This window comes from Melanotaenia boesemani, chromosome 12 (genome assembly GCF_017639745.1).
Source record: "Melanotaenia boesemani isolate fMelBoe1 chromosome 12, fMelBoe1.pri, whole genome shotgun sequence".
Taxonomy (NCBI): Eukaryota; Metazoa; Chordata; class Actinopteri; order Atheriniformes; family Melanotaeniidae; genus Melanotaenia; species Melanotaenia boesemani.
In genome coordinates, this window is record NC_055693.1 from 28,713,530 (window position 1) to 28,785,618 (window position 72,089).

A 72,089-nucleotide genomic window follows, 5' to 3' on the forward strand; every position below is an offset into this window, starting at 1 on the left:
GATAACAAGTCTAGATGGCAAAACGGACTAGTATAGAGGCAGAACATATTTGGACCTGATAATAGGCACAGAATTTCTGACTCTGGATATGCACACATTTATGTAAAAGTTTGTCCTTTATATTGCACTAAACACCTGTGCCCTAATTAAAACAAGGGGCATTGCAATAGCTATATTATATACCATATTATATATTTTATGTTTAATATGTTATGTGTTATACATTATATATATGTTGTGGGTGTTTTTATTTTATATTATACATTATATTCTGGCAGCTATTACTTTATTTTATCTTATTTACTATGTTGTAGCTACGTTGTACTTTCTCTTATTGATGTTGTTGCAATTCAATGTTATTCTATTTATTATTTTGTTTTGCATTGACTGGGGGACTTAGTAATTTTGTTGAACTTTTTGTTGCAATATCAATAAAGATCTATTCTATTCTAAATGCGCTACTTTTGTAGTTTGACCAAACGTAAGGCTAGATCTGGTTGATCGCCAACAGCAAAATAAACTATGTTCCTAAAGTAAATTAGAAATTTTGAAGACTATACTAGACTACAGCCAAAGCAGGAAGGAAAACATTAAATTTAATTAAAATGAAACCTCAAATATGTTTGCTACATTTTTTTTTTTTGTTTGTTTTGTTTTTGTTTCATTATTATGTATGTGCTGCATTAAGATGTTATTCTATTTGCATGTTATAAAGTGTCAGGCACTCGTACTATGTTACTGTCTACTGACTGCTTCAAATGCTTCTTGCACTAAAGAACAAACAAAATATTTTTAACTATTCAGGGGCCTTATCAAAATGTAGTTTTCTGATGTATACAGTCTAAAAAGCTATAAAAATGGGTTTGGCCATTACGAATATTTTGTTAAACGTGAAAGAAAAGAAAAAAAAAGAAAAATCAATGTGACCCAGAAAGTTGCTTTGACTTACCTGTTGCTACACCCGCACCAGGCCCTGCCACGGACACACCTGTCACGCATCATCGGAGTCAGTCCCCTGAATACTAATCAGTCACAACTGCACTCAATCTGAGCCTTGGACCATATATACTCCAATTCCACATTCACTCCCCGTCGGACCTCGTTTCAACACTGTTGGACTTTCCTGCTTCCCCCTTTCCGGTCTTGACTCCCTGGCAATTATCCTGATTCCAGAGTTCTCCCCTGGGCTACTCCAAGTCGTAAGATCCAGTGTAAAGATCCTTCTCTGTGAATAAAAGCCTTGATCTGATCTGTTTGCTTGAGGTCCTTCATTACACCTGTAGGAACCATTTTCACCAGCTTGTAATTAACTGCCGTGACTGACTGTAAACTCACTCACTGTTGGAACTTGATACATGAATATTCTGTTTTGAGACTGGATTATAAAGTTTGATTATGTATGAGGTCAAAAAAGTTTTTGTTTTTTTTGTTTTTTGTTTTTTTTTTCCCCTGATTGCAATACCTGGTTATTACACTTACAGATGTTTTATTTGTTTTTGGAAAACTAATTTCATATTTTATACTCATATGTAGAAAAAAACATTAAGGAAAAAAAAAAAAAAAACATATTTTCTTTTGGTCTCAGACCTTACCAGTTTGCTTTCAATCCTATCCGTGACCACACATTTCTTCATTTCCTTCTGTGCAAAGGACCTTCTTCCAGATGTCCTTTGGTTTATAGCTGAAATTCTACAAACCCATGTTGTACTGGCATGCTCTTTTTAAAATAGACATTCTCCTCGTAATCATCCCATAGCCATACTTGTTCAGTCTCTTTTTGACCTAACTTTCATTAAAACATATAACATACTAATGTAAGCTTTTTAGTCTGAAATTTAGCTCCTTAGATTTGCAGTTTCTCTGACCTCAGGGTGAACTTCCTGGGATGTGCACTAGAAGATTTTTTTTTTTCTTTTTAGATGATTGCACTGTGATTTAAATAGCTTAATTTTTCTTTTTTTTTTTTACATGTTCTCTTTTCTGACACTTATTTGTCAACTGTTTCCAGTGTTTCAGCTGAGCTTGTTGGATACAATATGAGTCCAGTTATTGCTTTCCTGCTCTTTACTTTAGTTGACCATCTTTGGACTTTGCATTCGCTTGTGGACAGCCCAACTGCAGGACAAAAACACCCACACACAGCTACAGACACCTCCAATTTACATTTTCATCTTAATTTACTTAATACCATCTACTTTTTCTTTAATTTACTTTTACACTTATTTCCCATATTACATAGAACTCTTTTTTTCACTTTTATTTGGGTTGGTTTCTTGTTACATTTTTCCTGTTTTTCTCTTTGTGTTTGATTGTTTTTGGCTTTTTTTTTTATTTTCAGGATGCCGAAGAAAGACAGGAGTTCCCAGGGTCAAAAGAAATTTTGGAAGGACCTGGCAGATCTAGAGGTTGTCAAGGAACTTGACCAACTAGTTCAGGCCCCGTCTGGCTCTTCCTTGGGGAAGTTAAACTTTATTTCCTGTTTTTTTGTTTTGTTTTTTTGTTTTTTTTTTTTTGTTTGTTTTTGTTATTTTTATTTTTTTTCACACAATCTCCTTCATAGTGTGAAGCGGCTGGGATGAGAATCAGCACCTCCAAATCTGAGACCATGGTCCTCAGCCGGAAAAGGGTGGAGTGCTCTCTCCGGGTCTGCGATGGGGTCCTGCCCCAAGTGGAGGAGTTTACATATCTTGGGGTCTTGTTCACGAGTGAGGGAAGGATGGAGCGGGAGATCGACAGGCCGGGCCCTCCCTTAGAGATAGGGTGAGAAGCTCGGTGATCCGGGAGGGGCTCAGAGTAGAGCCGCTTCTCCTCCACATCGAGAGGAGCCAGATGAGGTGGCTCAGGCATCTGGTTAGGATGCCTCCTGGACGCCTCCCTGGTGAGGTGTTCCGGGCACGTCCCACCGGAAGGAGGCCCCGGGGCAGACCCAGGACACGCTGGACAGACTACATCTCTCGGCTGGCCTGGGAACGCCTCGGGATCCCTTCGGATGAGCTGGCGAATGTGGCCGGGGAGAGGGAAGTCTGGGTTTCCCTGCTTAGGCAGCTGCCCCCGTGACCCGACTCCGGATAAGCGGAAGAGAATGGATGGATGGATGGATGGATCTCCTTTATAAACATATCTTCTCTGTTTAAACTTCTCTTGTGTTTCACTGATCATAATGTGATTTTTGCCATTAATCATTACTGGTGTATGGTTAGTCTGTTGTCATAGTTTTATTTTTTTATCTTTAGACAGTTGCAGAGCAACGGCCTTAGCTTCTGTTATGAAGGACCTCTCAGAGACAGAACAGAGTTAACAGGTTTATTGAGAACAGGGATCTTGGTGGGAGAAGGTATCTTACAAATACACAGCTTGGTAACATCCACTAGATCAGCAGGGTCAGTCGGGACCGGGGAAGGGAAGAAGGTAGAGTTCAGGTATCATGAACGAGGTCCGACGGAGACTGACTGGAGACCTGGGGTTTATGAGTCCTGGCTAGGGATTGCTTGCAGGTGTGAGTCATTAGTATTCAGGAGAAGGTGATTGGCGGCGATTAGCAGTTGCAGGTGTGTCTGGTGCAGAGTCTGGTGGGATGGTGACAGCTTGTGTGTCAGCAGCCCCGTGAGGCTCCTGCACGTATGTATTGGCTTTTTCATCTTTGTTGTGTATATCAATGCTTTCTCATCATTTAACTTTATTTAGCTCTGGTAATATGTTTAACTGTTAGTAAAGGTTTTATGTTTCCTGGTGTGTTATGTCTGTTCATAAATAGGTCGTGGTACTGGATGGCACCACAGTGTTTGCAAATGGTCAGGTGGTGTCTCAAGATGGAGCCACAAACTAATTTTTCCTGCAGACTCTCCAGGCAAGAAGGTTTTAAAATTTTTTTAGTAACACAATTATTGTGAGGGATTGAGGTTGACTTCTTTCCTTATAGGTGATTTCCTCACAGAGAAACCCACCTATCACCAACTAACAGCTAGGATAAGCCAATCCTCCTTGTTTAAGTTTATATGAACAATGAATGATTGAAAGAAAAGAAGAGATTTATTTAAGTATTAGAACATTCCAGTTTGTCCTCCTTGTTGGGGATTGCCATCTGTGCTCCGTTGCAGATGGGATCATCGCCATGGCCGGAGGAAATCTTTCCTTCAGATTCTTGCCGACACCTGGGGTGTGTGCTGATCAGCTTGGTGCTGAAATGAAACACGCTGCTCTTCCCAGGGATCCAGATCCTCTGGTTGTTCTGGTGTTGTTGTTGTTTGTTGTTGTAGGTCCACTTTGGTGATGATGCAGGGATTCCTCTCCTTGCAGACCTGCTCTGGAACTCCACCAACCAGCACCTGGAGACCCTAGCTCCTATGATACAGGTACCTCGTAGGGCATCTACACCATCATCCTGTGAATTTCGCCCAGAGTGGTGGTGAAGGGAAATGCCCCACCCCATTTCCACCAACTCCTGAGTGGACATGTCAGAATCAGAATCAGAATCAGAATCAGAAAGGTTTTTTATTGCCATATGAGTGAACAGGTTCACATCATTAGGAAAATGCTGCGGTACTTGGTGCAGACATAAAAACAATATAAGTTTAAGCATGCAATAAATAAAAAATAAAAATTTTAAAAACAAAATAAAGTCCATACTCTTTAACACAAAATTACAAAATATACAGGATGGGTATGGAGTTAGAGCATAATCCAGAAGGGAGTATGCTAAAGTGACAGTAAAGTAACTTTAGTATGTTTGTCTCTTTTTGCATGAAGCACAGGTCTTGTGACTGAGACAGAGCGTTTATGGCCTAGAGTTCTTGTTCATGAGTCCAACAGCAGAGGGGTAAAAACTCTTCTTGTGGCGAGAGGTTCTGGTCCGGATGGACCGTAGCCTCCTGCCTGAGGGGAGTGGCTCAAAAAGTCCATGACCAGGATGAGAAGGGTCGGCTGCGATCCGGCCCGCACGGCCCAGTGTCCTGGAGGCATACAGGTTCTGGAGAGATGGGAGAGTACAGCCGATCACCTTCTCAGCAGAGCGCACGATACGCTCTAGCCTCTGTTCGTCCCAGGTGGTGGCTCCAGCGTACCACACGGTGATGGAAGAAGTGAGGATAGACTCGATGATGGCTGTGTAGAACTGCACCATTGTCTTTGTTGGCAGGTTGAATTTCTTCAACTGCCTCAGGAAGTACATCCTCTGCTGGGCCTTCTTGATGACAGAGGTGATGGTGGGCTCCCACTTGAGGTCCTGGGTGATGGTGGTACCCAGGAAGCGGAATGAGTCCACAGTGGTGATGGGGATGTCAGTCAGGATGATGGAGGGGAGTGGGGCTGTGTGCTTCCTAAAGTCCACAATAATCTCCACTGTCTTCTGGGCGTTCAGCTCCAGGTTGTTGTGGCTGCACCAGGACACCAGACGTTCAACCTCCATCCTGTAGGCAGACTCATCCCCGTCAGAGATGAGTCCAATAACGGTGGTGTCGTCTGCAAACTTAATAAGTTTGACAGACTGGTGGCTCGAGGTGCAGCAGTTGGTGTACAGGGAGAAGAGCATAGGAGAAAGTACACAGCCTTGGGGGGTGCCAGTGCTGATGGTCCGGGAGGCCGAGATGTTCTTCCCCAGCCTCACGTGCTGCCTCCTGTCCGTCAGGAAGTCAGTGATCCACCTGCAGATGGGATCAGGCACGTTCATCCGGGACAGCTTGTTTTGGAGGAGGTCTGGGAGGATGGTATTGAAGGCAGAGCTGAAGTCCACAAACAGGATCCTGGCGTAGGTTCCCGGTGAGTCCAGATGCTGCAGGATGAAGTGCAGGGCTATGTTGATGGCGTCGTCTACAGACCTGTTGGCTCTGTACTGTAGGTGAACTGCAAGGGATCCAGGAGGGGGGCCGTGAGGGATTTGAGGTGGGACAGAACCAGGCGCTCAAATGACTTCATGACCACAGAGGTCAGTGCCACAGGTCTGTAGTCATTAAGTCCAGTGATCCTTGGCTTCTTGGGGACAGGAACTATAGTGGAATTGTTGAAGCAGTCCGGCACGAGACACGCCTCCAGTGAGGCACTGAAAATGTCCGTAAACACTGGGGCCAGCTCGTTTGCACAGTATCTCATGGTGGCTGGAGAGACACCGTCTGGGCCGGGGGCTTTCCGGGGGTTCACACGTTCGAACTGCTTCTTCACCTGCTCTTCCCCAATGGAAAAGGTTGTGGGGGTGGGGAAGGAGGGGGGCATTGTGGAAATCCTTGATGATGCATTCTCCTCTGAGGCGGGGTAGGTGTGTGGTGCAGGCAGCAGGAAGGTAAGCACTTATAAACTAATATTGTTTTATCACTGCTTCACCCAAGGGGAGGATGGTCCGGCATCAACTATTCTATTCTATTTTAATAACTTTACATATGGTTGATTTAACAAAGTCATGGAACTGAATTTGACTCTCTAAAAATCTCTAAATTTGTGTAATTTTTTGCATCTTGTTCTTGCAGGTGGCTGCAGCTCCAGTGGATAAGTTTCATATCTCCCTGACATCTGTGTACTTCTCCAGTGACATCCCGGTGGCCATGGACAAGGAGGTCCTATCGTATCTTGGTGGTGGTGTTGCCACAGGTGAACTGGTAAGTTGCTTATGAATTGTATCTGATAAACCAAGGACAAAGGCTGATGTTGCACATAACAACCAGTTGCTTTTTTTATTTATTTATTTTCCACGTTAGGCTGTGCCTGTGGTTCATCTCAAGAAACCAGCAGTATTGAAGGGAAGGCAGGTTTGGCAGGAGGTTTGTACCGTCTTTAATGCAATCTGTGGATAAGTCTGATAGAAACTTTTTCAGCAGCAACAACAGAACAGATTGTGAGACCCATCATCCCAAATACCAGCTTTAAAATGTAAATGATTTCATACGATTTCATACGATATATGCTTTGTCATTGCCTTTTTAGGCGTCACCTACACCAACCACTACTGTGTCAGCTGGTGTGAAGAAAGTGGCTGCAGTGAAAAGATTTGTTGGATTTTGTCCATGTGATACCCTGAATTTAGAAGTTCCAGGCTTTTCATACATGATCAAATTTTGTGTCAGACTACCTCCTGCTTTCATTTCCTAAATGAAAAGGTATTTCCTTTTCACTCCATGTTTTACTGTACAAGATTGGTTTGGTTTCTAAGAAGTTTTCATGCTTAATTAAACTCAAGAAAATGTTTACTTTTACATGTAACAATTTTAAAATGAGTTATGACACTTCTTACATCCATCCAGGAAATGCCTCCTGCAAGACAGTTCAGGACATTGGATGAGATGCTGTCATGCTCCCCAGCTTCTCCAAATAGTGAGTTTTTTTTTTTTTTTTTTTTTTTTTTTTTTTTCACTCAAAGCTCAATTGAACCTGCACAGGGTGATTTAAGTTTATCATGATTATCACTTGATTTTTTTTTTTTTCAAAATTGATCAGTTTAATAAAAAGGCTGAAAATGTGTACTTTTTTAATGCAATAACTGTGTTGTATCTTATCTGACACCTCATCCTCAGTGTAGAAAAATTACTTTCCATTTATCAAAACAATAAAGAGGTTTGGAGATAGTGTGTTTTGTATATATTTCACTTGAATATTATTATTAAAATTTAAAATAATTAAACACAACACAAATTTAGAATGCATCTTACTTACTTGTGATACCTCCAAGTCCAATGAACTTCTGAAGGATGAACCCAATGGCTTCCCAGTCTTCACCTGACCAGGTACATAAACTTGCTCTCCAGTCATCATTTAGACCATTTCTAGACAGTTAGTAAAGGCACAATTATATCAATATTTACTCAAATTAATCCTGCCAAGTTACTTTAAAAGCAAACATTGAAGTTGTAGTGTAAACTAACTTTAAAACCACATTTTACAATCAACAAACTTTATTTAATATGTTGTAATCAGTTATAACCATCATGTTTTACCAAATGGTAAGACTCCTCCACAATCAAGCTTCCTCTCAACAGTGGACTCCTGACTCTTTTTAACTCCTACAAATAACATTTTCCAACTTTAAAGGTAAGATATAAAAGTATGCTTTTAAACTTAAGCAAGCTAAATACATTTTTTACTCATTGTATCACTTGAGTTCTTTGTAGTATTCCATGACTGACCAGGTCGTTATGGATTCTTTGATTCTCACTTGAGATATGCTTCTGGCTTGCCCCTTCCAGATGGAATAGTAGTTATGCTGATCTTTAATAACCTGAGTTCTTTGATCGACCACTTGAATGAGTTATTTAAAGATTGCGGCCCTGAAACCAGTTACGAGTATCATCACCTCCTGATCTCAACTCTTGGGTCCTCTCAGTCATGCCATCCTTGACATTGGCATTGTATCTGAAAGATCCAGAGCAGCAAAAAAACAAATTTTCTGCTTTTATAAAAAGCTGTTAACACCAGCTGATAATCAGTGAATCAAGTGTGTTTTAGTAGCCGCACTTGGTTACAAATAACCCCCAATAGTTCCCATCAAAGTAGTAGGAGTTTATGTAGGTTTTCACACATTGCTTCTTCATTTTTGTTTTATTTTCAGTTAAGTAAATATAAATTGTTCTACATTTGATATTATACTGACAAAACTTTAAAATATGGTAAGGACTACACTGAAAAAAATGATACTTTGGATTAACTTAAAAAAATTGATGTAATTTGTTACACCTAAAAATATTAATTTTTCTCAAATGAAATTTATGACTTGGTTGAAACCATACTGATTGATTTAATATCAAGCAAAGATGTTAATTCAACCAAGGCAAAAATTTTACATTGACTCAAAGTAAAAATATTACTTATTCTAAAGATCTCTCAGCACTTTTTTACTTTGTTTCAACTCAAGATTTTCACTTTGATCCAACTTAATTATTTACTATGACATCAAAGTATACTTTTACTTTGGATAAAAAAATGAAATTGATGTAATTTTGTTACATGCAATTTTATTAAGTTCGCTCAAGTTGAAATCTTTGATTCAGTTCTGCAAACCATTATTTCACTTTCACATTATTCAGGATGTTTTTTTCACAAGTATAAATGTCACTTAATGCAGGCCATTACCATCCATTGTTTTTGTCTAGTTTTACGGAAGACGGACAGCGAAGAGCAACAACCGGTGTGGACATGTCGGAAGATCGGCGACCAAATGCCCAGGTTTGTAAAAGTCACACATGTACGTACTCAAGTTATTCATTTGTGAACAAAAGTGCGCTGACATCTCAATTGCCAGACTAATGGTCCATACAGAGTAGAACACACCAGACATAAGCGAGTTAGCATGTTGCTGTTATATTGAGGGTTAACCCGGTTATACTTGTGATCACTCTCTCAACTCAACATCAACTGATTAGAAAGAGATGTTGACCAAATTTGGGCGTATGTTAGCTACAAAAACTGAAAAACGCGGGAGATTAACAACTGAGATAGGACTTGGGGCTTCTTGGGGAGCCGTTCCTTTCAAAGAGACATTCATATAGCTACCAAATCTGTCAAAGCCCTATAGCAGGTTGCTTCCCGCGGTCTCGATCAAGGCTTATTCGCTCCCTGCCAGCTTTCCTGCAGGAAACTAACAGTGACACCACGGATAAAGTAGGCACAACGTACGTACAATAGTCTCATTTGATATTAGAGTTACAATAAAATTAATTCAAGTAGATCTGTTTAGCTTAGCTCTGTCCCCCTAAATTCAGAATTGTATTCTATCTGAGAAGTTAATGTCATGTCCTGTTTTGAAATAGTTACCTATTTTCACAACTAATCGATCAATGTACATATGGCCCCAAATACGTGCTTCTCCTCTGTATTTACAGCAAAAATTTTCCAGGTTTTTTTCCAGTCAAGAGCCCCCCATAATGATATGAATTTTGGAACAGACCCCCATATGATAAGATTCCAAAATTTTCAGAGCTAGTGTACTGTGAAACATTTTTTAAATGTAAAAAAAAAATAAAAAGAATGTTTTGCCACTCTGTCCATGTATTCCACTTGAAGAGTGACCTCAGAACTCTCTATTATTGTTTTGACAGGTGGACAATTCTGCAGTTGTAAGGTCAGCAAGACATCTATTAAATTTACTAACAAACTTGACCTCTGGACCTACCGGACCCATAACCTCTGGACCTACCGGGCCCATAACCTCTGGACCTACCAGGCCCATATTCTCGGGACCCACCAGTTGTAGGGACCAAACAGTCCAAATTACTCCCAGGTGCTGTGAAACTTTACACAATAAGAAACACAAAGTAACTTTCAACTTTCAAACATTTGAAAGGTTGTTTTATTAAATTACAACTCTGGATAAAATAATGTGATTCACCTATCATCTCACCATATATGATGGTGTTCTTTTAGACCTGGAACCAGTCAAGAGAGAGAGATTATCGGCCAAATGTTCACACCGAAATGACTAGGTCAGTCATCATTACTTTGTTTCATTATGTTATTTTGATCAGGAGAAGCATTTTTTATACTCTGTTTTGTTTTATGACAAGTGACTGTTTTATAACAGGTCTTTTCCAGGCCTCTTTGGACCCAAAGAAAAGCGCCGCTGCCGAGGGATCAACAACTTCACACCTGTGAAGGAAATCCAGTTAACGTTTTATTTGTTGCCCAAGTTGTCTGAGCGTACTCCGAATGGTAGTGAAGAATTTTTTCACATGCAAGCAGGCTTGGGACGACGTTCTACATTAATACCAGAGAACTACACCCATGATGAGGTACATAGGGCACCATCCCATGTTGACAATGTAAAAGCTAATAAATAAGATGTTGCACATATACTAGCATAATAACACTTCAAAGCACATTATTTTTCAGCATATGCAAAGGGTGGAGTTTATAATCTCACCTATACCATGGTTGCTACATCTGTCTGGAATAAACTAGTATTTCAGATACTTTCACCCATAAACTAACTTTCATTTAGCTTAACTATTTCATGTCTCTCTCATTGCTTGGTTTGTTCTATCTCAGCTTCTACTTTTTCGATAAGAAAGAATGTATGGCTGTGACGGAGTAATTGTCAAAGTGTGAAACAGCAGCATAACTCCTTAATAGCCATGAAAATATTGAAAAATAATGCACGTTCTTTTAACATTGTTACACTAGGAAATTTAATAACCCCATGGAATCTGATACATTATCAAAAGTGGTCTTGTTGATATTTCTTTTTTTGTTGTTGTTGTTGTTGTTTGTTGGTATGTTTTAAAGGTATGTTTACGACTGAGAGACCTATATCCAAAACTGGAGGGTGTAACAGGAGGATGGCTGATTTACAAAGGAACAGGTAGTTTTACAATGGGCTCCTAAATTTCATACTTGCAGAGATATTTGGTCAATGTGATTAACGTGATTGTGTTACAATGGCTGCTATCCATTTTTGATGAGAATAAACAATAACATTTCTTAACAGGTGGATGGGGCCATCGGAAGCTAAATGTGGTGTCTCCCGAAGACAGTGGGTACACTGGGTCACTGCTAAAGACAACAAGTGGAAGTGGAAGGAATGTTCTCTACATTGCTCCATTACAGGAGGAACTAGACACTTAGCCACTGCCACCGGATTCCAGGCCTTTCTTCAATATGCCAAAAGCCATGTGCCACTCCTGTCATGCCAGCTATCCACTACAAATACTAGCTCTACATGTTGAAAAATGTCAGCCTTCAGAAACATCTGCAATAGAGGTATGTATTTTCATTGTTGAGGTTGGGCTAACACATCACACATTTCTGTAATTGTTTAATACAAACCAAGAAATTTCTGCTTCCTATTTTTGAAAACTCACTGATCAAGAGCTTCTTCAGGTCCAGCATTGTTGATGTCATATGAAATAGGTATCATGTTTCCCATTTTCAAATAATATCTGAGCTCAGAACTGCTGCTTTCTACTAGCACATCAGTGATGATGACTTGGATGCCATGCCACACCCTATGCTAGAAGCTGAAGACAATCAATTGGACTCAAAACTTGAGGTGAGCTTTACTACTTTTAAGTATGTTCATGACTGAGAGACCTATATCCAAAACTGGAGGGTGTTATCCATATCCATTTTAATATATTGCACAATAGATCACACCTTGTGACAAAAATGTAATGTCCTATTGAAAATATGTTTGGTTGCACTAGTGGAGTTTTTCAGGTAAGTCATACACCTTAATGGATTTAAGCGATGAGGAGCTGTCAGAGGTATATAATAAAACTACCTATCCCTTTGTCACTTATTTTACAGCCTACAGATGGAAATATGGAAACAGCAGAGGTAACATTGACTACTTCTCTATTTTGAAAGTAACTTTGTGTTAATTTCTCATTTTATGTGTTTTTGTGGATCCTCCTGTTACAGATCATGTGTCCTATATGTGGTATGACATTCCCTCAAGGCATGATTGACACACATGCAAGTGATTGTGGAGAAAGGTACTGTAATCTCTTTGTATTATTTTGAAAAATGTCATCATATTTTGGAGGCTCCGTCCAACCATGTAGCTTTTCATCAGTGAATATGTTTGAAAAACTTGTTAAACCCTCAAAGCCATAATTTATATCATACAGATTTTGGCTTTTGGTTGTTACCACTGCCACATAACGAAGAAGTAATCCTCAAGTCTCCCTTTTGTCCTTACTATGAAAGTTCATGCTTTAGGGTGAATTTGTTAATGTATTGTTTTGTGTGGGTTTTCATGGTTTTGCTCCACATGTTGAAAAATGTGGGAAAATCTTCTCTCTGGTGTTCACAGTGATGTCAGCCTTCCGTCATCCTCAAAACACAAGATTAGCATTTCTTGGTTTGTATGCATGGTTACTGTTTTACTCATTGTATTGATACCATACATAAGATTTGTGTGTTGGCATTGCTGGTGAATGAATGTGGATGAATGTTTGGTGATGGTTGGAGAGGCCGTAGGCGCGGATTGGCAGCCACATTTCTGTCAATCTGCCCCAGGACAGCTGTGGCTACACAAGTAGCCTACCATCACCAGGTATGAGTTAGTAGTGAATGAATAATGGATACACAATGTAAAGCGCTTTGGGTGCCTTAAAAAGCGCTATATAAATCTAATCCATTATTATTATTATTATTATTATTTGACATATATGAAAAAAGTTGTGAACCTGACACTACAATCTGAAACCCCCAGACGTATCATGCCCTATAGTTGCAATTCTTGCATATTCTGTTATATTTATTTATCCATCAGCCTGGATGACATCTTGCAAACCTTAACTGCTGCCGTGAATACAGAGGGAGAATTCCCTATCACTGTGTCAAGATCCAACATGGTGGAGAGCGGCCTTACGCAGTGGAAGCGGCAAAAATGCAGGGGTGTCATAAGTCTGTGCCCTCATATTTCATCATCGTGACAGGAATTTTTCCCCAATTTTTTTTTTTTTTTGAGCTCTGTTCTCTCTCTCTAAGGAGTGCTGGTGAAATTTGGGCAGTAAGTTTGGCTCAAGGTGGGCCACCACCCTGCTGCCTAAAAGAGTGGTGTTATAAATACTTGAGAGCTACAGATGGACAAGGTAGTAAAAGAGAATGTCTGTGATTCTCACTGCAATTTCATTATTGCTCAGGTAAAAAGTGCATTTTTTTTATTAATGTATAATGTTTTAAGTTATTGACTCTTGATGTACCCTCTTTCTGGTTTTTGGGATGGTCTTAACTGAAATATGTGTCTCTCAAAGATTGAGTCAGCTAATAAGGAATGAATCACAGAACTGACTGAAGAAATATTGAGCTGTGGCTACCAGGGTCCTGTTGACATGAAAAGGAGAGATGAAATCATTCGGTAGCCTAATTTCTGTCTCTACAGTATTCTGATTTCATTTGAAGTAAAATTTTAGTGAACCAGCAAACTCCATATGGATTTTTTTAATGTATTTCAGGGCAGTTGTACTTCACGCCACTGTCCGTCTGGTGCCGCTTTTGTCCCAACTTCGGGATGGGCTCAAACTTTATGGTCTTGTTGACCTGGTCTGCCAAAACCCAATCATCTGCCAACCACTGTTTGTTCCAGGGATAGACAATGAAGGTCAGTAAGTGTCCTTGGAAATAAATTCCTTATTCTAACAATAATATTAAACCATAAACTACGTAAGATTTTATTATTTAATCTGCCATATACATACACATATGTATGTGTGTGTAATCGGTGTACCAGGAAATCAGCACTGACAAAGGCAAGGCAAGGCAGTTTATTTGTACAGCACATTTCATACAGGAAAATTCAAAGTGCTTTCCATAAAACAAAGACATTACAGATATTTAGAAATAGTAAAAGGCATCAACACATAATCACAATAAAATAATAAATTACATTAAAATGATTAAAAGCAAGATAAGTTAAAAAAAAAAAAAAGTTAACATGCAGATTTCATGCATAGGTGCATGAGAAAAGAAATGTTTTTAACCTGGATTTAAAAATGTCTACATTTGGTGAAAGTTTAATATCCACTGGCAGTTTGTTCCACTTGTTTGCAGCATAACAGCTAAATGCTGCTTCTCCATGTTTAGTCTGGACTCTGGTCTGGACTAGTTGACCAGAGTCTTTGGATCTAAGAGCTCTGCTAGGTTTATATTCTCTGAATATATCACAGATGTATTCTGGGCCTAAACCGTTCTGGGATTTGTAAACAAGCAGAAGGGTTTTAAAATCTATTCTGTGACTGACTGGAAGCCAGTGTAAAGATTTCAAAACTGGTGTGATGTGTTCAAATCTCTTAGTCCTGGTTAAAACTCTAGCAGCAGCATTTTGGATGAGCTGCAGATGTTTAATGCTCTTTTTAAGAAGTCCTGTTAAAAGACCATTACAGTAATCCAGCCTACTGGAGATGAATGCATGGATGAGTTTCTCTTGGTCTTTCTGGGAGACTAAACTTTTAATTCTGTTGATGTTTCTGTTACAACCTGTGATTAAATGCGTTTTTTCTTAATTAATCGTAATTAACATGTTAAAGTCCCACCCCTTGTGTATACACCTATCTCTTAAGATAAATTTGTTATTTATTTTCATATAGGTAAAGACACTGTTTTATTTCTCTCACCAGGCTGATGCTGACTTCGTTTTTACAAAATGCCACCCTGACTTCAGCGAGAAAGGCTCCAACAAACACCAAGTGGAAATTAGCATCATGAACCACCTGCAAGATTTCTTACAAGAATTGGAATCTGGTAATTAAAAAAAATAATGTTCTTCCTACACATGTTTAGCATGTCTAAGGTTTACCTAAGCAAGCTACTCTGAACATCAGCACTGCTGTGATTATCTGTTGCCTCGCAGCTATGTTTGAAGCACAACCTTGCCAATATTCAGTATAACAGCATGACTTTAGGTCTGATATTATGCAACAGTTCAACAAGAGCTTAATGTTGAGTAAAAAAGAAATGGTGTAGAAAGGTAAAAAAATTAGTTACCAAAAAATGTGACACAACGTCAACTAGTCCATAGACCTAAAAAACAACGGTTATATTCTATTTGCGGCACAGCTGTGTGTGGAGCAATTTTTACTTTTAAAAGTCCAAGTGATGTTATATGGAATATCAGCTTTTACGATATGCCTCTCCACCAGTCCAATATTTAACTGTTGTGTATTGTAAATAAATATTTTAACATTTCTGTCAAACATAACTTGTGAAATTGAATGCATAATTTTTCTTTAACATTATTGTTCAGTGTTTGAAAAGGTGAAGAGACAGAGTTTGATGACAGCCCAACTTCTCTCTCCCCAAGCAAATTCTTACAGTGGCTCACAAGACAGGGCCACATGCCTATTCTACCTGAAGATAAAAGAAACTTCAAGGTCTGTGTGCAGTTCAACCACTCCTGTCACACTGAGTGGGGTGTTCATGGAATATGCTATCCAACAGTTTCGGCATGTAGCAATACAATACATCTACCTGTCCAGCATATGCAAACCTATGCTAAGTTTAAACAAGTGATGACAGAGGCTATCCAGCTTGGGCAGGCATTCCATCAGGTGTAGGATTAGATAAAATCAAACTAACTTGATGTTACAAGCACTTTGACAGCACTATATGGCATTTTATTATTCTGGTTTTAGGAGTTTTGAAAATGTTTTGACTGCCTTTAAGAAAAAATGTTTTGGGAATGTTACAAGCTATATGGCATTTTCCTATTAGTTTTAGGAATCCCACAGATGTTTTGACTGCCTTGCAGAATAAAATGTATTTTTTTTTCATAACTGTTACAAGCACTTTTACACTTTATGGCATTTTACTATTCTAGTTTTGGGAGTTCTAAAGATGTTTTGACTGCCTTTCAGAATAGGAAAAAAAGTCTTTGTGTTCCAGATAAGTACTCCTTACCTGACTGTATGACATAGCGATGGCGTCCCAGTGGAAAAGGAACCGCCCCTAAGACTATTCATGTGTATTAAAATATATTTGTTAAATGTATTTCTTGTTCATGCATTGATTCATTCCGAATAAATAGCTGATTGGTTCTCAGGGCAAAATATTGATAAGTGAGTGCAGCAGTAGTGCCTCCTGATGTGATAAAGGATTTAAACGACAAAAATGGATGAATGGATAGATAAAATGGGAACCTCGATGTCAACTTTTTCAATGTTAAGTATTACCATAGTAAGTATGACCTAAAATACTTTAGGAAAAATGCTCTAGCTAAATTCTTTGTAACCACTGTACACTCCACTCAGACAGAGTTGAATTGGATTGAACAGAGAATATTGCCTAAGGTTGAGACAGATCCTTCTGATTAACAGATGGACAAATTTCCAAACAACACATTGTACTTAGAAGCGGTCAGTGAGTAAAGCATTTCTTTTTTTACATTCAAGTGTGCAATAACAATAATAGCACATGCTGTCCCAACTGAACCCTATGTTCAGTAATGGTATGTCCATCAATGATGGCAGAGCAGGTACTGTGCATGTGAGAGAGTGGTAAGATAAATATCTCTTCCAAAACAGGACGAAGGTGAAAGGGAATTAACGGCAAGGTGTAGACATTCGTCATCCTCAGCCGTCAATGGGCGTTCCATTTCTGGCACATTGACACCTCCAGTTGTATGATGAGGTGGCCCAGAGTTTTCCCAATCGATGTTGTCAATTTGGATGTTCTACAACAAAGATAAATTAATGCTTAAAATTTACAATTTAAAAATCATCAGATATTAAGCAAGGCAACGAAAAATGCCATTACTCAACTGCCACCAACCCAACCAACACCATTTCAAGCAGAAACTCCTGTGTTCCCAGCTCATGTCCCATCCAATACTAACCAAACCAATGCCATCTTAGCTACAGAGATTCAGCTAAGATAGGATATCTATTCTTATTTGGATGTTGGGCATTTCTTATTTCATTGAGGGTATAATGTAATTCTCCCTACAAATGAAATATTTTACCTTTGATTATGGACACTTTTTCCACTAATGAAGCTCCCACATCCTGTGCCTCTAACGGTGAACATCAACCTTGCAATCTCCACATTTTCAATTCCTTGGTCACCTCTTACCCTAGGTGTTAACATGCAAATACAAAACAAAATTAATTTTGACAACTTCATATCCAATTAAATAAAGAATCATGCTGCAAGGGACAAAATACATTAATTATCTTACTTCGATAAATAACTGACAAAGATTTGTACAATAGAATGGATTAGATTAATTAGTATTGTTTTACATAGGAACATAAACTGTGGAAAGCCGATTTATTCGTAATTAAATATTTAATATTCCACAAAACAGATAAATGAAAATGTACTAAATAAAAGTTTGAGATATTTTTCATTATGTTAAACTTTATTTTGTATTTCCAAGTATTTCAGGTCACTGTTATTTTGCAGCACCACTGTGCTTTGACAACACCAAGCTCGAGAACCCCTGTTCAAGGTATGCATACATGGTTGTCGTCTCTAGCCCAAACGCTGCTGGTAAGCTTTCGTGCTGTCATTCAATGACAAAACATCCTGCTCTGGCAAAAATGGCAGCCATTTACAGCCAGAGTAGGATGTTTCTTCATTGAATGACAAAGCCTAAAACAATTATTGAATTTAGTGTCCGTACAGGGTGACTACTAAACTAAGGTGGCTGAGGCTGACAGCTGTCCTGTCATCTTATGGGGATTGGCTGACATTAACTCTGACCTACACCGCATAGCACCAGAAACCCCGCCCCTTAATTTGAATATGAAGATCCAAAATAAAAAGACACACACAATGAAGCATTACAGTCATGCAGCAAAATAAAAGTATACTGAAACACAAAGAAAATTTTTCACATTCAAATTATGAAGAATTATCAATAATACTAATTTCTGTATTCATTTAATTGTGAATAAATTGGCTTTTCATAGGTTAAACCATCTTAGAACACAAAACTAAAGAGCATTCAGAAAGCACGTCTTCTGATAGAATAATGCTTTTGTGAGACGATAGTAAAATTACATCATATCAGTCTGGTAACCTTTGATCTACACACACAATTTGATCAGTTTTTACTTTGGTCAGCCAATATCTACCTACCTACATAAAAGGTTATATCAAAGTTTGCTTGGCATCTTTGGAGATTCTTGGTTTAGGATCATGCACAGCTAGACAAATTAACAGGGGCAAAAACATAGCCTCCTGGCAGAGACAAAATGCATGGACATTAAATAATCAAAAGTTTACAGGAGAAATTTGAGGAATTCTTGCCTTACGAGAGAAGCTATCTACTCCACCAAATATCACCATGTTGTATCTGATGGGACAAATTACATAATTTTGTTTATAAGAATACAAAAGGAATTCTTGAAATCACAAATTACGTTATTTATAAGAGAAACCCAGACCTGATGAGTTTATGATTGGTATCAATGTGCTGCAGAAAATGCAGACCTTGAACTGAGTATTTTCGCCGAACCACACACCCCATGGTAGTTAATCTTGACAGGATGCCTTCTGTATTAACTCTGTGCATTGAGGCCTTCACTCTCCTCCACTGTACACGGTGTCCCTCTGCTTGAAGACAACCCTTAACAATCCTGTATCCAGCATGAGGTAATCTGGATTTAATTGCTCTGATTCTCCCATCTAAAGCATCATCAGTGATAGAGTAGAGTCTCCTGACTGACATATTGCACTCTTGCATTCTCCTGTACATTGTACGTCTTGACACCCCGAGAATGTCTGCTACACACTTAACAGAAAGACTTATCTTAAGTAGACTGTGTAGATGATCTTCCGTGATCTGATTCCGATAATGTCCATGAGGGCCCATCATCCTCACTACAGCAGGAAAAGATGGAGGTGTCTTTTGCTGCTCTAACAAGCTGTTGAGGTCTTCAATAGCATCACAGACATCAGTGGGTAATTCCACATTCTCCAATGCACCAATGAATGTCCTCTCTTGGGTGACTATATATTCAACATAATCCAGATCCAGAGGGTTGTTGTTGAGTGCATAATGTAGCCTTTCCTTCAATCTGGATAGGCACTCACGAACGGGCATATTCTGCAAAAACCAAAATTAAACATTAAAATACATCTTCTAACATAAACGCAACAATATAGCACTGTTGAAAGAGTAGGGCCCTACCGATATGGATTTTTTTTAGGCCGATTATGATATTTGGCAGAAAAAAATTCAGATAACCAATTAATCGGCCAATAATTAAAAAAATATATAATGAATAAAATATCTTCTTTTTTGTTTCTTAATGCTTACAACAACAAAGATATGAATTACAAGCAGAACATTTTACTGTTTCACAATATTTTGTACTTTAGTACTTGTTTAACTTGACAGTAGAGAAGAGTTTTCAAGAACAACATGTAACAAAACATGAAATGTCTGGAAACTGCTGTACTGATGAATTTATCTTTAGATTTGGGCCGTAGGTTTATCCTGTATATAAGCAACATAATGAATTAAGTTACTGGCTAAACATTATTTATGCACTTTAATGTTAAATTACATCTTCTTTACTCTCATTATTTTCTTTACCATGAATTGATGTCTCATACAAACCAAAATAAAAAAAAAAACACTTTCACAGATGTGAAACATGTCATCTTTGATAAAGTTGCATTTTAAAGTTGCGTTCACATCCCTCCTGCTACAATGCGCCTCAACGTACAGCTGACGGAGTGATGAATGGTTGTTCTGTTTGCACACTGCACTACAGTTACTTACTGGATTAGCTGTCAACTAGTGCTATGCTAGGTTAGCATAACTACAGTGACTTTATTGCTAACAGACTTCTTGGGGACTCGCCTTACTGTCCAAACAGGTTATGCTTCGAAGGAGCTTGTTTGTAAGCTGTTCAGCAGTTATTTGTTGTGTTCAACTACATAAAACAAAACATCTAAGTTGTACACAATGCTTTTGGGGGTATTACAAAACGTTGTGCCTACTTTGTCCGTGGTGTCACTGTTAGTTTTGTGCAGGAAAGCTGGCAGGGAGAGAATAAGCCTTTATCGAGACCGCGGGAAGCAACCTGCTATAGGGCTTTGACAGATTTGGTAGCTACATGTTAAAAGAACGTGCATTATTTTTCAATATTTTCATGGCTATTAAGGAGTTATGCTGCTGTTTCACACTTTGACAATTACTCCATCACAGCCATACATTCTTTCTTATCGAAAAAGTAGAAGCTGAGATAGAACAAACCAAGCAATGAGAGAGACATGAAATAGTTAAGCTAAATGAAAGGTAGTTTATAGGTGAAAGTATCTGAAATACTAGTTTATTCCAGACAGATGTAGCAACCATGGTATAGGTGAGATTATAAACTCCACCCTGTGCATATGCTGAAAAATAATGTGCTTTGAAGTGTTATTATGCTAGTATATGTGCAACATCTTATTTATTAGCTTTTACATTGTCAACATGGGATGGTGCCCTATGTACCTCATCATGGGTGTAGTTCTCTGGTATTAATGTAGAACGTCGTCCCAAGCCTGCTTGCAGGTGAAAAAATTCTTCACTACCATTCGGAGTACGCTCAGACAACTTGGGCAACAAATAAAACGTAAACTGGATTTCCTTCACAGGTGTGAAGTTGTTGATCCCTCGGCAGCGGCGCTTTCCTTTGGGTCCAAAGAGGCCTGGAAAAGACCTGTTATAAAACAGTCACTTGTCATAAAACAAAACAGAGTATAAAAAATGCTTCTCCTGATCAAAATAACATAATGAAACAAAGTAATGATGACTGACCTAGTCATTTCGGTGTGAACATTAGGCCGATAATCTCTCTCTCTCTCTTGAGTGGTTCCAGGTCTAAAAGAACACCATCATATATGGTGAGATGATAGGCGAATCACATTATTTTATCCAGAGTTGTAATTTAATAAAACAACCTTTCAAATGTTTGAAAGTTGAAAGTTACTTTGTGTTTCTTATTGTGTAAAGTTTCACAGCACCTGGGAGTAATTTGGACTGTTTGGTCCCTACAACTGGTGGGTCCCGAGATTATGGGCCCGGTAGGTCCACAGGTTATGGGCCCGGTAGGTCCAGAGGTTATGGGTTCGGTAGGTCCTGTTGGAGAAAACCTTAAAAATGCACAAGTAATAAAGAACAGGTACTTCTTCCCATTGTATTAAAATAGGCAGGTACTAATTTCCCACTTTCCTAATTAATACGGTACTGTTCCACACATTTTCTTTCTACCTTTCTCTTTAGGGTCTTCTCCTGCGTGTTCTTTGATGGATCAAAATATGACAGACTACTTCTCTCAGTTAACTAATTTATTAATTACAATTGATATGAGAAATGTGCAAATACAGAATTCTGGATTGGTATTGTCTGTCCCCTGGACTAATACAATACGGAGTCTGCTGCTGTTACAGTCAGAACTCCCTCTAACTGATCCTGGAATCCTTATATAGGGGTCTGAATCTACACAGTTTTGCTGACTCATGCTGGAGTTGCAGAAGTCTGGTTGGGTGTAGTCACAGATGTCTACCCCCCTCCTTGTGACACCCATCCATTTGGTGGCTTCTTTTGTTCTGGAAAACAGGGACAAAGAAAACACACAAACAAACAAGGTATCTCCTCTGAACTCCGGTCGACCCAGAAATCTCCCTTAAGGGTAACATTCCCCATGCTGTTTAATGGCAACACACCGTTAGTCAGCCCCCCACATGTTCTTTTCATATGGGGGGATGTGAGGAGTCTCATTGTTGCTTAAGCACACTTAAATAATTCCTTGATGAGTATCTCTATAAATTTCTTTACAATTCCCTCTTTTGACCTCTCACAAAGAGGTCAATACTACTATATGTGAAATTTACACCACAGAATCACACTCACTGTCATCATGTCATTAAAAGGAGTTTCCACACCTGACTGTTCTTTAAGCTCATTAGAAAGAAACTGCAGACCAGCCAAAGCATGAAAAACAGAGTAATCAGGAGCTGTATTATTAGGAATGAAAGTACAACAAGAATCGCCAAACATTGAACATACACCCCCTTTTTCTGCTAAGAGAAAATCTAAAGCCATCCTGTTTTGATAAGACATCAGTGAAGTAGCTTCCAATTGCTGGGAAAGACCAGAAAAAGCATCTCTAGTCAACTAGATGGTCAGCCTTTGGAGATTATATTAGATATAATTTATTCTATCCACATTCTTATTTACAGTAATAAAACAGGAAAATGGATTAAAAACCAGCTGCAACCTGGTCCACTAATTTATACTAATCCGGAACACCTTGTGGGACTCCCAACGGCATTTATGTAGACAGGAGAATTATGAGTTATGGAGAATTCAGTTGATGTGGATCTCTTACGGTGGGAGACAAAACTACCAATGTGAGCATGGTCAGTTAGAATAGAAGTGGTAGTCAGGAAAAGAGTAATTGACATGACCAGGAAGAGCTCTAGCAACATTAATTTACTCATATTGTGCCAGTCAGAAACATTAACAGTAGTTAAACAACAAAACAAGGAGATAATATAACCTTAATTCCAACATCACTGGTTCTAGCTAATAAGGTGTGATTACCTGTAATGGGGGTGAAGACTGGAGGAACAGCTTTAACAGATGTTAAAGGGAAAGAATTTTTCCAAAAACTTACAAGATGCAGTCGGGCTCTGAATCATCTGAAATTCCAGGATGCAGCCTGTAAACAAAGAATCAGTAGAGCCATAGACGTAAGGTCAACAAGCACACTGATTAAGATAAAACCAACTTTCACCTTTACCCTTTAGTCTGCCTGAATGTGACGTTACTTCACTCACTTCAAATGGACCCATCACCTGTAAAAGTTTAGCTCAAAATGTCATATAGAACAATATCATTTTTTGATTTTGAAATAGACATATAATTAAAAAGATTTAGTGTTGATTCTTCATCTATAGACAGATCCATGCCATCAGTCCTGCCTTTCAGAAAAATAAATGTGTGTCCTGTAAATCAGAGTTAGCAGCATTATGAAACATCAGCCTTTGTGAAAGAAACTGAAGCAGCATCCTGGAAGAGAACCTGCTGGAAGAAAAAATGTTAAAGGAAACAGTCTGTACATTGGGGTCAGAGTCAGAAAACTTTGTCAAAGTCACGTCACTGGTTCTGCGCAGAAAGGCCGAATCAAAGCAGGTAAATTTGTCCTGCATTTTATAAAGATCCTTAAAATTCATTATATTGTTTTTGGAAAACATCAATTGTTTTGGAGATCTCTTATCAATGCTTTGAACTCCAAGATGACATGGACTTAAAATCAATTTGAATATTCTTTCAATAATATGTCCATCAGCCAAATTTGCTCAAGCAGCTTTTTCTCTTTTCATCTTTTACAAATCCCTCTTTTTAAAAGAGAATCAGATTTAAAATATCCATGGTTATTAAATAGGTTCTACTTTCTTACTGTACCTCTCTGTATATATTTTATAGAGCACTTTCCTGTATTATTACAGAAATAATAACCTAAAAATAATATCTATATCAACGTACATTTGTTGTATTGTTAATTTACTCTAATTCACATTCATCACCATTGTCTCTAAGTATTTGGAATTTATTTTTGTTACGACCCGATTCAGGGGCATGATTGGGTGTAACAAAAGATGATGCTGGGGACAGATGGTAAAGGTAAAATAAATCCATTTTATTGAAACCCGTGAACGATGAATGAAAACCTGTAACAAAAAAAAGTACACAAAATAAACAAGTGTTGGGGTTAGCGGACCTGCTAAAAGAAATATACCAGAACCTAAACCAAAAAACCACCGAGTGAAAACCAAAAGACTGTACAGAGACTCGGTGAAACTAAAACCAAACAAAAGAGCAGCAGATCCATAAACTAAAGTGATGGAAGTCACAACCAAAACCAAACACTAATCTAGCCCAACACCAAATCAAAAATAAACACTGTGGCAGAAACACAAACTAAAGTGTAACAGAGCCTGAACTGAATTGAGTGTGTAAACTAAGGTGAATCCAAACTAAAAACAGAACCATCCGAAGTCCCCACATGGGACGCACCACAGCCAGGAATCCTCCTGCTGTGTCCAAATAATGGTCTGCCCCACAAAAGATTCACTAACACGAAGCACAGCGAGCACTCAGTAGGCCATGCTACCACCAAAATCCGCCATAACTCGGAACGAGGCCACCTGTGCTAAGCAGCCACGTTCCTACCACGAACACACAAAGACTACGTGAGAGGAAGCGGCCTGTTCCAATCCAGCCTCCCGTCCAGACCGGCCTCGGCTACAGCCCTTTCAGCCTCGGCGCTTAACAAGCTGCAGCCTGATTGGCCATGTCTGGACCAATCAGAGGAGCGGAGACAGAAGTGTGTCGGCTCCAGCCATTCCAGGCAGCGCTTCCAGATCAGACAATCAGCGGCAGAATGAGCCGCAGCTGCCAGCAATGAGCAATGGCCGTAACAATTTTCTTCCAAGCAAATCATTTTTTGATTCATCCGTTTTCAGACAGATTTTGGATCCTTAGTGCACTTGACTGAAATATATCAGGCCTTAAATCTATATCCCTAAAAGCTGTTTCAGATTCAGTTATTGTTCAATGTAAATTATAAACACAATACCAGGATTATCAAAACCTTAACTTAAGCCAATTGTTAACAAACTTAAAATAATCAGGACCCAGAGACACATGAACAGTTTTAGTGCAAATCACGCACACACTTTTTCAGGAAATTTTTCAGGAAATTTGCATCACCACACAGAACCAACCAGGGAAAACTGCAGTATTTATGTGAATGCACATAAGGATCAGTATGTTGGCATTCAAACCTCTGGCAGAAACAGGATTTACTTTCTCCCATTTGTTAAGACGTATGAATGAGAGAAATACCATCTTATCAGATCCTTGAGGAGCAATTAGGGTAATCTGGAGGAAATATAAATTCATGTGTCAGTGAGTCACCATAATAATGTATCTGAAGGGATCAAATAAAAAATGATTTCCAATCTTGTTTTTATTTTTTATCTATTTTTTGTCAAAGGTGTGAATCAGCGTTGGATGACTGAGGAAATGTTGTTGCCTCCAGCTCACTAAACATATTTTCTTCTTTGTAAATCATGAAAACAACACAGGGTTAGTAACGTCATGTGGGTCAGTAGCAAGCAGATACTTCGTTGCAGTGAGCTTGTGTGTGTGTGTGTGTGTGTGTGTGTGTGTGTGTGTGTGTGCGTATATGTGTATCTCTTTTCACAGTTTTGAACTAGTCTTATGTGTATGAAATGTCTAGAAATGAAGCTTTCTTCTGTTTACTCTTTAGCACTTTCTTTCCATAAAAGATGTAGATCTGTTTATCTTCAGTATATTAACAAAGTTTTGCATCAAACCATTAATTATTTATAGTATGAAATCAGAACAGTCTCACCATCAATGTGTCGACTGGTCACATGACTGCTTCCATCTCCGAGTCAGCTCTGCCGTGGATCAGCCAGATGGCAAACTGCCTTTTTTATTATGGCCAATGACCCTTTTGACCACATGTATATTCTGTCTCTAGTCAGTAGAAATGGATAATCTCATGACCTCAGGTCCCCAGCACCCACCTCTCTGTTCGCCTCTGCAAAATCCAGTGGCCACGCCTCCATGAAACTGGACTACAGAGCTCACAGTTAGTTTCTTGTCTTGGTTTGGTCTTCTTGTCCTCTGAACAAAGCACATGATCAGGAGCGCTGTGGAGGATGGTGTCCTACCATCCAAAGCAAAGTTTACACGTCCATCAAACATCTGGTTTCAGTCTCTTTGAAACTCAAAGCAGAGGAACTCTGGTGGTAATTGCTGGAGATCAAATGTCTTTGTTTCTTCTCTTGAATCATGTAGAGCATCAGGTGGAGCAGGTTGGGGTGGGTATCAGTCTCAGTTCATAGGAGATGGTGGTGATTATTATTCTTTTTTTTTTTAGTGGGTCTCTGCTGACTTTTATTCCAACGGATGAGCTGAGTCGAATCGGATTTGCAGCCTGTGAAGAATTTCAAGAAAGGAAGTCTCAGACAGGGAAAAGGGAGAGGGAGGAGAGAAGAAAGGAAAATAGGGTTAATAATTATCCAGCAGAATGTGTGTATGTCTCTCCAAGAAGAGTTGCATATGTTTTCTCTCACAGACTTGATAATGTAAATGTATCTTTAGATGTATGTATATAAGTATAAAGCACAGTGTGTCTTTCTTTTCAATCAGACAATCAGCTTCAACTTCAGAAAGATTCCTTGTGTATGTATTAAGTTTCTGGAGCAGAGCAAAACATTTCCTCAGACAGACCAAATTATTTTACATTATCTGAATCTTTCAATGCATAAATTTAGCATCTCCTTCTAATTTAGTTTTTACTGACACAAAAACCTATTTTAATTTCTCATGAGATTTCTCACAACCTATTCAACTTTTCAACCACCAGCGAGGTGTCCACTCTGCCTGTTGCTTTGGAATGTGAGTCTCCAGTCACACACACACACACACACACTCACATTATTTTGCCTTTTTTTTTTTTGTCTTTAACTTGTTGGCACAGAATTGATCTTTTAGAACCTTTTTACTCCGGTTCAAACATTCAAACATTATCTTTAAAACCCACTAGCTCGGTTTTGTCTAACTATAAGATTGAGGCAATCATACAAACTTATTTCATCACACGATTTATACTCAACTGCTCGCTTGTAGAAGGCAGATTTCCTGTCACCATCCGACGCCAGACTCAGAACCCCAGATGACTGGCCTCCCACCTAACGTTGAGGTAGAGGTCTTTTTTACAGGTCCCGGACCTGGCTGTGCAAAGTCTTCAGTCTCTCGGCGATTCCATACTGGGTTCAGATGAGTATTTAGGATCCGGCTCAAAGAACCAATATGTTAGAAAAATTCATTTCCAACATGAAGCAATGCAAAGCTAAACCTTCTACATAAGGAAGAACCACAAAACATTATTCCTCTCTTTACTTAGTTTCTCTCTTTAAGGTCCCCGACCTTTTCTGTTTCATCTCTTAAGCTTCTACAGAAGATCTGTTATCTTCTGTGGTCAATTTCTTGAAATCCCCAGTCCCATAACACTTTTAAAACTTCTAAATACTACATCCAATCACTCATTCACTCCACACTTAAAATGATACACTTTTCACTTATTCTCTTTTTCTCTTATCTGTTTCTCTTTAACTCTTATACTTCTATTCCTTTATTCAGGATCCCAGATCCTTATGGTCCCAGACCATTTACGCGTATTTTCCTTTTACTTCTATTATTCTTCAACTTCTTAAAGCCCCATTTCTCATACCAAAACTAAAACCATCTGTTACCTGATCAGGCACTTAAATTTAAGGTACTCAATGAGGACAATTTTTAGAAAAGGTTTGTCCTTACCTTCATTTATGACCGGTCTTTCAGTGCCTGATCTGGGTAGAGGATGATTATGATTATCCTTTAAATCCTATTTGGTGTCAGCAGAGAGAAAATTTAGTAAATAAAATTCAAAAACATTTAATAATTATGCCATACCAGATCCATCACGTCGGGGTCACCAAGTTGTTGGAGAAAACCTTAAAAATGCACAAGTAATAAAGAACAGGTACTTCTTCCCATTGTATTAAAATAGGCAGGTACTAATTTCCCACTTTCCTAATTAATACGGTACTGTTCCACACATTTTCTTTCTACTTTTCTCTTTAGGGTCTTCTCCTGCGTGTTCTTTGATGGATCAAAATATGACAGACTACTTCTCTCAGTTAACTAATTTATTAATTACAATTGATATGAGAAATGTGCAAATACAGAATTCTGGATTGGTATTGTCTGTCCCCTGGACTAATACAATACGGAGTCTGCTGCTGTTACAGTCAGAACTCCCTCTAACTGATCCTGGAATCCTTATATAGGGGTCTGAATCTACACAGTTTTGCTGACTCATGCTGGAGTTGCAGAAGTCTGGTTGGGTGTAGTCACAGATGTCTACCCCCCTCCTTGTGACACCCATCCATTTGGTGGCTTCTTTTGTTCTGGAAAACAGGGACAAAGAAAACACACAAACAAACAAGGTATCTCCTCTGAACTCCGGTCGACCCAGAAATCTCCCTTAAGGGTAACATTCCCCATGCTGTTTAATGGCAACACACCGTTAGTCAGCCCCCCACATGTTCTTTTCATATGGGGGGATGTGAGGAGTCTCATTGTTGCTTAAGCACACTTAAATAATTCCTTGATGAGTATCTCTATAAATTTCTTTACAGTCCAGAGGTCAAGTTTGTTAGTAAATTTAATAGATGTCTTGCTGACCTTACAACTGCAGAATTGTCCACCTGTCAAAACAATAATAGAGAGTTCTGAGGTCACTCTTCAAGTGGAATACATGGACAGAGTGGCAAAACATTCTTTTTTTTTTTTTTTTACATTTAAAAAATGTTTCACAGTACACTAGCTCTGAAAATTTTGGAATCTTATCATATGGGGGTCTGTTCCAAAATTCATATCATTATGGGGGGCTCTTGACTGGAAAAAAAAACTGGAAAAATTATGCTGTAAATACAGAGGAGAAGCACGTATTTGGGGCCATATGTACATTGATCGATTAGTTGTGAAAATAGGTAACTATTTCAAAACAGGACATGACATTAACTTCTCAGATAGAATACAATTCTGAATTTAGGGGGACAGAGCTAAGCTAAACAGATCTACTTGAATTAATTTTATTGTAACTCTAATATCAAATGAGACTATTGTACGTACGTTGTGCCTACTTTATCCGTGGTGTCACTGTTAGTTTCCTGCAGGAAAGCTGGCAGGGAGCGAATAAGCCTTGATCGAGACCGCGGGAAGCAACCTGCTATAGGGCTTTGACAGATTTGGTAGCTATATGAATGTCTCTTTGAAAGGAACGGCTCCCCAAGAAGCCCCAAGTCCTATCTCAGTTGTTAATCTCCCGCGTTTTTCAGTTTTTCTAGCTAACATACGCCCAAATTTGGTCAACATCTCTTTCTAATCAGTTGATGTTGAGTTGAGAGAGTGATCACAAGTATAACCGGGTTAACCCTCAATATAACAGCAACATGCTAACTCGCTTATGTCTGGTGTGTTCTACTCTGTATGGACCATTAGTCTGGCAATTGAGATGTCAGCGCACTTTTGTTCACAAATGAGTAACTTGAGTATGTACATGTATTGTTAGGAATTTTAACTTTTACAAACCTGGGAGTTTGGTCGCCGATCTTCAGACATGTCCACACCGGTTGTTGCTCTTCGCTGTCCGTCTTCTTCTCTTTCTGTAACAGCTTTTGTAAACTTACCATGGAAAAAAAAAATCACAGTACTTTTGCATATTAAAAAAGACCTTGTGCACAAATAGAATTTTTTTCAAACTTATATCTCCCTGAAAACCTGAGACATAAAGTAATAGCCCTTAAGTATTTGTAACTGCTAATATATGGCTATTCTTTGATATAATCACCGGAATGTAAACCATTATAAATATGAGAACAGTGAAAATCACTAAACATGTTAAAACTGGTTTCTCTGGTAGGAACATTGAACAACTTGTCCATTCTTCTGCAAATTTCCTAAATATGAGGTATAACAGAGACAGGGCCATATCCAAATATCTTACTTTGATCAATCTTACATCTTGGGCTTGGGATTCAGACTAAACACTCTGCGTGCCATTATCTTTATTTCTATCTCCATGAATATTTTCTGCAGTGCATCAAAAGTGTGTTTCAACTCACATGGATAGCTCAGATTTAGAGCACAGATAAGGCCAAACAACATGGCATAACAATGTCCGACTGATGGCAACTCACTGAGGATTTCCACACCATCGATAACAATCCCAATGTCACATGGTGGATGGAGAGGATCCTCCTCCTCTCTGATGACAAAAACTGCCATGGTAGACCTCTCCAGCTCTTGTTCATCCTTCTGACCAACCTGATAAAAAAAGAGATAGCAGATCAGTATTTGATTTAACAATGTAAAAAGTTACATAGACTATTCTCCCAATCAAATCTAATAAAATAAAATATACACAAAAACATTGTAAGACCACTGCAGGACAGAGAACTCAAGCAACAAAAGGAAAATGAATGTAGTGTGAACTTTTAGTCTGACATTATGTGTATGAGCTACTTGCCAGATACTCCTTGAAGAGATTGTTCATGTCTTCCCCAAGGAACACAGTGAGGGCCTTCACGAGGCACTCCTGTCTCAAATTCTGTAGGTGAAAACATGCATTTAATATTGCATTTTAACAATGACGATAAATTACACAATGCACAAAAACCAAGCTAAATGACCTGTCAAACTCGCAAGAAGCTCAGATCTTCGTGACACAGAAGTACCACAGTCTTTGCAACTCCACATTCATCGAGGACTAGGAAAGAAAGAACAACTTACCCATTTACCACTTAATTCAATTGACAAAATCTTGCATGGACATTTGCATTTATGTTGTAGAAATAGTTGGTTGTTGTCTGTTAAGTCTTCAGTAGAAAAGCAATTTCTTCCAAAGGGAGTATTCATTAATTTTAAGTTATTATCAATATAGTGTTTCAACGTAGTATTAAAAGCACAATTTAATAATTGATCACACAGCTGCAATCATTTGTTTTAATTTTTTTAATCATAGGCTACATAAAACATAATGAAATGACAGAATTTATTAATGCTTTTTTTAATATATATATTTTGGGTCCCACTTTCCACCTTTACATTTGTTATTTGCTTCAATGTGCAGACATTTGTTCTCATTATTTTTGTTACAGTCAGGTACAATCAACTTTACACTATCTGAATATGTTTTCCCCCCTTTTAAATGGTCATTTGTGTTTACAATTATGAAAATATAATAACAGATACATACCCAACATTTAATTCCCAAATAACTCATTTTGTTAAAATTACTTTTAAATACTAATTTAGTAAGTATGCATTTGTGGTTAAGCTCAAAGTTATTGTTTCAGTAATGCATTTCTATTTTAGTTTTGTCATTCTTATTTAAAATAAAATTAACAGTTTATTTAATGACTTACCAAATTCAGCAATGTGGCGCAAACAGTCAAAAGACCTAGGTTCAACAAAAAAACCTGTAAACATAAAGGAAAATGTGAGACTTCATCTTTATTTTGGTGGGACAGTGCACTATTCACAACAGTCACTAAAGACAGTAAATAATTAATTAGAACAAGGACGTAGATTTGATTTCAAAAGTGTGTGTGTGTGTGTGTGGGGGGGGGGGGGGGGGGGGGTCTACTGTAACCCCTTTGTTTATGTCACATTTAACTAGCAGAAAGAGAATGCGGCGCCTCTGGTTGGTCAACTGCCGGGAGTAGTTGTCGGGAGTACGCACAACAGCTGTTTCGTCGTAGAAGCAGCAGCAGAACTAGTGAACAAACCGAAGTAACTTAGTCAATAATGTAAACACAAAACATGCGGCCGTACATCTTCTAACCCGAATCAGACCCATAGAACAAAAGTGAACAACTCATAAATGCAGCAAGATGTACCCGTCACGTTTCTAGCAACCCTTATTCACATCTATTGTTTCATGTAGCTAATGTTTTTATCCCGTAAGTCTGGCTCCTGTTTAGCCTTGTTTCCATTGAGCGGTTCGGTTTGGGCCGGTACGGTACGGTCTGGTGCATATTGAGTGGTCCAGCCAATTCTGGTGAGCGTTTCCACTGTAAGTCGGACTGCCACTGGGTGGTGGTGTTTAGACCAAATGCCTAGTGTGGCGTCATTCTAGTGCGACGACAGCAAACGAGATGCTACTGAACAAACAACAATGGAGGCCATTCAGCAACTTGTTTTTGTTCTGCTTAGCTTGTGGTTCTTTGTACAAACATCACAAGCCGCATTGTACAACAGATGGTTGTGGGTGGCAAAGAGCAACACAGCCAAAAAGAGAAGAAAACTTCTGGCTTGGGTCTTGCGGTGGAACGAGATATACGCCGTTGTGCGGCAAAGACAAAGACAGAGGCGCCACAGGGTAAGCGACTTCATGCCATGTTATCATGTATGTCATGTAGTTGTACTCATATGTTTACTAACTTGTACAAAATAACCTCTGTACCCGAAAAGATATTACATGGGTAGCTTAAATATGAACTGCACTGTAATGTAATGAGTTAGAAAGATTTGTTCAGCTCTTTGGCTCAACCAAGTACTGAATAAGCTGTGTGCACTTATGCCCAAGTTGACATTGTTTGACGAAATCGTGATGTTGTATTTAAACAAAATGACATACAAAAAACTAAAAATAAATAAATAAATAAATTATATGCACTGCCTCTAGCACTTTATGACAGCACCTGGGTCCAACTGGACTCACAGCAGTCTGACTACTACTTAATTATGACGTCCCATCTTGTTTGAATTCTTGCTTGTGTTGTTCTTCCTCTCAAATGTAAGTTGCGTTGGATAAGGGGGGTGCTAAATGACTGTAGAATAGAACAATTTTCAATTCTGCAGTCTTTTGTTTATGAAAACATAACATAAAAATAAGGAAATTCGAAAAAAAAAAGGAAACATAAGCTGGAAAGGATATACATGATTTAACAAGATACAGGTTTCATATATATCTATGTTAAATCGCATATTTCCTTATTTATGTTGCTCCCCTTTATACATGCCCTTTGTTTGTAAGGAATATTATGTTGTATTACATTGACTTAATAGTGTATTAAGTTGTGCTTCTTTTTCTTTTTTTTTTTTTTCTTTAGATGCTTCTTCTTTTGTTGAAGCAGCGCTGCCGACCAGTCATTTGGGCTTTCAGCCGGGCCAATGAATGGTGGGATGTGACAGTCCCGGGGTTCACACACATGCAGTGGGTCCGCAATTTCCGAATGTCTGAGGAAACATTTTCATACCTTTGTGCACGGCTACGTCCAGTGATGGAGAAGCAAAACACCAACTTCAGAGCCTGTTTGCCCCTGAGGAAAAGAGTTGCCATTGCACTGTGGAAGCTGGCGACCAACAGTGAATACAGAAGTATCGGTCATCTTTTTGGTGTCAGTAAATCATCAGTGTGTCGGTGTGTGCAGGTGTTACGACCCATATCAGGGGTATGGAAGGGCGCAACATAAAAGCACGTTGAGGTCAGATGTAAAAGTCAACACAGTTTATTGACATAAATGTAAAACGACAAATAAAACCTGGAACAAAAGATGGTGAAGTGTTGGGGTTAGTGAAACTGCTGAAATAAAGACAAAAGATGTAACCCAAAACCAAGCACAAACACCGCCGAGTAAAACCAAAACGTGTCCATAACTCGGGGTGATAACGAAACGAACCAAAAAACAGCAGTTCCAATAAACTAAGTGACATCCGTCACAAACAAAAACCTAACCTAGCCCAACACAACATAAACCTAAAACTTAACACAAGGATAACAAAATGGCTGAACACAAACGAAAGCCTAGCTATGCTTAAACCAATACTGAGTGTAGAACAAAAGGTAGGCCCAAACTAAATGTGAAACTAAATGGACTGTTCTACCGTTCCCCCACGGGGAACACACGTGCAGGCAGGAGTGGTCCCGCTGCACATACTCAAACTGTCCAACCTCAAACAGACTACCAACCAGCACAACAAACACCCAGTAAAACATCGCCGCCATTATCCAGCCAAACACAAAGAGAAGAGGCCACTTGTGCTAATTAGCCTCTCTCATCCCAAGTGAGGGGAAGCAGCATGTGCAGCCCTACTTCTCCCTCCCAACTACACACTGCAGCAGCTCTTTATTTCCTGGTTTCCAGGAAGCTGCAAGGCGATTGGTTGGCCTTCGAGCCAATCAGAGGGAAGGAGAGTGATGGGCATCCGATGCAGCCAGTCCAAAGACACATCAGGGCCCAGCATCTTCAGGCTGAACAAGTCCCAGCTGTCGGCAATGATCAATTAGCTCACGTCCCGAAGGGGACGTAACACAGGACTTCTGTAAAGCTGCCTGCACATTGTTAGTTCCTAAACGATTTGTTTTCCAGACCGGGAAAAGCTTGAAGACATGGCTGAATACTTTGAGAAAAGGTGGGGCCTTCCACAGTGTGATGGTGCTATTGATGGCTCACACATACCAATAATAGCACCACAAGAATACCACACCAACTACTTCAACAGAAAAGGCTGGCATTCCATCATCCATTCCATCAGACATTGAACTTGTCAAATCCATGGTGCTTACTTGCTGTGCTCTTCACAATCTTTATGAAAGTCATGGAGAAAACTACCAGCATGATTTGGATATGTCTGCAGAAGAGCCAGTACTTCTAATAGCTCGGGATGATGAAGAAGAGGGGAGCGAAGTACTAGAGGCTCTGATGTGCCACCTCAACACTTAACAAGTTTTTTCAATGTTACATATAAGCAGACACTCCCATGGCCTCTACAGATTTTGTTAAGTGATCATTTGCCTTAATAAATTCTGTTACCTTGTTCATTTCCTCATGTTTTGGTATTACAGGGTACTTGCTACAGGGCACTAAAATCTTTCTGTAATAACTTATATATTGAAACTGGAATAATTACACAGAACTTAGACGAAAAACAGATTACATATTTTACTTATTAGAAATAAGAAATGCACAGAAAATGTACTAGATAAACCACCTTTATTAAATAAAATATGTTTTTATTAAATAAAAACATAAATAGAAGCTAAACTAAACTAAAGGTTTTCTGTCGCTTTCTCACTATTGCTTGGGCTGTGGCATGGGGTCACGACTGCCTCCCAGCACTTGAATAAGTTGCCCAAGGACACCAAGGAAGGCCTGGTTGAAGGTAGTTGACTGCTCCATCTGCTGCCGTGTGAGCTCTATCTCCTGTTGCCTCGCTTCCTGGGCGTCCAGACGCAGTGCCTGAAACTGACGCTCAGAAAGGCTCTCCATTCTCTCTAGCTGCCTTTCATCTGCAGCCCACATCTACTCTATGACTGTGCGCACAACCAGCTGCGACCGTCTTCTATCAACTGGAATATGCAAAAGACCACAATAGTCGGTTTTAAGCAACAGTAAAAGAAAAAAAACAAACAAAAAAAAAAAAACTGGGTGATTATACATTAGTTAAGACATGGTCAGACTGCGATCATAGCTAAAAAGATACTTTATAAATCACATGAAGGGTATTTCCTATCAAAGCAGCAATCAGATAAACGGAAAAGAACAGAAAAAATAAGGCAAATCTACACACAAATGCAAATACAAAATATAAAAACACATTAAGAAAATAAAACAGCAATATATAAAGATTATTTACAGTTATGATTATGGATTTCATAATGCAAATAAACTGCAGCGAAAGCGTGTTTACTGCTTAATGCCATTTCTAAGTTTGGAGAAATGCATAATCACAACTTTTATTCAGAACATCATGACTTACCGGTGTGTTGACGCAGTGGGTGTCATTTCTGGTTGGGTCGGTGGTGACGCAATTACCGGGATACTGGGGCTACTTGACGAAGTGGATGGACCCTCGTCCAGAAAGGACGAGGCATCGGTGTCAAGTCCCTCCACTAAATCTGAAAATGCAAATATCACTAGTTTGATTCACAAACAACGAGAATAATACACAGGATGTGAACGGTTAGTGATCATGAATAGCTGTTAGCATTAGGCAGGAAACAGAATGCTAAGCTATGCTAGCATTCTAACTACGAGCCTTTCATTTCATCTGAATTTACAAAGAAGTTGTGCGAAGACTGACTGGTTGTTTGCTGTAATTTTCTAACTAGTTAGCATAGCTAAAGCTCATCCCAAGTGGTAAAATTCTTACCATGAGAATCTATTATGGATTCTAGAAGTGCAGTTGCCGAGTCCAGCCCTTCCTCTCTGCCTTTGTTTGCTGGTCTGTGGCCATAAATGTCGTCCATGGCATCGTACCACCTCCAAGTACTTCGGCTGTTTCCACTACGGCTGTTGTCATCCTTAAGTTTTTTATATTGTCCTTTTAGCTTCTTAAGCTTTACCGACATTGCTCGGATGTCCTTTCGAATCCCTCGGCAGCCATCCACTGAGAAATCTCTTTGTATACTTTTTCGTTTCTCACTGCTCCATCCAGCTCATTCTGAATCACACTATTGAATTGAATTGAATTTATTTCGAATAAGCATGAAAGCAAAATAAAACGCCAACTATAGCCAGGAAAGTTTGTAGTTCCAGAGCCGACCAGACCTTACTGTTACTTGCAGGCATCCTTTTTCTAGTATCTTTCCGACGCCCAAACACAATGTGCAACTGAACCACAAACTGAACAGCAGCGTTGTTTGTGTTGCGCCTGCTTTTGTCGTGGGCAGTGACGTTTTTCTGTCTGCCAGTCAATAGATTTCATCGGTGTTGCCAGTACTTCCACCTTAACCGTACCATATGTACCATTCCTATGGACCTACAACTGAAGGAGGTCCTGAAATGGTGCGGTATGGTGCGGTTGTATGGACCCATTTTATAATGGAAACACACAAAATAGCATACCGGACCATACCGGCCCGAACCAAACCGCTCAATGGAAACACACCATTAGCTAACCACAGTATAAAATACCACTAGCTTTTTAAAAAAGTGCAGGGGACATGTCCCATGTGCCCCCCCCAAACTAAGGCCATGTATTAGAATGTATAACCTAATTACAATGTGTTCTGCTCTCTGTATAGCATGCACACGCTGGCGCAAGCACAATACACACACATACAGATCAACGACACTACGCAATGCCAGCGGTGGCGCCTTTATCTGGCTTGATAAAGCAATGAATAAAGTGCATTTTAGTTTATATTTAAAGGCCCACGGAGTTTTACCATCTTCTCATCCCAGCACCTGCAGTCAGCGCGACTGCAATATCCCTCCTGATTTCGCAGAAAATGTGCCGACACCAACCAGAACATGCCCCAGCACGCTTGCTTAAGCATTACAAAAATACAACGTGCATCGTATTAAATCACTATTCTTTTTACCTAGTATACATAAAAATAGCATTACAAATATTACAGTTGCAATACCAACCGTTAAATGTGAAATTACCTGGTTCAGCTACAGGCGGGAAAATTGCGTCTGTGCATAAACCAAACAAATACAGAAACTAAAACTGCTGTCCAACCACTCACTAATGACAAATATGTATAAAAAATACACTTTATGTTCAGAAGCAGCACAAATTCACATGCTTACCTTGTTTAAAGTTGTCGATGGTAGAAGATGGTAGCACCGAGTGATGTTTCAAATGTCGGTGTGATGAAATTCACCAGTGGGCAAGGTCATGTGATTTGGTCACGTGACAACAAAATCTTTTGTTTTAAGTAAAATAATTACTTTAGTCCAAATGTTATTTTCAATTTACTCCAAATGGTGTATTATTTGCATTGAAGCAAACTGAAAAAAATAATTTAAGAAAACAAAACCACCATTTTAGATTATTCCAGTTTGAAAATGTCATTTAAACCAAGGAGACAGTGGTTGCACTTTTTTCAGTGTAGGTTACATCAGAGCAGGACTACATTCACGTTTCACTGGCACTGGTTGCATGACAGCTGAAGGAACACTAATCAATGGGGGCCCATCTATCAGCTGCAGCAAATGAAAATTTCCAATCTGATTACCATCAAAAGCACAATTAAGAGATAAGCAGCAAAGAAACCAGACATAATGAAAATGCAAAACCACCAAAGCTTTAACAGTTAAGTACATCCTCTTCTAGGATAATAGACTCAGGACCTGTTAACAAATTAAAGGGCCAAATTACTATTTGTGAGATCATGTAATTACAGATTTACTCCCTGGGTCTTTACCAGGGGGTTAACAGTGAAGGGCACCATAGGATGGTGAGTATAGTGTGATCTCTGTAGGTGAGACACGGCCGGCAAAAAAACTTTTTTTTTTTTTCTTCTTCTTTTTTCAGACTGGTGTGAAGGAAATGTAAAAATAAGCACTTTAGTTGTTCATTTTATGAAACTTTGTCTGTAGGCTCATTCAAATATGTTCAAAATTCACCTAAAGTGAATGCTGCTTTAGTAAAACAACTCTGCTCTACGAAAGTTGGGTAGTTTATTTCTAAAGCAATCAAGGCTTCTCTTTATGTTCAGGGTGAGAAGTTGTCAAGTGATTTTTTTTTTTTTTTTTTTTGCTATTTTGAGACATACAACACACTGTGGTCTTTCTTCATCACCCACCACTGACCATTACCATTACTTGACCATTACCTGGTCATGCCTAGATAGAAGAGATATACCTCGTCATCATCTTCATGTTGATTCTTCACAGTTTGCCCAATGGTACTTTCATGTTTGTATGTTTGTCCATGTTTTCCTAGCACTGCAACAACTATAAATTTAGCTTCACCCCAGTCATAACCCCCCCGGTCAGCTTGCCCTCCGTTTGGGAACCACTGCCTTTGTATTAGCAACTAAACATGATATTAAAATGGAGGGTTTTATGGTAGGCATAGACTCTCATTTGCCGGTCTTAATTTCATGCAGTGTAATTGGTTCATTTTGGTCGCGTGACAAGCTCCATTGATTTCCTGTTTAGCTTTTTGCAGGACTTTTAAAGACAAAATGTGGAAAGAAAGATGTCTATATCATCAGAGAAGATAACAGTAACTTTCATGTGTAAGAGGAGACAGGACAACATAAACACTGGGATCAGATGGTGAATATCTGCAAGTTTAACAACGCAAAGCTGTCAATCAAAACAGGAGAATGGTGACAGCTGATCAGTGTGCAGCTGCACAGTGTGTCTCATAGCTCATGTTGTGCGTTTGAATGAACTGATCAGTAGATTAATTTTCCCCAAATGTCCAGGGACAGGACTTAGAGTGGAGAACAATTAATAAATCATGGTTTTGTTGCAGTTTGCTTCTTAACTCTGTTTGAAGATCATTACAGAATAACTCATCCTCCCTCCCTCTCTTCCTCGCTCCTCCTCAGGATAACGAGTACAGATTCTCTTGGACCATGAATTAGGATGTACTGCCCTAAAAAAAAAAAAAAAAAAAAGGGAAAGGTTTAGGGAATTCTTGCACTTCTGCTTAAACATACCAGAAACAAAACAGGAAATAAATCTCTCCATCATGGTTACTTTGATGTGTTGTAGATGTTCTGCATATAGTTTTGATGAATCTGACTGTGTCTGATATCAGAAAACAGTGTTTCATAACAAAACTATGTTAAAAACAATTTTCTCAGGAAGCGTGCCAGTTGTAGATGTATGAACACTGAGTCTGTGTTCAGATGAAGGTCCAACACATGCTGTTGTCCATTAGTCAGCTTTGATGTGTTATAAATGTTCTGCTTTTTCTTCTTATAAATCTAATTGGATATGATGTCTGTAAATAGTATTTTAGAACAAAAATGTGTTGAATTTTTCTGTCAAAGCTTTAAAAGGCCTTTTTCTCAAAATTATTTTTCTCATACTCAAAAATCTCCTCTTCAGCACTTACAGATACCAAACTTTCCAGTTATGCTCCTGTCTCTATTTCTAAAGATTATTTTCAGAAGATTTTTTGATATCTCACTCACAGCTTGATTCATAAAGCATTTTATCCTGAAAACATTGTGCAATTTAGAGATTACACACAATATTTTCTTAGGTATGAAGTGATAGAGATATCCAAAATTCCCTCTGTAAAAATATCTGACTATTAAGGAAACAAAATGCAAAAATAAAAAAACAAAACAAAGAAAAAAAAACAAAACATTGAACCTGACTTAATCTGGTTTTCAGACTTTTTCTTCTAGAAATTTATGCAAATTTGTGCTTTTTTTGGCTATATAATACCTAAAGATAAAACATAAAATTTCAGAAAACTGGCAATACGAAAAAATAATGGTCTTAATGTGCGGAATAAACCAGGGAAGTTTCATGGTGATACCAGTTATAAATTTTACCCCATTCACCTGTAGTTTTTCACCTTAACTCTCCTTACAATACTTATATAATTATTAAAGTAAAATCGTGAAACCTTTTGAAATGTGAGGACTTGGAGGAAAAAACACAGATTCACTTTATGGATTTCCCTTTATTGGTTTGTTTATTTTTTCCTTTTAAAAGAGCAATAAGATAGCAGCTGGGCTGAATTTGAATAAAAAGAATTCACAGCCATGCTTACAGCTGCTGAATAAACCAACCTAACAAAATGATCACAATTCATACTCTTACATGAAAATTTTTCTTAAGTTTTATTGTACTTGAGGCCTTCCACTGACAGAAACAACCATAGGTTAATGCACCTTAGCCTAATTTATATATTATTTATGTCTTCGGACTATGAGAGACATGAGCTCGAAAGCCCCAGTCAGTAGCAACTGCTGTAATTAAAACAGTCATTACTGCTGCACCACCATGACACCCAGCCATTAAATCCTTCATATTCAGTACAGCACATTTTAGTGACAATAGCTGCAGCAGTTATTTAACAACTCTAATCCTGAGATTTATTGTATGCGCTTCAGCATGGTCTTCATCTGTATTAAGAGATGTCATCTTGGAGAGGGAAACAGCACGGAAATCTTCAAAGAGGAGCCATAGCTTTGAAGGTGTCACTGCTAGCTTCAAAGAGCAACATACATTGCTCCCAATGAGCTGGAACTTCACAGGCATATAATGAGAGGTACTGTGGGGATGTCTTGAAACAGGCAACCTAACTGCCACCTATGTTTTCAATGATTTTATCAGCCTCCATAAATAAACCAGCTTTAGTTGATAACCTAGTGAGTTTCTGGCTTTGCTGACAGTGTAATGTCAAAAGCAATGTAAATAGATCATCATTTTGTGAGAAACTTCAAAGTTACAACCAGAGAAAAGGAGAGAAAATACTTTTAAAGCTTTAAATATTAGCCAGCCATGTGACACGCTGAATATTCTACTTAACCCTCAGTCTGCTGCAGCTACAACAGAACTAATGATGGAGCTTTCCAGCTGGTCAGACAGGAATGGACTGAGGTGCAGTTAGAAACCCTTTTATGGCCTTCCTGACTTTAACCTGTCCAATCCAATTTTCATCTTTCAGTGTTCACTCATCCTGCCTACCTGTACTTACCACAGCTCTCTTTCTCTCAGGTCTGCATTGCATCTCGAATTTGGTCTGTTGCTTATCTATCTTAGCTTGTTTACCACTGTTTTATTTTCTTGATGTGAAGCTTGTTGTGAACATTGTGTTAGGTTTCAACACCAAAGTAAAAACAGAAGCCCTGAGACTACATAGGCATGCCTCTGTGGGACTGTAGGGCAGAAAAAGACTTATTTTCTATGAACAAAAAGATTAAGTCATCCTCATCCAATGATTTTTTTTTTTTTTATAATGAAAAAAAAAGACCAGAGTGTCATTGTGGAGGACAGCTCACCAGCCAGTAAAACATGATATGCAAAGTTGAAGAAAGAGGAGGCCATACTTTAAACATGTTTTAGCACCTGCAGGATAATCATCAGCTTGTTATGCTAAAGTAAATGTAAATGCTTTAAAGTTCAGTTAAATGTTTATCCAACATAACATTGAATTGAAATGTTATCGTACTATTAGCAGTTTTGTTACGTAGGACTGATTGGGTTTACAGCAATGTGACGGGTTCAGCAGCCTTTACTGGACATTATATAGATGAGAATCACTTAAATATTTTTTTTTTATGAATAGTTTTGCTGTTTAAACATAATCAACTCATCATGAGGTTGGCGCCAAATAGTTGTCAGTGTGTCGTGGATTGTAGAATAAGCACCATTCAATCACACTGGAACAGGGACATAAACAAACATGACCAGGGCCTTTTTTTTTTTTTTTTTTTTTTAACAAATAATCCATTTCAGTACAGTGTATAAGAGGTTTCACTATAAATGTGTAAATTTTTCATTATGAGTTTTAGTATAATGTGTGAATGACTTAAAGTTTGCATGTGTCTGTGAGGAGGTAATTCTGAATACTGTCTCAAACGGCCCCAAATATTAACCAATCAACATACACTTAAAGCCACTGGACCTATCAGTTTGATCTGAGCAAGTCATGTTCCAGTTATGTCAAAGATGGTCCCCTCATTGTGGGCAAACTCCCAGCTCATAAACAGAGTTATGTGTGTGAGGAGATATTTCCATCCCTCTGTTATTCTAGTTATAAGTAGTATAATGTTCCTTCAGGGGGTTGGACGAAAGCTTTGTAAGATAAGTTTCGCAAAAAGTTCAGTGTTCATGACCACACAGAGATTATTCATTAACCATTATTTTTTCTCTTTTTTCCCTTCTATGTTTACTCAGCTGCCTTGACTAGAACTTCTGAATATGCATGTATTTGTCTTTCAGGTTGGTAAATATGCTTACACAAGTGCTTTAACTCAGTGCCATTTTGAGAGGCTTCTACAAACCCAGTAATATTATATATTCATTAGCCCAACGTGACAAAGTTTGTCTAATGTGATTGAGCACATTGAGATATGAACCCTGAACTTAAATGTGGAGCAGATCTTGAGGCGTGGATGGTGTGGAATCCAATCAGTGATGATTGGATTAGCAGAGTGTTAGAGCTATGAAAATTTGATTTTAATGGTGATACTGATAAGCAAACATGCAGGTGACACAAATGCCACGTTTATATGATTTTTAATGCCCCTTTAATTCAGAATAAAAATTAAATCCTCTTCAAAATGACCTTGTAAACACCTAATTCCAATTCCCAATTAAACTGAAATCCAAGGTAAGTGGCTGGTTTCTTCTGATTTTAACTCAGAAATGAATAATTCATCGATCTGTTCATTTTGCGTTAAGTAAAAACAGATTTATGTACTTTTTGTGCATTTACTACAGTACCTAATGCACATTAGCTTAGTCTAATAGTAAAATACTGCTATACTGCTGCTCTACATTTTAGTAGCTTAAGGGGAAGGGGGGTCACACTTAGACTATTTATAGCTCCAGAGTATATTATGATGTATTAGTTCATTTTCACTAAATAGCTCTTAATGTTGGGGATTCAATTAAAAAACTGTAATGTAACTTCTGCATTTCACCGTTTCAACTGTCATAGCATCCAGTCTGTGTTTAATTGGAAAATAAAACTACTGATGCTTAACAGAGTATCTTTTCGCCATGATTTTTAGTTTTGGGACAGAGCGTTGCTTGTTTTAAAAAGAAAAGTCCTTGATATAAATATAATTAAAAATTGTTCATTTGTGAATGTTTTGTGATTTTAAATAATTAAAGAATAAAGTTGCATTATTCTTGTTGCCTTCACTCATTCAGAACATCATCACTATTGACTAATTTTCAGAATAAGACCACTTGGCTCACATTAATGATGAGAAATTATTCTGGTTCTTGTATTAAAAAATTAAGTTTGACTGGTTATGGGCACGTCTGCCTGTTTTCCTTGTATTCTCTTTTCATTGTTGTGTAGGTAGATCCCTCTGTTTCTTCATTGTATGTGCAGTTAGGGATTTTCTTTGTGTTATTTTGTTATCTGAGTGCAGCCTCCGTATTCTACTCAACCTTGTGACAGGTGAGACGTGAAGTAATGGAAGACCCAAATGCATGCTCACACATTGGATGCAGGAGGATCAAAAAAGAAAATAAAAACAAACTTGTACTAGACTGAAACATAATTGCTGCAAAGGGCTAAGTCCAGAAAGTGAAATGAAAAACAGAGAAAGGCAGAAACTATGTTTGACTTGGCTTATAGAAGTGACAAAACACAGACACAAGCAATGACAGAGCAGACTGCAAGGTGCAAATTCCAACAAAGTCCCTAAACACAATCCAAATAACCTGGCATGGCCAGTGTGGAATACAGCATGACACAAAGCAGTGACATCAATCTGACAGGACAATAGAAACGCGGTCCTTTATGCAGAGAGTGACTAATAACTGATTACAACCAGGTGTGGATAGCAGGAGCAGAACAGACGGGTAATCAACAAAACACAAAACAGGTGTAAGACAATTGAAACTGATACAAATGCACAAAGACAAGAATTTAAGCACAAAAGACATGATTAAATACAACGAATACAAAATCCATAAACCATCCGCATACCTCAGCTTGGTCATTAAACTCTACATATTCTGACCCTACTCTCTGTCCTTGGTATGGTAGTAAAGGCATGTAATTAGCTTTAGTAGCCTTGTTTTCTCATGGCCTGTAATTTGTTCTGCATCTTCTCCAGGTTTTATGTCTCCATATGTCTCCCCCACCCAGGGACCACCTGCCAGCCTCCCACTCGGCCCTGCCTGAGTTCCTGGCAGCTCACAACCCTGCCTGTTTATTCACTAGTCTGCTTCTTTAGCACATCCATCTTAAACTTTTTCACACAGTATTGATGCACACCAACAACTTTATTTCATTATGTATGAATAATGAGAAGTTACATGATTCTCTGAACCAATCACGGGCCTCCGTTCTCTGCTGACTCAACATGCCCTCAGAGTGGAACATCTGTATAGGCTGGTGGGGGAAGTAGCAGGTAAGTCACACATTACATTTATTCATTGAACAGACACTTTACCCAAAGTGACACATGAATATAGATTGAGAAACTATGAAATTTAGTATGTGCCAAGTTTTTATGTTGGGACAGTGGTAGTCAACCCATGTGGAACCCTGAAAGAAAAAAAAAGTATTATTTTAATATTAATACACACTAGATGTACCATACTGACCACTAAAAATTAATAGTAATTAGATATTTTGAGTTGTCTCTTAAAAGAAGTAGAAGCATACAAAGAGAAGGTTTAAAATAACTTTAAATGATCAATCAATCACATTTTATTTATATAGCTCTTTTCATACAAACGAGCAGCACAGAGTGATTTATAAACAACAGCAATAATTGTTTAGTTTTTTCATTTGACTAGCATTCAAAATCTCAATAAAACTACAAAAGAAAAAAAAATGAGATGAAATTAGATAAAATACTAATTTAAATAATTTCAACATCAAATAAAAAAAATGAAAGATGAGCCTTAACATACCTAACTACTCAACCTAAACAAATTAAATTTACATACCCAATCAACTTCTCTGACACACACATACACACTCATACAGAAACAGCACACAAAATGTTACAAATTCATAATTTACACAAGTATTTTAATTAGGGTTTGATGACAGATATTTTATTATTGTTTCAGGCCAGGATTTATCACCTTGACTTAGATGTTGAGATTGGCAAATATCTCATTTCTTTTAAAGTCAAAGATTGTTAATTTTTTTGTGCTCCAAAAAAACACCAAGTAAATAGAAAACGTAAGTAGAAAGAGTATAGTAAAACCAAGGCATTGTGATTAGGATAAGAAAGGAATGAAATGCTTCTGAAAATATTTCATAATGGTTTCACCAGACAAAGTAAAGTCAGCTGAGCACAAGCTGCGTTTCCATTACAGTTTTTTGCAAAATCAAAGTGATATTTCTCAAATTTCAACAAAGCACAACTGCGATTTGCAGGCGTTACCATTTAATGGTGTTTTGCTCATTAGCTGTTTTTTTTTTGTCCCACAAGACTCCACTTCGAAGAGGAAGGAGATTTCTAATTCTTTGTAAAACTTATTTATTTATGTTTTGCGGAATTCTAGGGGTAATGGAAACGCACCTACAGACAGATGAATAAATTAGGATACAGTAGATAAATTGATGAATGAATGCTTAAAATACTTTATTTATAGGCCTACAGTTACCAGTTATAATTTAAAGATGGTAGTTACCATGTTTTATCTTGTATTGTTGTTTGTTGACACAACAATAAATTTATATTTTTTTGAAGATTATTTTGATGTTATTTAATTATTCTAGAAGGTATTAACTTTATAGTTTTGGAAGGTAAATTGAGCTTCAGTTTTTTTGTAAAGCTACTTTAAATGGACTCTAGTGAAAATTAGAACAGAGTGCAACGGAATTCTGTTAGATGTGGCCAGAAAGTGCATTGTTGTTATTTTCATTTGCAAGGCAAGTTTCAAATGAGCAGGAGAGAGATGGACAGCATTTTTTCCATCTCCCTCAGGAATTACTCTCTGACATTTTAATGTTTATTGTCCCCCCCCTCAAAAAATGAAATTTTGCCCCTGCAGACACCTGTAACATACACCTGAGCCTGTTGGGATTAAAAACCATTTTAATAATTTGATTCCCCTCTGTAATCATCTGGATATTCTTTATTGTGGAGCTTTACTTTTGTAAACAGAGTTTTTGGTTTTCTTTTGAAAACAACATTTTTTGTTTTCTTTTAAGAGAAGAGATGAAAGACAAAAAACAAAACAATTATGGAATTTTAATTGTTTCGGGTTTAACCAGAGGGAGTTTCTTTTAATAAAATTGTTATACATCCCTTTTCTATACCTGCTTCATCCTGTTCAGAGCCTATCCCAGATGCCAATAAGCCTCTCATCATGAGGTTTGATGCCTCAGGGTTGCATTAGTTATTACCACATAACCAAATTTTTGGGGCCTAAATTAGGTGGAGGATAATGGAAGATGCTGAGTGTTGAAATACTGAGACCAAAATGTTTTGCTAAATCAAAACACTTATAAAGCATTAAGACTGCCCTACCTTTTGAGCGACTGGTGTTGGACTATATTAAAGAACAGGTACCTGTGTCTGGACCCACTGCAGTTTGCCTAAAGACAAAACAGATGCGTTGAAGACGCCATTTCCTTTGCTCTGAAATCTGTATATAAACAATTAGATAAAGGAAAATCTTATGCATGGATGCTTTTATAGACTATAGCTCTGCTTTTAACTCTCTGGCTCCTGTGAAGCTCATTCACAAACTGAAATCTCTTGGACTTGGTGATGCCATCTGCAAATGGATTTTAAACTTTTTAACTTGCAGACCACAGAAGGTCAAAATTAATGGCTGTGTATCTGATGAACTTTGTGTGAACACCGGCTCCCCACAAGGTTGTATTCTAAGTCCTTTGCTCTTCACTCTGTACACATGACTGTGCTGCTACCCATCCTAACAATCTGATTGTCAAGTATGCAGACGACACCACTGTGTTCGGTCTGATCAGTTCAAAGGATGAATCACATTACAGAGCAGAGGTAGAAAATGTTGTCCATTGGAGTGAGGAAAACAACCTTGTTCTAAACACTTTTAAAACCTGTGAACTGGTTGTTGATTTTAGTTGGTGTAAGAAGAACAACAACAAACCTGTTGTCATTTATGCTTCTGAAGTGCAAATAGTTGATAGATGTAAGTTTCTGGGTGTCACTCTCTCCAAAGATCTAAGCTGGCAGTCAAACAATGGTAACATTACAAAAAAGGCTCGCCAGCATCTCTTCTTTTTAAGGAAATTAAAAGAATTCACTCAAAACAAAACTATTCTTTTAAACTTTTATCGGTGCAGTATTGAATGTCTTCTTACCAGCTCCATCACTGTGTGGTTTAGTAACCTCACAGTGAAAGAAAAGAAAACTTTAAACAGAGTGGTTCGCTCTGCTCAAAGGACGATAGGTTGTGACCTACCAGTCCTGGAGAACATATACAAATCCAGACTCTTAACAAGAGCTTTAAAGATCATCAATGATCCCTCTGACCACCCTGCTACGAAGATGTTTGACCTCTTGCCCTCAGGGAAACAATATCGTGCTATCAAATGCACCACATCTCGTCATTCTAAAAGTTTTTTTCCACAAGCTGTCATGACTTTGAACAATGTATTCTGAAATGCCTCAGACATGCATTTTACTGTTTTAGTTATTTTTACTGCTATTTATTTATACAGTGTTTTATACTGTGTTTTTTTTTTTTTTTTTATTGATTTAGTGTTTTTCTTGTTCTTATTATTATGTGTTTTAGGATGTGTCTGTCTTGTATTCTTAGGCTTGTGGTTGTTTGTTTTGTCTGTTAAATGTGACAATGCACTTTGAGTTCCTTGCAACTGTTTTTTTTCCAATGTGGTTTCCTTCTGCAAATGGCAAATAAACTAAACTAAACTTAACAAATATATAAACTTGTTCATTTCCTACACTTGCTTTGTGCAATTCAGGGTTGATGGGGAGGGGCGGCTCCCACTGGACTATTACAGGATCAATACAGAGACAAAGTACATTACAAGCTCACAATACCCTTATGATCAATTTAGAATAAAAAATAATAATAGACTGTGGGAAGAAGCCAAAGTACCCAGAGAAAAGCCACACAGCTACAGGGAGAAAATGCACATGTAGACGGCTGCGGCTGGGATTTGAACCAGTAACCTTTTTGCTTTGGGGCTACGGTGCTGAACACCATACCACCGTCTTCCCCTTCTGATTGATTAGTTTTGCTCAGAAAAATTAGGCTTCATGATTTCCCTTTTTGATTTCATTCAGTTAAGGCTGACTTGGTTAACCCTTACTAATCTTTGTTTTGGATGCAACTGCTGAGGAACATCCCATGATGCACTGGACACTTCCCTTCACTTTTTCCTTTTTGCTCTTTATTCCCCCATCTCTTAATATATGACATAATAATTGTCATTATTTGTGCCTCATTCTCTTTCCCAGCAGGCATCCCTAGAGTTATGGTGCTTGTTGACTCTTATTTCCTGTCCTCTCTTCTTCCAACCAGCCGAGGCAGATGGCCGCCTTTCCTGAGCCTGGTTCTGCTGGAGGTCTTCTCTTCCTGTTAAAAGGAAGTTTTTTTCTCCACTGTTGCACACTGACAAACCTGTGATTTTGAACGTGCACAGTGGCTGATTCAGCAAAGAAACGTTAGAAGACGTTACCCAAGGTAAAGAGGGAACAAAAGAGAACCAGAGACAGAGCATAAGATAAGACAGTAGTCAACATAAGACTTTTTTTTCTGGCTGGAAAGAGCTCACAGCACAAGTAGGATGCGAGATGGATGCCGCATCATCGGGAAAATGAATATGTAGTGCATCTATAATCGACCAAAATTTGTCATACAAAACACAGTATTACTTATAGTACTAAAACACGTATATGAAATTCAGAGGGACTTTAAACGTTCTATCGCATTAACAAAAGCTTTCCTTCCAGCATGTTGTCAGTGCATGTGCATGCTAAGAAACATACTACTCTAGCCATATGCCAGAATAGTGCCAAGTGGTCATACACATAATTTTCATGCTCATCCAAACAAACATTTCTTCTCCTGAAAAAAAGCACATTTATGAAAAAGATGTCTTATTTCCCCCTCCATCATCAAGATTTTTACTAAAATACTATATTAGAATAATCAGTATGTGGAGGTGATTCATATGATCTAATAAGGAACCTGTGCTGAAGTAATGTCACAGATTACACTGAAAAGTCTTTACTAACCTCATCTCACCATAAATTAATTCAAGGTTATGATTGATAGGAAACCCTCGAGCAGATTTATATTACAAAGGCAGCATGCTATGGAATCTCTAAAGCAATATCACATTTTAATGTGACATAATTGTTGGTATATAATCTACATTCATCCCAGGAAGAAGCCTGCTTCTCAGACAAGCCAATCCAATAACATTTCTATGTGGATAATTGCAATCTAAGCTCCTGCATTACAGCAACTCATTGCATGTGTGTGTGTGTGTGTATGTGTGGATGTACACGAGCTCCAAAATTAGAACCTGAAATTTAGCAAGCTCTGTCAGAAGATATGGATGATGTAATCCTGCACATGAAATATGCAATAATAAACCTGAAATACTTTGTGAATTATGACACGTTGGGTTAGACTTCACACACATCACACACTTTATCTGTAGCTATTTTACCATGCATCCTGTTCTGATAATCACCTCTGATTGATTAAATGACTAAAATCATTGAGGATTCTGTGTCACTGGAGATAGTGTGTCTGGTACATTTCAAGGCATAAATAGCTTTGTGTTGTTTGATGAGTTCATGATTACACTTTTTGAGAGCTTTTTCCACCTCATTTATGGTGCCTTAATGCAGTGTGGATATACTATTTGTGTGGAAAGAGCAGAGGAGGAGGAATGAGAATTGATTTCTATCAATCTCCTACCTGACCTTCCCGCTTTTAGAAACATTGCATATTGACAGACATGCTGTCATCTCTGGCCGAGGGGCAGAGATTTAAAACTGCCTTCTCTACTTTTGTCCATACAAAAATAATGCAGGTTATTTTACATAGATCCCACAGATTGAATAAATGAGACTAATTAAATTGCCACTTAGGGCTGTTAGACGTTGAAAAGTTTAAGGCAGCAGAAAAAAATACACTCTTAAAGTTTGAGTTATCTCTAAAATTGGCAATGGAAGAAGGTTCACCCCCTGGTATTAGTGTTTTGATTGATTTACCAATGTAAAATTAAAATAAAAAAATAATAAAAAAAAAAAGTTTTCTAAACCTTGAAAGAAGGCTGCTATGGTCTGGGTCCCTAATACCACAGCACACCAGTAAATGCCTAATGGAGGCAATGCTGCGACAGGCCAGAGCTGTTTGATGGTATAAGGGTGGCCAACTCAAAAGTGGAAAGAAGGACTGAATGTGGTTTCTAACAGCTGTGCATTGTGTAATAAGCATTGACAATGCTGTCCACTCATTCAACATTCATAAATGTTGGTTTGTTGTTGTTGCCCAAACAGTGCTTAGTTTAAATCCAGTATAATGCTGGTGTCTATGATGGCCCCAACATAAAGAAAAGACTTATATTCACTTAACTTTGAGTCACCAACCTTTAAATTTAAACTTATGCTGGCATGGAGCACACATATAAAAGACGGCACCTTCATAAATTTAATTATAGATAAATATTGCAAAATGTTTCTTCCTCTCCAAGTCATCTTTTGCAGCACTATTTTCCCAGCCCTGTATAAATGTAACTCGCTGCCAGGGCTCAGATTACAAAGGGGCTTTCAGGGGAGTGAACAGTACTGCTACTCTAATCCACACACTGGTTATATCCAGGCTGGATTATCGCAACTGTTTTTGATTGACCTGACATATTCCTCCATAAACTGCAACTGCTTCAAAATCCTGACTTATTTCCCTAACCTCTACCTTCAGTCATATTATACCTGTTCTGCAGCAACTCCATTGTCTTCCTATTAAATTTCCTTTAATTTATAAAATCTTACTCTAAGATAAAATAGTTTTATTTCATTTTAAATGCCAAATCCATTTTTCATAAAAAAAAATAATTTGTCATTCATCAGAAACTATTTAAATACCAGTTTTCCCTTTTTACAGAGCAAAAGGACTGCATTCATTAGTGGACATACTGAAGAAAATTTATTATTCCTATTATTGTTTCTTAAAGATGCTCTAAAAACCAGATCTTCTTAGTGGCGCGCCTCCTATGGGTAGCTAAATAAAAAAAAGTCTTCGTGTTCTTGTGTTTTTTCGCTGAATCAGCCTCGATGCCTGTTCAAAGCAGCCAGTATGTTTATATCCTCTTGCTAACGTGTGACACGCTGCATAAAGTGAAAGCATAAAGTGAGCTGCAACACCTCGAGACATCCTGGAAGAAAAAGTTGTATAGTGCGCTTTCTCAGCATTGTGATGTTAATGTGCCATCAAACGAGTCCAGAAAGTGGAGTTTTAAGGTCAGAAAGTTACTACAAAGACAGTAAACTATTTTTTTTTTTTTATCAAGAGATAGTATTTGTATAACAAAGGGATCACCAACCCTGGAATTTTAGGACTACTGTCCTTCAGGTTTTAGATGTTTCTAGATAGTTCAGACTAAAATTCATGGCTCCTTAACAGGCTTCTGCAGAACTTTACAACAATCAGTTGGAGGTGCAGCTCATTTCAGTCAGGTGTGCTGCAGCAGGAAAACATCTGAAACCTGCAGGACAGTGGCTTTCTGGTAGCAGGGCTGGTGATCCCTGCATAAAATCCAAGAAAGTAGTTTTGAATCAAATTTTTTAAAGATACTTCCAATGATGGTGCGGGAGAGATGCATTCTACTCCAAAGATATGGACATTGGGGCGGTAAAGAGAAACTTTGGAGAGGGCTTCTCTCTTCTTCAGTGCAAGCAGGACCATTGGGAGTTCAAGCTTGTTCTACCTAAATGTCCCAACCATGGTGATCTTCCTCTTACAAACTAATGTCTAAATTCACGAGAGGTAATGAAATTGTCATGCCACCTCACACCAAACACAGCTTGCATTCCTTGGGTGTTCCCACGGCCTGTACTGGTTGCCTTTCCCATGTATCTTTCATAGGATTGTGCATCCAAGTCACCCATACCTTGTTAAATATTTCAGATTTTGCTGCTTGCTGAGTATATTCTGTGAGAAAGGTTCTGTCATCGCAGGACATTTAGAGACTAAATGTAGACGGTTATGTCTGACATTGTTGGAAGTTTGATCTCTCAAAGTTGATGGTACACCTGCATACAAACTTTCAGGTACATATAATTCAAACTGACATCAGTGGGAAATACATGATCGTAAACACAGTCACCACTGTTGAAGTAGTATTAGTAAGACCAACTTTGGCAAATAAAAAAGTTGGTAGACCAGATTTAAAGGAGCTCAAGCTTGGATCAGACTTCTCTGGTAGTTTGTTTCAAATATTTGGAGCATAAGAACTAATTGCTGATTCTCCTTGTTTAGTACATTTTAATTATGTCAGTGTGTATTGATTATCAGCTGTAATATTTGATGTTAATAAAATTACAGTCGGGGGGACTTTTTTTTTTAACAGTATATTGCTAGTTTGTTGATACACACACATTCTCTGTGGTTGCTGCTGAGCTTTACACCATAAACTTGAGAATTTAAAAAATAAGGTAAAACCAATAAACAGTACAATAGCCCAGTTTGTCCTGGTATGGGTGTATCTGTATCTGTATTTGAATGCAGACTGTAAGTCATTCATCGAGCTAAGTAATTCTTCTGGCACTGTGACATGAAATGCTTGTTTCTTGATTGAGAAACTGTTGATCAGCAACACTGACTGGGACTAATGCTGGTGTCAAGCTGTTGTTGAGTGTTGAGTGAAGCTGTGGGCTGCAATATTAAACAGGGGTTACCAGCTTTTTGTTTCCTTTTTATTTACCTGATGGCCCTGAGCCATGGATCCTGACTCAAACACAGATAATAAGCTCAGCTCTGCTTCTACAACACTTACAAACAAGTACACAGATATATCTTGTTGAGAATCATGACCACAGAATCACCGTTTAAGACACCAACTAGAATTTCAACAAGTCTGAGATGAATATCAAAATATCAAAATAAAGACTAAGAGGGAACATAAATGCTGTGAATCCCTGATCTTGTAATAAATACAAACATTTAAGGGTTGTTAATTATTTCAGAATAACTTATTTGATTTGCAAAACAAAATGTTGGAGATCTATATAAATTATATCAGATTGCACTATATATAAATCACAAAAGCATGCCCCTTTTAGATAGATATATAATTTTTTATTAGGGAAACATATACACTGCTACTGTGCATTAAGAGTGATATACCTACTTTTGTCCCTACATTCATAATTTCTTGTAAAAATAAATGAATAAATAAATGAAAAAAAGTATAAAATAAAACCCATTTTACTGTCCTGAGCCATGGTTGAGAAAAGACAAGAAGGAAGGAGTGATGGGGTGTTTGAAGTTGAGGCTGAGAACAAGTGTCTCTAACTAAGACCCACTGCGATGCTTGTATCATATTGATGAAAATCATGTGAGCAAAGACAAATGAGGCCTTGCATTATATAAGTCACATAACTGATTCAATTTGCGGGTGGTAGTTTGTTTTTTTCACACATTAACAGAGCTTGTGGAGTTTAAATTCTTGCGAGTGTAGCAGCAGTTGTAGTAGTAATGGTGGTAGAATCAGTTGTAGTAGTAGTAGCAGGAGTCAGAGGGGAGGTGGTTACAAGCAAGTTTTACTGGAAATGAGGCTAAAAAGAGGAAAACCCCTCCCATATGGGAATAGCTGCTCACAACATCTGTATGCTCTTTCTTTAAATGGTTGCTTAATAGCTGTATTTATATCATTAGCTGCATTTGTGCTGGGAAGAAAGTCATGTTTTTAAATGAAAATCTTAACACCCACCCCCCACCTCATTAAAACAGAAGAAGAAAAAAAGAAAAAAAAAAAAGAACAGAAAATGGAGAAACTGCAGAAACTTAGTGTCACAGCCTGTCCTGCTAATCCTCCGTCAGCACTCCCCTGATCCTCCACACCTGTCCCTGATCCTCACACTCCAATCAAGCCAACCTGTCACACCCGTTTCCCATGGACTCACCAGCCCTTATAGTCACCAGCACCACACTCACTCCCTGTCAGACCTTGATGTTCTCACCAGCATGGACCAATTCTCGCTCCTTTCTGGCTCTTAGGTTTAAGGAAGCCCAGTCAGTTCTCCCGTCGCCTGTCTGAGTAAAAGGATTCATTTGTGTTCAGAATCTGAATAAAATCCTGTTAACCTATCTTCTGTCTCTGAGAGGTCCGTGCATAACACTTAATTAAGCAGGTGAGCTGTTGATAAAAGCATCTTAAAATTTAGTAGCATTTCAGTAAGGAATTTTTTGAAAATATGCATTAAAAAGCTGTTTTTTTATATCTAAACCTGTATTAGCAGTACTAAAGTCTAAAGTTGAAGGACCAAACGCTCTAAAAAATCTCACCAATATTCCATTAAAAAGTAGCTCCAGGTGTCATCCTTTCACTCAACATGACTCATTTCAGTTCAGAAACAATTCATCACCTTTAAATGTGTACCACCTCAGAGTTATGGAATAATAACCGGTTTATACAAACCAACTGCTCCTAAATAAGAATCCTGAATCCTGTTGAATTCATCATTGAGACCTGTAACCTTTAAAACACACAACAGAAAAGAGAGGCGTAATGTGTGTTGCTCAAATGCTTTAAGCCTTCTTTCACTTCAGCTAAGACCGTTCGGGGCTGAAGGAGAAACCGTGTTCTCATACATAATTTACATTTGGATCTGGATGAATGGCCATTGCGATCAGCTGTCTAACATTCAATGAGGACAAGTGAGAAAAAGACATGCTATGTTCAAACCTTGTGGAAACCTGGTGGGGAAGGTGATAAGACTGTTTACCAATGTTCAGCCCAAAGAGAGTATTTACATAAGCCCGGAGGCACATGAAAGCTGGCCAGCTGTGTCTGCTCTGAGGCTCTTACCGTGTCTTTTTGGCTTCAGAAAGACAGTAATATGAACTGCCTCCAGTATAATCTCACCTGCTGAATGGTACACAGTATAAACAACCCCCTGTGACCAATGACTGTCTTTCATGTGGTTTCCAAAGAGGTGAATGGAAAAAAAAGACACTTCCTGCAGCAAGAAACAAGCCTGGATTGTTTTGTGTGTTCAGAGTTTCTTATACTACCAAAACACATTCACAAGAAAAGTATTTTTATCTGCAAAATATTTATTTTACATGAAACCTATGAAACAGAGATGATCAAAATTAGAGCCTGAAGAGCATGCTGCGTGAGTTCAGAGATCCTTTGATGAAACACCATAATTTGCATATTTTATCAAATTGATGCAACACTTCTGTCAGCATCATATTGCTTGTTGAGCCATGTTTCTCTACTCAGTATTTCCTGAAATAAGAACACAATTTTCTTTGGTATATGATAGATATGCTATGTAGCTATGTATTTACTGTAGAAATAATATTCCCGGATCTTCCCAATATAATCCAATTGTTAGTGATCCTGGACAAAAATTGCAGGAACACAAGTGTGACTTTTGCATTTTATTGGCACATATTTTCTTTATGTACTACAGTCTAAAAACGAAGATACAACAAATTCAAAGTTAAAAAAAAAACATAAAAATGAAGTTTCGCTATGTTTCTTTGTTTCAAGGATCATATAGGACTTAAAGGACTGGTTTGGCAACATTTTTTCAGACAATGACCATCCATCCCCATCCAATGGGGAAACATTCTGCAGCCAAATCCCAAAATCATTTAAATGTTCTTTCTTAGCACCAAATATAACAAAGAAACATATTTCCTCTCTGCACAACAGTTCTATTTTTTAGTATAGAAACAGAATTTAAGTGGAAAAACTAAGATTTGCCACTACATGTGTGTGTTTATTCTATAACCGTGTAGATTTAAATGCTTTAATCTAATGTCATAATTTAACCAAAAAGAAGTTTGTAGGAGAGTAGATGAATGTTGGTATCCAGGCTTACACTCCATCTCCAAACCACTCCAGCTTTCATCATTCACTAGATGACAAGTGTAATGATCCCTCCCATATCAGCCACAGAGAATGGTGCAGGTGTGAGTTACCAGCCTATTCTCCAATAACAAGGCAATTATCCTATCAGCAATTAGCCAAAGCTTTGATTGAGTCATTTCCATCACTACATTGATTAACACTATTGTCTTCTACAATAAATGACTATAAAGTATTTGTCAGTCTGCTGTATACTGGAAGGTTGCATAATTTGTCTATATGACACTGTAAACTTAGTAAAACACTCAAGATATGTTTTGATGCCATAATTAATCAGACATCAAATTACATTTTACCAGACCTTTCATAGGGGAAGCTTGTCAGTTGCATTTAGAGCCAATGTGCTTTGTTTGTCAAAATCATGTCCGTGAGGCACATACTGTGCTGTATTTATAATCATCCTTCATGCTGATACAGTTTATGTTAAATATTGTTTTATGTTTAGATGTGAGGGAGTTGTACCAGGTTAAAATATTGAACGTGAGAATGAATTTGACAACAGCAGTAAACCAGAGCTAAAATGTGTTTTAAGAGCCTTTAAGTCTATTCCCAAATATCTACAAACTGATGCTGGCTCCTAAGAGATTTAAACAGAGGAGATGTCAATAATGTCTCTTTGTGACACTGAGCTTGAGTTAAGTTTAATTTGTGCTCTACATTAAAGACATGCATACAGAAGGTGGTTACTGTCCATCATCTTCGTCCTTCATGAAAATATTACAGTACATTTTCAGAGAGCTTGCGGGTGTGTACTCAGATGTAGCACATGTTTTAGTACCACCAGAAACTGCAGGGGCAGTGTTGAGCAGTACAGTTTACGCATGACCAGCTGATGTCAGAACTCTGATGTCAGGAACTCTGCACTGCCCTCTAGTGGATATATTGTCTAACAACCAAGTAAAACACACATGGAAGTAAATGGGCAGTGAGTTCTGACATTGTTTGACATGGATTTACCTCTTTAAAAATGTAAAGGGAGCATAAATGAGGTATTACTCACTAGATATCTTCACTGACTGTGGTCTGTTTTTTTGGTAAAAGTATGTAAAAGACTTGTATTGTCTACTTCACGCTTTGTCTCAAAGGCAAAGTAAAGGGGATCAAGTTGATGCAACAACATTGTGGTAACACACATCTCTCTCCATGCATTTACACAAGACAATTAGTGCCACTAGTCTGTAGTCCTTCAGATCCTTAGCTTAGCTTTGATTTTTAATTTGTAGTGTAATATTTCTATTTGTTAGGAATACATGCAGAGTCCAAAGGGTGCTGAAATACTCTGGTCTTTGAGGACCAGTGACCTTGTGTGGGTTGACGTGATGCAGAATGGAGGTGACCTGCTGCTGTTTGATGATGAGGGCTTTGTAGGGAGAGACTACAGTTGAGGGGTTTCAGTTGGTGGGTGTACTGTTGAATTAGGTGAAGAAATCATTAAGTTGCCCCAAAAAAGAAGATATGATCAGCTTAGTGTAGCATTGCTGGTTGAGAGGCTCTGTCCATCATAATGTTTGACTCTTCCCATGTTTCCTTTCCATTTCCAGATGTTAATTTATACTCCACTTTGTTTCTGTTGTGGACTTTTACCAGTTCAGCCATCCTCCCAAACTCTTTCTCAAGCTTACTCCTCCAAAGCGTATTTTCTTGGAAAAGAAGCAGGTCCTGAAGTGTCAACTTGATGACAAGAACAAAACCTGAGCAATGACAACGTATGCCCTTCCCATCATCAGTAACTCTGCTGGTGACCTGGTCAAATGAGGTGATAGAAGCCATGGATACTGAGGCAGTAAAGCTCTTCACAATGCATGGACATTTCCAGCCCAAGTCTGGCATCCTGAGGCTGTAGACTAAGTCAACTCCCTAAGGATGGAGGTAGGAGGCTAGTGACCATCAGAGCCATGAACCACGATAAAACAATGAAGATCAAGAAATATTTCAAGAAGATAACCAACAAGATGATCTGCTAAGTGAACAATTGCAGGAGTAGCCGGGATTAATCACATCAGACAGGATCCCAGGTGCTGATTGGCCCTGTTTCCACCAATAGGTGTTGGGTGGGACAATTTTTTTTGCTTTTCCACACCTGAAAATTGGAAGGGTACCCGAACATCCGACCGACCCATCCCACTTTTTTGGGACCATTCCATTGGAATTCCAATTTAACTGATCTGACCCAAAAGGGTGGTGCTTGGCATCCTGCCATCCATTGATTGGTTGAAAAAAAAGTCACTTCCCATGAGACCTGGAACAAAACAAAGCAAGAATGCCTCCTTGTTTACAGCAACAGATTTTCTTTTTGTTGATGAAATCTCTGTTTATATTGACATTATGAAGCACCGCCAAGAAGAAAGAACACAAACTGTTGGATGACCACCATTCTCCTCTTTTGTTTCTGAGTCATGTTTTGGTTATACTTTAAGGAAGGCATTGAGCTGTGATTGCATCATGCTATTACGTAGCTGAAGCATCTGTCGCTGTCCAACTGATACTCTGTCTCTCAGGTAAGGTTACAGTTGGCTGTGGGAGCGTAACACGATTATAATTGACAAACCATTTCTGCACCCTTACGTTCCCATCCCAACAGGCTAACATTGGTGGAAACAAGGCTTTACACATAGTAGTAGGGCAGATGCAGGCAAGTACAGAATTCATGGAATGACAAATTGAAGTGGCTGTAACAGCTTATAGGAATATCTGTACTTGGTATAAGAATAGCAAGTATTATTATAATAAAGTAGGAATACCACCAGATGTGGTAGCAAATGAGACATCTATTATCCTGTGAGACTTCCAGACTGGGATTAATAAACTGGTGTTCACTAACTAGGCAAACATCTCAGTGATTTACTACAAAACTACTAAAGAAAGCAGTAGTAGCAGGTAGAGCAAACCTAAGTGACACCAAATAAAGAGGAAGGAAAACAAGAAGCTCAAAAATACCAAAAGATGACAGAGGAAGTTGGAAAGATAGGGAGTGAAGGCAACAGTGGTAATCAGAGCACTGACTAAACCTAAACCAACAGAAGATAATAAACAGCTAAATTTCTATACTTACGTAACTCTCAGGCTCTCAGGTTGCTGGTACAGGAACTAAACTGGAGAGGGGAACCATCCACATGGTGGGTGACTGGCATTAACAGATTAACAGGTTTGTTTACCCAGGGTTGGGCATCTTCGTTCATCAAGAGCCATAGTCCAGTAAATTTATATCTTTCCCCATTTCAACACACCTAATTAAAATTAATGAGTCACTGAGCAGAACTTGATACGCTGTTTTTCATTTGAAAAAAGTTGTGCTAGAACAGGGAAAGATCTAAAACCTTCTAAGGACCGGAATGGCCTGTCCTTAAACAATGCTTTCAGTTATTTTGGTTTACGTTGAGGAATCTAAAACACATTATTAAGGTTAGAAAGATATCATGACATGTAATAAAAACATTCCAAATCTGAATTTGCCCTTCAAATGTCTGTTGTGTGTATGTTTTTCCTTTTTTCCCTCACTTACCTGACTGAAAACAAAATAGATTGTACTGAGCTTTTAATATTCCAATCTCAGCAGGCTGTAGTAATTTATTGGGAGATGTAAATGAAAACCTCCATAACCAGAAAACCTGTAGGTTCTACTGGCTGCTTTATGTGTTTTGTGTTCACACACAAACACACATCCCTTCTTATTCCTCATATACAGTTTTTTTCTAGCACGATACAGTAAATAACTCTGCTGTTATTTTGTTATACACAGCAAACCATTGTAAACAAAACTGGATGAACTGATGCTGACATCTGCAGAATGACATGTTAAATTTGGCCAAACTAAACTTCTTTCCTGTTCTGCTGTTTGGTATCTTTATAAGCTCTAAGAATACTTCGGCTAAATTCAGTTTGGATGCTTTAAAGTGTAAACGTTTAATTTATCAGTAGAAAGCAAGCAGTGTGCAGGTATTTTTACCACATCACATTTATTTTAACAAATCAGAAATGAAATATGAATTATGAAAACTTTTTTACCCAAACTTTGATGTCAATTTTTGATTTGAACATTTTTTTTTCAATAAAGAATAAATTATTGAATAATTATGCCAAAGTAATTTAGAAAAGCTATTGTCACATTTTTTTTTTTATAAAAGCCATTCTTATGTTTATATGCTTACATAATATCCTTTCTAGTAATCAAAGTTAAGATATTTAGTGCAAGATGTTGAATCGTCTCCAGGTGGCCACAAATTGAATTTACATTCCAGGATTTTTTTTTTTTTTTTTTTTTTTTTTGTCTTATTTTAGTTCAATCATTTTTTAAAACAGTTTTAACACTGATTTTAAGCTATAGATTTCCCTCTATATTTATTTAGCATACACTGTAGTTCCTGCAGGGGAGCTCATGGGATAACAGCTTATGTTGGGCTGAGCTTTCGATTTTCTTTCCTCATACTAAACTCTAATTTACTGTTATGATTGTCACAAGCCCCCTGAGGGTGCTCTGTGCCTTGTTCATTGTGTGGGTCAGTGGATAGTCAACAGTGGTTGTGGCCTTCTCTCTTTAGAGATCTGAACTTTCCCACTGACACACCACTTTACTGAATAAATAAAGAAAGAGGGACTGTTTTTACATAAATATTTGCTGTTATACCTAAAATTATTTAGCTGTGCCATTAATCTCTCTCATCTGCATTTCTCTCAAAATGAGTAAAAGTACTGAAGTGAAGGACGAAATTCCACCGTCTGTCAGTATTTGTGTCCTTGTACCAAATGCTTCAGCTCAGGACCAAATAGCAAGTTGTGTTACACATGAGAGCTACTTTACCATACAGGGATAGACGGAGCTACACGAGGAATATGGATTTATATTCTCTACATTGTGATGAAGAAGGTGGGGGTCGACCCCATGGGATGATTGTGGAGAGAAAACCTACACTCTGTAATTTTGTTACCAGGCTTGCCCCACAGGACCATACCATCTTTTACTGCTTTTAACCTGGAATCTCATCGTTCTTGTTTTTGTTGCTTTATCACTTTTTTGTGTGGGTGTGCTGTGTTTCTTCATCTGAAATAGATACACGACTTCAGGAAAATCAAGAGGGCATCTGAAATAATCTCTCTATTAAATAAGTTTCAACAGCTTTTAAATACACACTTTCATGAAACATGATTTCTTTTTATTTTGCACAATAAGTATCCAGAGAGATTTTAAAAGAAAAGATGAATCTGCTGAAAAGATGTCATTACTTCATGACTGTATGTTGGCTGTGATTCATGAAACTGTTTATAAGAAATTAAAATAAAGCAGAGAGAAATCTGCATTTTGAGTTTGTCACATTACAGGAAAATGTGTTATTAACCAGCCAGCATAAATAAAGTAAAGTAAATAAAATTAGATTTCAAAATCATGAGAAAATGAGGACTTCTTCTTTAAGATATTAGAAAACCCAAACTGATGGATCTCTAACCAGCTTAAACTTCCCTACTGGCTGAACAAAGCTGGTTTGTTTTAAATTAACATTAACAAACTGGAATATCTGAAATTAAGTGTAATCACCTTCCAGCTAGGGTCAAGCTGTAACACCAGTAATTTGATGACCTCAGATGTTTGTTAGCTGAGCTAGCTCTGGTGCTAACCTTGCTAACAGGGCCTTCTATGTGTTTGGAAATATATGTCAGGGACGGTTTTTGCTATAGGCAAGGCGACCGCCCAGGGCACAATCTATTTCAAAACAAAACAAAACAAAAAAAAAAAAAAATTGCCAGTTTTCTAGACCTAATACAGCTCATTTCCACGTCAAGTTAATGGGCGCTATCGTGTCAACTCCTGAGAGTCATGTATACAGGTTGTGTGTGTGTCAGAAGAAAAGCCAGAGGGGAGACGGGAGGGGGATCAACTCGCAACTGCAGAGGTTGAGAGCAGGTTGAGTCTCACTCTCAGAGGAAAAGCAAGGAGGGGCCTGATCCCAGGCCACACACAACATAAACTGCTGCTTCCAAATAAATTGTATTTCATTCATAAAATTAACACATATGTATTATTAAATTTATTAGGTTACGTGAAAATGTTAAAAAAAAAAACAAACAAAAAAAAAAAACCGGGTCTCTATGAGTGACAGTAATTGTGCATGTAATGAAACAGCAGCCTATACACTATTTATCCTTTTGCTAATATGTTGCTACTTAGCCGCAGAAGACGACTGTATTTGGTTTTTAGCTTTACTTAAGCAACTATTAAAATTTGAGGTATGAAGTCATGCAGTTATTTCACCAATAGGCTAGTTAGTGTATGGAACGCAACAAGTGCAAGTTCACATGGACCTATTAGTCTGCTAGTCTGATGCATGTTAAGTGTGATCTAACTTACATATTGTATCTTAATTGTAAATTCAGAGGTTCTTCTGAAATATTTTAGAGGAGCTCCCACTGGCCAAAATGAAGAGCCTTCCTCTGCAGCCACACAGGCCTTTGAGATGCTCCTGGAGTCTGATGAGGAGGAGCCATCTACCTCTGCAGCCACATCTTTGCAGGACTTGTGTGTCTGGTATGTGTGTGTGTGTGTGTGTGTGTGTGTGTGTGTGTGTGTGTGTGTGTGTGTGTAGGACTAGCCAAGACCACCTCTGATATATGTACAGCCACTTGTTGCATATTCTGAGGAATAAAGATGTCAGAATACATTGCTACATAAACAAAACTTCAAAGACACCTACCTTAATGCCAACATCCCAGTCTATCTACATAGTTTCAGACACCAACCAAACCCTTTCCAGAGTGAAGATTTTTTAATTGCTCTGACTGCAACATTAATGGTCCCCAGTTATCTCCTTGGTTTAGAACATCTTCTAATCTCCACCTAACTGAGTTAGCACTAGTGCTAATCTTGCTAACGGTGCCTTCAATGTCTTTGGACATAAATGTACAGCTACTTGTTGAGTATATTGAGGATCAGATGTCCGTTATAAAGTGCATTGCCATGTCAAACAACAATCCAAGGACAGCGACCTTGATGTCGAATTGGTGGTTTTGGAGAAAGCTTGGCCATACTTTAGACTGGTGGGATAAAACTGAGAGCACTGTGGCAATAGAGCAGCTGTGAGTCACAGCATTTGAATGAGGTTATTTGCCTCCTTAATTGTAGCTGTGTGTGACTGTGTTCATGTGTGGGTTCTCTTTGGGTACTCTGGAGGAAGATTATTAAAAAATATGCTTTTAAAAATAACTGTGTTTCTGTGTGCCTAAGTAATCAACATTATTAAAACTTTAATTTTCCAGATGGTTATATCCTGCTGATATCTGCACGACATAAGCACACCAGCAGGGGAGGGAGAGACTATCTAGCTTCCAGTGTTCTGTCACAGTTTCTGTTGATCCCAGTTAATTGGCATTGGCCCTATTTAACCCCAAAAATAAATAAATAAGACATTGAGAATTTGGTTTTCTGACAACATGTTTTAACACTACATGTTTCCATGCAAATTTTCTTTTACTGTGACTAAAAGCAAACATGAAGCAGTAAGACTGAGAGGAGACAAATGCCACACCTTGCGCTTCCCACCAGTTCCCTCCAGAAAAGGATTTGGATCTCAGTCCCTCTCTCTTGATCTCATCACACAAATCATAGGCCAGTTTAGGGCTGATTCAACAGCCCTGCTGCAAACAAACAACCTCATAGTGATTAAACATAAAAGAAAATGCAAGTTGGTAAGTTACCAAGTTTCATTGCCCTAATGCTAATTATATACACAGAAAATGGTTATACACAACAGAACTAGGATTTGTTGACAAAGCATTTTCAGTCTTATCCCTCACACTTATGCTGCACAGAAGACTAATGTTACATTAAACATGCCAGTCATTTTAACCCAGTGCTGTGTTGTTTTAATAAAGGGTGCCTAATTGCAATAAAGATTTCTAATTGGTCGCCATGCTTTCTGCTTTAAAGTGACCCAACTTTCTGATGTTTCTGTTTGTATCACTGAGTGTGAAACACCAGAACAAACACAAGCAAACTCATCAGGCAATGTGAAGTAGCCAGCTGAATTATTCCGGCTGTCGCAGAGGAAGCCAGTACACCTGGTACCCAAAGTGAAGCCAAAGGGTTTTTCTGAATGTTTTGACAAGAGGGAAAGAGATTTAACATCCTAGCCAGAAACAGAAACTGGTGGGCTCTAAAGTGATGTGATGTCTAGACTTTATACTTATTTAGTCCTATCTTATTCAGTCTAAGTTCACCATGATTGGTGAAACAGTTGCTTGACATTTTTTATTGTACTGAGACAATAAGAACAACAGAAGTTCTGAGGGCTGCTCCTGTAATCAAATGCTATTATTACAATATGTATGTATCGATTCTGTCAGTCACAGCTTAACAGCTTGTAACCACCAACAATAGCATGCAGAAATGAAAATGTTGTTTTCAGGCACTTTACCAAGCTTATTAAGATGAAAGTCTTGTGATTGATGTGGGATGAATTGCTTCCTATCTCAGGGGTGAAGGCAGTCATACACCTCTATTTTTGCACTCCATTTAGCCATGTTGCTCAGAGGCTGCCTCTTTCTTTATGTCGACAGACACAGAATACCTAACCTGGAAGTTCTTTTCAAATGTATATTTGATGTGACACATTTGGAAAAGCTTTTCTTCACGAGTTTTTGTGAGCCCACATCCAGGGTCTTAGAACTGTCATTTTAGAAGAGGCTGATCTCATTGTTAGCTGCGCTTTATCGTCAGCAAATCTGTGTTTCTCTTTCTCTTTTTCATCTATTCTTTTCCCAATTATTCCACCTTCTATCTCATTTTCTGTCTCATTTTCTCCTTCTACATTTCACTCTCCTGTCATCCTTTCTTTTCTTTGTGGCATGTACTCGGTGGCAGCGTCTCATCCTCTTTTCCATTGGGAGAAAAGTAACGCAACATTGCACAACATAGAGGATGCTGTGATTCTTTGTGTGAGCTCATTCACTCACATTTCATCTTCTACAATGTCAGTGACCATCATTCCTAATTTCCTTTGTCGCTGAGTTGACAATGCAGTAATAGTAAAGCTGTAACTTCATGCATGCTGATAGCAATATCAGAAGACAAAAATGTATCTCAGTTCTTTACAAGTGAGCTCCACTGTAGATGGATTGCATGTGGGATGCAGTTTGAGGTAAATGAGATTAAACAAAGCAGCAGCTACAGTAAGAACAGGAAAGACCCTGTAAATTCATGAATTAGTGAATTATCTTTATGATTTGTTGAAGGGAAAAAACATTATTTTACCATAGTTTCTAAAAGCCATGTGTGAGGTGCAGGATGAAGCACCCTTGCTAATCCTTGCTTCTGCTGAGGCTAGGCCGTGTCTATGAGAAATCAGTGAAGCATCATAATTGTGCAGGTGCAAAAGCAAATTAAGAGAAGAGACTACTTCTTTTAACTGGAGGTGAAAAAGCAGCTCTCATTATTCTAATCTACAACTTTGTGATGAGCAAATTAGTGTAATGCCTTTGAGGAAGACATCCACTTTGCACTGACATTTTTAAATGAATTTGTATTGTTTACATTATTAAAAAAAACGATGATGGAGATGATAAGATAAATTGGAGAAGATAAATTCTGACCAAGTGTCTTTCTGTTAGGTGTTTATCCCTTTATAAAGCAAAAACGTAATAAATACATATAAACACACAAACAAGAAAGAGAGCAACCTGTCTTTATACAGACCTGATGTGAGCTTCCAGCACTCTGCTTTGCATAACATGCCATGAGTTTCTCATGCATCAACAACTACATGCACACACACACTCACACACACACACACACACACACACACATATATATATATATATATATATATATATATATATATATATATATATATATATATATATAATAGACGTTTTTCTGTATACTTTAATTACTGTTTAAACTCTGATAGCTGACTGGTTTTCTTGTTTTTGCACCACCACTCCAAGACAGATTTCTTGTTTGAGCACTCTTACTTGGCAGTAAAGTTCCTTTCTGATTTCTGATTCTGATGATAATGAGATTTTTTTTTTTTTTCCTGTAGTTTATGTATTGATGAATTTGCATTTTCTAGCTTAACTAGATACAGGCCACTCAGATCTTAAAATCCTGAATAGTTTCTTCTGCAAGCTGACAAAGCCATCAGTCCAAAACACACACCTCGTCTTCACCTCAACGCTGTGCGTAAAAAGTGCAGATGAAGTGACGGAGCTGAAACTTCTCACATGACAACGTTTTCTGCAGGTTTTTCTGCTACAGAGCTGAGAAGTCACGAGATCCGATCACGCTAGCCAGATCACTGATCCAAGATAAAGTTTTATCCTTTACACTCTACTTGAAATGCTTCTCTTCAGTTCTGTCATAAAAACGAAACAGAGGGTTGGAGTCAAATCTGAGGCTGAATCTAGCATCTGGTGATCCAGGTTCAGGACTGTGTTCACAGAAGTAGGAGTTTCATTCTCATCAGGATCATTGGTAAGAATTTCCCCACTTCCTAACAAGCTGGTCAACGTAAACACGATTTTTAAGTAACCTGGTGTTTAGCAAAAAAAGTCTGTGTATACGCCAACACTTTGCAAGTATAAAAAGGGCAGAGACTGCATGACTGAATCACATGACCTTCCAGGTTACAGATTTTGCTTGAATATGAAACTGGAGATATGATTGTTTGAATTAAGTAAGACAAAACATTCATCTGAGCATAGTGGGAAGGTCATGCGTTGCATTTCTTTGAATAAATCCATCATTTTTGTCATCTTGCTAATGGTTAAAATGTGGTGATTGTTGCATTTTATTGTAGTAAATAATACTTTTAGTCCATTTGGATTTGTTGTTGTTGACTTGTTGTTTTGTGTGCTCAATATGTTCATAAAATAGGATAAAGTGTCAAAATAATGTGGGTGAGGTTATGCTAGGGACATATATATATATATATATATATATGTATATATATATATATATATATATATATATATATATATGTATATATGTATGTATTACAAACATGGCTGTGGTAAACATTTTCTTTTTATAAAGGCAAAATCCACATTATTAAAAAAAAAAAAAAAAATTCTCAGGGTTATAAGGACTGCTGAGTTGAGAGACAACCTTTACATGCCCGTAATGGTAATAAACCCCTTTAACAATGACAGCCACCACTACTGAACACTAAACCTCTGTCTGAAGTGTGCCTGATGGAAAAGGGTCAATCAAGTGTGGTTTAATGTCAGTCATAAAGGTGGTTCTCTGAGATGCGGTTATCTTCTGAGGTGGAACGTTATGTAGAGAAGTATAGAACCACTGCACTAAAAGAATGAACTAAAAATCAATATGAGATTCAATTCCAAGATTTTATTCGTTAAGTACTAATTCTTATTTCAATTTTTCTAACTGGGCAAGTCTCAGTAATAATAATAATAATAATAATAATAATAATAATAATAATAATAATAAATAAAAATAAGAAAAACAGGAGGAAGAAGAAAAAACGTCGGCTGGAAGTCACAGGTAAACTAAACTTTGTGTTTCTCATTATTCAAAATCAAGAAAAGACTAAATTCTTGCTACACAGTCAGCAACATCCAGTGAAATATTAAGAGTCAGGGGAGATGGAAATGCATTCAATCAGCCTATCTGAATTAGTTGTCATTATCAGCAAGTATAGAGCATCCGGCCCCGTAATAATCACACAGCCATCCTTGCTGGTTGGAATTGCTAATGGAGTTTCAGGTGTCTGATTTACAGCCCTCTCTCCCGAAGATAAAGCCTTTCCCTAATGTTATGCTGTTCTGGTCTCCAGGGATTGTATTAAGTGTTGAGAATGTCAAATGGGAGTGCGAATCCCCACAACTACAGCTAATTAGCTAGGTCATTTATTGCTACTAGATGTGTGTGTTTTGTTGTGTTGAATATGGCCTTAGAATATATGCCTTGGTGTAAGCAGTGTTTGTGTGTTTTGAGTAGAGTGTGGTGTACCATTTGGGCTGTTATGACAAAATGTTAATACGGAAAGTTTGTGGCTGAAATGCAATGATTATACATTCCCGCTCTGTCCTCTGCAGCTCCTATAGGAAAACAATTGGAAATAGAGTTATAGCTTACACGTGCAAGTAAAATGCTCATGTCAAGGATACTTACTGCACACTTTTTCTCTGCAACGCATGAGAGGAAAACAACTTGATACTGACATGGTGTGGCATAATGTTCCTTCTGACCGCTCCCCCTTGACCATCAATCACAGAGATGGCCCATTTATCAAGTGGCCCTGCTGGTCCGGCCCCCTTGTGACACACAAACGTTTTTCCAATTTAAAATCTGATATTGATGGAGAACTGAGTCCTGCTGCAGCCTCTGTGAGCTTCACTGAGGCCAATTTACTTTTCCATACCCTCACTAGCCTGTATCATAATTCGAGCGAGTCTGTTTCCATGTATAAGGGTTCAGAAAAGCAGTCCTCTACCAACTAACTTCACTGATTAAAAAAAAAAAAAAAAAACTCTCAATGCTTAAATCATACAAGGTCATTCCTACAAACTGATGGTGAGTATGCAAGGCCTGACATGACATGACAGATCCTCTGTCCTCTGTTGAATCTGCTGTTAAAACATTTTGAAAAAGAACTTTTATCATATACTTAAAAGCTTGTGTTTTTGTGTTGCTCGGAGCATGTAATCATTGGGCATTTATTACAGCAACCCAAGGCTGACTCCAACATGGGTCCTTGCTGGATACCAAAGCCTATCCCAGATGTTACCAGGTGAGAGGCAGGGTACACCTTGGACAGATCACCTGTCCCGTGCAGGGCCAGCACTGAGAGAAATGTCTGCAGACAAATCTAGCTTTATATGATCATATTAAAGCTAGATTTACATATTTTTGACTGGGCTGTGATTTCCAGAACTGTATGTAGATGATTGTGTGTAGACATTTAATCAACTACTATGTCTACCACTTTTCAGACTTTAGCACTGAGTTATGATAAAATAAATGAAGGAAAAAATATATGTACAAGCAGTTTTTTTTTTTTACTGATTTGCCGTTTTATCCTGGTGGATATAATTTTTGAGGCAAGACAGCAAAGGTGAAGCATTTTATGAATATGTTTTAGAGACATGAAGCATAAATTGGGTTTTCTTTTGCGTCTGATTGAGTCAATGTTGGTCATGGTGAGATGAAACCTACAGCTGTGGAATCTGTGAGATGTCAGCTTTCAGTGGAGGTGTTGTGCCATCGGGTGGACACGGGGAGCCACAATTTGAGTTTAGATATTTTTCCAGACTTGTATACATGGATTTTAATTGTTTATTGTCCAGATTGTGTTTGGTGGTCTAAGCTGAGATTCTGGACTTTCTGTGGATACCATACATGTTTAGTTACATTTACAGACCTGACATTACACCCGTTAACCCCCTAACTCAAGGTAGCGGAGGGTGCAGGCGCAAGAGGTGAAGCTAAGAATGCAAAGTTGGAGAATTTATAGGCAAGAAATCTGAATAATGAACCACCAAAGGTGCATGAAGGGAAGTATATATATATATATATACTGTTCATATTTCTTGTTGTAGAAGTCAGTAGTACTGGTATGCAACATGTATAATTTAGCCTTTAGCTGTCTGTGATCATTGTCACTTGCCTTTAATTATTTGCTTCACTTTTTTTTTTCTTTCTTTCTTTTTTTATTTTTAAGATAGAATCTACAATGGTTTCAAATGTAGGAGAGATTCATCATCATCATCATCATCATCATCATGTTTACTAACACAAGCCATAGCTGAACAAAGTGCTGAACAACAAAGAACAGTAAAATAAAAGCATCAAAAGCATAAACAGTCTGTCCATAAGTGTATTTTTTTCATATGTCTGGGTTACCACAATTAAACTCTAAATGAGTAAAAATGTACTTAACCCTTTTATGCCATGTGATTCAGATTTCACACATATATTTTCTAATACCTATCGCATCACTTTCTGGTAAAAACTGCTTAATCCTTATTGGATACAATCTGATATGTCTTCTGCCCCCTAGTGGATCCTTTTTGCATTACAGTAATTCTGACACTACATTAGATGTATACGTATATATGTAAAGTAATTTTCTTAAAGATTTTTTATCACACTTTGTTGAAGGGCCCAATAAAGAATGCAAATTGGGAAAAAAAAGTGTTTTGTATCCATTATTTCTTGGGCTGAACAGTGGTGTGGTGGGTAGTACCGTTGGCTCACAGCAATAATGTTCCTGGTTCACTAGAATTAGGTAACAGTGACACTGAAATCATGCATTTCAAACTTAAATAATGTGGATAGCAAACAGCTGTTTTACACAGTTTCATTTTAGAGAACATCAGTAGAAGTCATTTGGAACATTTCCTCTGACCACCTGGTGAAAATGAGTCCAACTGTTCTTTGTTTTTCTCTTTGTTTTTACACATAAAACAGTGATATAGCTGTCTGCTATGACTGAACACAAAGCCATGGAGCAAGGAAATAGTGAAGTTGTAGGCTACACAGCTAATCAGTAAGATGAAACTGTTACAAACTTCCATAAAGCTGAGGGAGGTGCAGGACTGGGTGATAATTAACTATCAGTGACCCTTTTTACAATGTTTCCTTTTATCATATGATAAATGGCTGCAATCAACAGTAAAAGATACATTATCCACTAGTTATCAATGCAGATGCTCTAAAATCATAGCTGGAGGGGTTGTGTTTCACAGCAACTGAATGCTAATCACACACACACACACACACACACACACAAAGAAAATGTAAATAAAAGCTGGTTTAAAAGCCCGATTACATCATACGTGTGCAGCTGGGCAGGTGTGGACATTAACTCAACAGGAAATGTTTTTTTTAAACATTGTCAGATCCACTGAATTGTAAACTGATTATATTAAAAAAAAAATTAAGTCAAATGAACTAATTTTGTTCAATAAATATTTTAAGAAACTGGTCAAGGTTACTCAATAGCAACTAATAAAGCTTCAGTAACAATAAAATAGATAAATTAATAAAACAAATTAAGCAGAAAATGTGCTTTCAGCGCTATTTATGAGTATTAACTTGCAGAACATTGACCAAGAATAACTTCTAAACTTTTCTTGCACATGATCTTGAAGCTTTTTGTTCCTTTTTTTCTTGTAGTTTCTGTAACTGTTTGCAAAAGCCATTTTTACAACGGCAGATTTCAGCTCTCTACAAATGGGCTCAGCGGGATTTAGGGTCAGGAGTCAGTGATAGCCACTTCCTTTTCAATTATTCTTATCTGCTGTAACATTTTTGCTTCAGGCTGATACTAGATTGCGTTGCGACAATTGCCCACAGCACAAAAAAATATAGGTTTGGCAACAAAGGCTCATACTTCCCAGCAATGGATTATATTCAAGTTCAAAAATGGAACTTTTTTCTCTCTATGTTTTGCATTAAATATAATTGTTGTGCATGCTCAAAAATGAATGAAAAACTCTCCATTTTCAAGGCTTAAAAATGAAATCTATTTATTTCTTTGCTAATCATAATTTTAGGGTTAGGCATGAAGGGTACATGATAAGGTTTAATTTACAACATATGGTTTGGTAATGGGAATCAAGAACATATAATTAGGTTTAAAAATGAATA

General features: G+C 38.0%; 4 long non-coding RNA genes across 4 annotated transcripts; 2 read left to right on the forward strand and 2 right to left on the reverse strand.

Annotated features, from left to right (window-relative positions):
- The first annotated feature begins 9,076 nt into the window (after window positions 1-9,076).
- Window positions 9,077-10,387, forward strand: LOC121650840. The gene is made up of 3 exons (XR_006012343.1): window positions 9,077-9,141; window positions 10,014-10,195; window positions 10,339-10,387. It is a non-coding gene; the product is annotated as an uncharacterized LOC121650840 (long non-coding RNA).
- A 3,101-nt stretch (window positions 10,388-13,488) lies between these two features.
- On the forward strand, window positions 13,489-16,392 carry LOC121650523. The gene is made up of 5 exons (XR_006012292.1): window positions 13,489-13,559; window positions 13,671-13,774; window positions 13,872-14,017; window positions 15,033-15,156; window positions 15,670-16,392. It is a non-coding gene; the product is annotated as an uncharacterized LOC121650523 (long non-coding RNA).
- Window positions 16,393-20,878: 4,486 nt separating this feature from the next.
- On the reverse strand, window positions 20,879-21,479 carry LOC121650912. Its single transcript, XR_006012360.1, has 3 exons — window positions 21,373-21,479; window positions 21,167-21,229; window positions 20,879-21,068 (listed from the first exon to the last, which is right to left on the reverse strand). It is a non-coding gene; the product is annotated as an uncharacterized LOC121650912 (long non-coding RNA).
- Window positions 21,480-24,362: 2,883 nt separating this feature from the next.
- Window positions 24,363-32,585, reverse strand: LOC121649764. The gene is made up of 3 exons (XR_006012169.1): window positions 32,575-32,585; window positions 32,152-32,157; window positions 24,363-24,566 (listed from the first exon to the last, which is right to left on the reverse strand). It is a non-coding gene; the product is annotated as an uncharacterized LOC121649764 (long non-coding RNA).
- Between the last annotated feature and the right edge of the window lie 39,504 nt (window positions 32,586-72,089).